This window comes from Nuphar pumila, chromosome 6, assembly GCF_984573655.1.
Source record: "Nuphar pumila chromosome 6, dmNupPumi1.hap1.1, whole genome shotgun sequence".
NCBI classification, from domain to species: Eukaryota; Viridiplantae; Streptophyta; class Magnoliopsida; order Nymphaeales; family Nymphaeaceae; genus Nuphar; species Nuphar pumila.
The window spans coordinates 13,266,299-13,338,387 of NC_143254.1; the positions used below are offsets into that span (position 1 = coordinate 13,266,299).

The 72,089-nt window shown below is 36.7% G+C and overlaps 3 protein-coding genes across 3 annotated transcripts in view; all 3 read right to left on the minus strand.

Annotated features, from left to right (window-relative positions):
* The window catches only part of LOC149834015 (disease resistance protein RUN1-like), a 14,451-nt gene extending 6,572 nt beyond the window's left edge, over nucleotides 1-7,879 (minus strand). The window contains exon 1 of the mRNA XM_090011181.1: nucleotides 7,279-7,879. Coding sequence (XP_089867307.1) covers nucleotides 7,279-7,814 — 536 coding nt within the window. The 5' untranslated portion in view covers nucleotides 7,815-7,879. The remainder of the gene's footprint in view (nucleotides 1-7,278) is intronic.
* Nucleotides 7,880-24,786: 16,907 nt separating this feature from the next.
* Nucleotides 24,787-27,915, minus strand: LOC149834016 (uncharacterized). Its single transcript, XM_090009259.1, has one exon. The coding sequence runs from the start codon at nucleotides 27,793-27,795 to the stop codon at nucleotides 24,787-24,789; it is 3,009 nt and encodes a 1,002-aa protein (XP_089865385.1). The 5' UTR covers nucleotides 27,796-27,915.
* A 16,711-nt stretch (nucleotides 27,916-44,626) lies between these two features.
* LOC149834017 (cysteine-rich receptor-like protein kinase 2) lies at nucleotides 44,627-50,326 on the minus strand. Its single transcript, XM_090011182.1, has 7 exons — nucleotides 49,501-50,326; nucleotides 49,092-49,214; nucleotides 48,889-49,025; nucleotides 48,602-48,812; nucleotides 46,413-46,647; nucleotides 46,021-46,171; nucleotides 44,627-45,201 (listed from the first exon to the last, which is right to left on the minus strand). The coding sequence occupies exons 1-7, from the start codon at nucleotides 50,246-50,248 to the stop codon at nucleotides 44,875-44,877; spliced, it is 1,932 nt and encodes a 643-aa protein (XP_089867308.1). The 5' UTR covers nucleotides 50,249-50,326; the 3' UTR covers nucleotides 44,627-44,874.
* Nucleotides 50,327-72,089: the final 21,763 nt, after the last annotated feature.

Genomic DNA, 72,089 nt, shown 5'->3' on the forward strand with positions numbered 1-72,089 from the left:
AGCTCCTCCAGTGTCCAAGTCCAGTCCACCTGTTTCCTTTCCTATTAGTCCGAATGAAGTTAATTTGACTCAAATTGATATGCCCTCTGTTTGGCATAATCGATTAGGCCATTGTAGTCATTCTTTTATTTCTAGTCTTGTTATGGATGGATTGTTGCACAAATCCAGTTTGAGTCCTGTTAATAAGTCAGGCATGTGCTCAAGTTGTCAACTTTGTAAGAGTCATGCCCTCCCTTTTAATTCCATCAATAAAAGAGCTTCTAAATTGTTTGAGACGATTTACTCTGATGTTTGGGGACCAGCTCCTGTCTCATCTTCTTCCGGCAGTAGATACTATGTCATTTTTGTTGATTCTTTTTCTCGCTATACATGGATACACTTCATAAAACACAAGTCTGAAGTGTTCCATCTGTTCACTCAATTTCATGCCCTCATTCAAAACAAATTTTCATCCAACATAGTGCATTTTCAATGTGATGGTGGTGGTGAATATTTATCATCTGAGTTTACTGAATACTTGCTAAATCATGGCATCACTAGACAGATATCTTGTCCACACACACCACAGCAAAATGGCATTGCAGAACGCAAGCACCGGCACATTGTAGAGACTGCCTTAAGCATGCTCCATGACACTGATCTCCCTATGACTCTATGGACTGAGGCATTTCACACGACTGTTTATGTTATAAATCGATTGCCTTTAGCTCTTCTCGCAGGGAAATCTCCTTTCTTCCTTTTGAATCATGAGCATCCTAAGTATGATGAGCTTCGGGTTTTTGGATGCATTTGTTATGTTCATGTTGATTCCAGCCTCCGGAACAAACTTCAAGCTCGGGCTGTTATGTGTCAGTTTGTGGGCTATGCAAATCATTATCGAGGCTATAGGTGCTATAATCCCCTAACAGGTCGTATACATATTTCAAGACATGTTGTTTTTGATGAACTCAGGTTGCAGTTTCACACTTCTTCTAAGGCTCTTCATGATTCAACGTCCAGACTGTATGATCCATGGTTATGTGCTGATATCTTAGGCGATGGGATTCAACCGACCACCTTCCCAGCCCCTTATGACAGTACTTACATTGAAGCAGATATGTCTGATGCCCAGATGGATGATCCTCCTTTAGACAGGTTTTCTGGCTTGGTTTATTCTCATCGCACTCCTGCCTCTACTACTGATTCTGCCATTGTTCCTTCCCATCCACGAAGGTCCACTCGAGTGAGGCATCCCGTGGATAAATGGGTAAGCTATGACACTTTCACTTTGGATTTTCAGCTTTTTATGACCAGTTTGCATAAACAGACTGAACCAAAGTGTTATTCTCAAGCCTCTAAAAATTCCCGTTGGATTGAAGCTATGAATGAAGAAATGGAAGCCTTGAATGAATGTCAAACATGGGAAGTCGTTCCACGGCCAAAGGATAAGAATGTTGTTGGGTCTAAATGGGTTTATAAAATCAAATATAAACCAGATGGCAGTATTGATAGGTATAAAGCTCGACTTGTGGCTAGAGGTTTCACTCAACAACATGGCGAAGATTATGATGAGACTTTCAGCCCTGTTGTTAAAATGAGTACCATTCGAGTTATTCTTTCTCTTGCAGTTACTCTTGGATGGCCATTACATCAACTTGATGTCAAAAATGCATTTCTTCATGGTTTCCTCAAAGAGGACGTTTACATGGAACAACCTCCAGGATATGCTACTAATGATTCTAATTTATGGGTATGCAAGTTGCACAAGTCATTATATGGGTTAAAACAGGCTTCTCGTTCATGGTTTGAAAGGTTCTCCCTTCACATTCAAGAAGCTGGTTTTCAGAAGAGTGCCCTTGATCATTCTCTATTTATCTATCACAAAGGAGGGATCACTACTTGGTTATTGATATATGTGGATGACATAGTTCTCACGGGTAATACTTCCTCTCACATCGTTCAAGTCAAAGAGGTGTTAGAACAACACTTCAAAATGAAGGATCTCGAGGACCTCAGATACTTCTTGGGTGTTGAATTAGACAGGACTAATGACTCTTTCACTCTTTCCCAACACAAGTATGCCCTTGATATTCTCACCTCCTCTGGTATGACTGATTGTAAGCCCATTAACACGCCCAGCATTTTGCATGCAAAGTTGAACGTTTCAGATGGCAGTCCTGCATATCCTGATCCGACCTTTTATCGCAGTATTGTTGGGAAACTTCAATATCTGACATTCACTCGGCCCGACATTGTATATGTTGTCAATCAAGTTTCCCAATTTATGCATGCTCCCACAGACACTCATATGGAAGCTGTCAAGCGTATCTTACGTTATCTCAAGGGAACTATTGGCGATGGACTTACTTATAAACGCATGTCTCCTACTGTGGATGGTCATATTATCTCTACTTACACTGATGCTGATTGGGGAGGCGACCTTGATGAACGCCGATCTGTTTCTGGCTATTGTGTCTTTCTCAATTCTAACCTTGTCTGTTGGAGTAGTCGCAGACAACGCGCCATTGCAAAATCCAGCACAGAAGCTGAATATAGGGCCATGGCTGCTGGCACTGCTGATGCTACTTGGCTTCGTCACCTCCTTGGGGAATTATCTCTTCCTATTGCTCAGTCTTCCGTGTTGGTTGACAATCAGAGTGCCATTAAAATTTCATTCAATCCCATACTTCACAGTCGTACCAAGCATATTGAGATTGATCAACATTTCATCCGTCAGAAAATAGAAGATGAGGAAATCTCCCCTGCATATATACATACTTCTGAGCAAGTTGCTGATCTTTTCACCAAAGGACTCACTGGATCACTGTTTTGGCATTTGAAGAACAAGTTGGGCATGATGAAAACTCATGCACAACTTGAGGGGGGATGTTAGAATTGTATTTGTCTTGGATATGGATCCAATATGGGATCCATATCCGTACGTATGCTCCCCCATATGGGCGGTGGCATACTTGTAAATCTTGTAATGTTTTCATGTATTTTGTTTAGAGGAGGAAGATCCTATATATACATAATTAAAGAGGGACACAGACATTACGTGCCCTACTTTTCTCTCTCCTTTTGGCGTCTCCCTCCTCTCTTCCTTTCCTCTTTTCTCTTTTATTACTTTGATTTTCAGATTGAAGACTGTTCTCCAAAGCTTGAAGGCGCTCTATCTTGAAGACTTATTCAGATTCTTACACTTCCCACACGTTTCTTCCTTGCTTCCCTACATGATTCCTATATGCTTCTCTCATACTTTTTTTTATTTTTTTCATGTGCTTCCTTTCACACTTTCCGCTCACTTTTCACGTACTTTTTTTAAATTGGCAACATCATTTCTAGATTTTGAGAAGATTTTAATTCTTACACAACGAAATCACAAAAATTAAGGATAATAATTTTATTTTTATTTTTTTCTCCTTTGATTTGTATTTTGCTTCCCATTTGATCCATTATCACTTCCTCTTTTATTCCTATTTCACTTTTAAATTGATTCATCGCTTCCCGCTTCTTATAAATTTTAAAATATCTCGCTTCTCACTTGTGCTTCTCGTTTCATTTTCTGCTTCCTAGTCTGGTAACCTTGGCATGTTCTACATATCCGGTTTTGCAATCTGATTTTGCTAGTTTTTAGATCAGCTAAAATTGAATATTCTTTAAATAAATTTGTGTCCGTCCACATTCTCTTTTCATGATTGCCACTTTTATTTTTGTCAAACATTAAGCTGAAATTTGTTGATTAATCAGCAACAGTGCTACTGATATAAGGTCCTTAATAACAAATGTTGATACCAAGAAATCAGCCACTCCACTCTGTATGACAGAAATACAATAGACGTATTATGCACCTGGCATGAAAATGACTAAAAGAGAGCTTGCAGGGCTCCTCTTTTGTTTCAAGAAAATTGTACTGGGCATACAGAATCATGAACAAATGAATTCTTCATAGAATTCAGATGACAGACCATAAGCCTGATTCATGTGTTACTAACCCCAGGTTGACATAGAAATGGAGAATAGCATATCCCTCCATGATAATTTCATCAGATCTTTTGTCTACAATGTTCTTTGCTATTGACATTTTATCCTAGACATTTTCTTTGCTATTAACTTGTCCACAGTCAACAGAGTGGACATCTATCATAAGCCATATAACTAAAGTAGAACAGATATTGCAATATCTCAATCAGAAAAATCAAGTTCTCGTATATAAGGGCCAAATTCTGCATATTTTCCATCTCTGAGGCAGACTTTGTGTGTTCAGAAAAGAAAAACATCACTACATCAGTTATGGAATGGCTGAATCTTCTGCAACCAAAGACATAAAAGAAACAATTTGGATATGCAATTTCCTGATTGAATTTGGAATTTGTAACATGCCTATCATGATTTTCTATTGTTCTGTGACCTTTGTCTGGCTATTGCTGTATTACTAATTTCCACAACGAAAGTAAACACTTCGGTAGTTAATTTTACCATCTTTAAAATAATGTAACAAAGGGGAAATCCACCTGCTGTACTTCCTCCTGAAAAACGATTTTCAATCACATAAACACATATTTGAATCCAAGATATTTTTCCTTCGAAAGCATTTTCTTTATATAGGGTTCATATCATGCACACCCAAGAAAGACCCCCATGCCAGGTGGGAAATTTTGTACTTAGATGGCTCATCATGCTGCTTTGCATTATAAATAACAATGACAGTTTCACATCGTTCTACTTGTGAAATTTAAGTAATTGCATGCAGCTAAGAATTTTGAACTAAAAGATAAGTTTTAGCATATTTTTTCAATATGACAATGTGCATTAGAATTTGTCATCCAATGAGCATGCCTAGTGTGATATTTTAATTTAATTGCTTGCACTACTGTGTCACCGAAACATTCTTAATAATGAGCCCCACCATATAAAGCCACTGGTCATTATTTCTTATATTAAACTCAAAACCACATTCAAGAAGATCCCCGGCTGAGTTTACCATTTCACCGTGTTGTTTCCAAGAGTGAGAGGTTTTGAAAATGAGACAAAACGAGGATGGAACCCACACTTACTCACTGGAAACTTCTTACAAAACTTAAGAACAGTTGCCGCATTCATATAAACTTGTGTATCTCTTCTTTGACCCAGGTCTTAAAGCACATTTTCAGTCTACAGGTTCAACCAGTGTGTCTAGACAGTGATCTGTCAAGAGTATCAAGACTTGGATGGTTAGGCTATTTGAATAGTGATTTCATCAACAGGAATAAATGCCTTTCATGTATTTTCCTTTTTAATGATGTTTATCTGGTTGGACCCAGAGCAACATAGCTTGGGCCATTAGGCATTGGGTCCACCAATAGGACAGGCCTTACTCACAAACATTGTAAACCATGTTCCTGCCGATCAGGGGTTACATAAGTGAAGACTGCCGCACATAGAGTTGCAGCAAATCACATTACTTGGTGGAACTTCACCGTAGGATGCATACAATACAGAGATGTACATAGTATGTAGATCCCCTAGCTCTTCAATACACCCCAACACATGTATGGACCATATGGTTATTGATTGCAAAATCTTCTTGATAAATCACAAATCCTTTATTAGAGAGGTAAATAAGTCTGACTCTGACATGATCTAGATTCTAGAAGCAATTGAATTAAGGGACTCAAACTCAGCATGGGAGTAATTCAACCAAATCCTATCTAGATAGGTCTATCCTAATCTTTTCTGTTTTTCTGGGGCACAATATATCTCAGTTTCATACTAGAAAGGAATTTCAGAAACACCCCCAGAGCTAAACTGTTATCTATCAAAATGTAATCAAGATTACCAATCAGACATTTGACAATGTCATAGACTACTACGTAGTTCCTATGCTTAATACCTTTATGATTACATCACCACAGAATTGCTTGTTCATTCTCTTTCTTCTATGGAGGACAGTTTGTCCCCCACCATTGCAAATTCCCCAACATTGCTTTGTCCCAAACCTTGCATGCAGTCTCCACACATTTCCCAGTTCTAGACTTTGACAGCCAGAATTTCAGAGACTGCCTTATCTACTGCTTGATGAATTAAAACTGATGGCTTCTTTTTCTTTCTTCTGCACTGAATTATGGACTCTGTTACTAGATCAGTTAGATAAGCATAAACCTTAACACTGTTTAACAATCTCATATATCAATAATTTCGTGTAACACCATCAGACCAAATCAAAGCTTCCAATCAAATTCTCCAACAAAGGTTTGGAACTTTGGATTAAGTTGTATGTTGCCAATTTTTTCATGTAAATTTTACTACATTAATTGTGGGTGTCCTCCATAATGCTTTAGACCTTTTTAAATGCAAAATCACTTGTTGAACATGATGAGTTAGTGTACAGAGAGTTTTGGAATTTGTGCCCTCCTATCTCGCTCTTCGACCTATTTGCCATTCTGACAACCAAGAGAACAAATTCCAACAAATTGGTGCTCTCTGTCATGTAAAGCATCATCATGATGATCATCATCATCAGGCCTTACCATGGGCATATTCCGTACAAGATGCTCTTGAACAGGCATGGGCTGGTAAGGCTTCATTACCCAATACCATCCTTTCGGGTGCTACTGCTCTTGGGACTTCACATTCTTCTGGTTCGAAGGCAAAGTGCCTGTGCAAAACATGGAACAATGAGAGGCTTCATTTCGGATCTACGTTGAAGTAAAGTATCATAGTAATTCTATTCTAAGAACTGAACATGAAGAGATAAAAAGCATATTTCTCTTCCTAAACAAGTGTTCACTATGTTCACGTAAGGTATCATACTGATAATAATTTCAGACGAACTGATCCTGGAGAGGACGAAAACATATTTTTCTTTTTAAGACGAGTTTACTTCACAAAAGGATAAAAAATCGATCCTTCAAATTAACAAAATGAAAAATGAAAATCAATTACTTTTGTTTTCCTGGAGCTGGCAAAAAAACTAGAGAACAAGCATGGAGTTTCACGCATCTGCTTCTATTGCTTGATGAATTATTAGGAGAATGCCTAAACACAAATCATAAAATTGCCAATCTGAGAGAGAGAGAGAGAGAGAGAGAGAGAGAGAGAGATTCTTTTTTCTTTTTTTCTGGAGTTGGAAAATAAAATACAGAATGAACATGGGGATTTTACATATTTACTCTTTCCTTTGAAGGAGATATTTGCTCCTACTTATATTTTTGATGAATTGTTCCTAATCTTATCGTTTGAAAAATTGCTAATAACATGTCAAAACACAACACATATAAGAGAGAGAGAGAGAGAGAGAGAGAGAGAGAGATTCTCTACTGATATTTATCCTCCGTGGCACCGAAAACGTAGCCAGAGACCTCCCCAGCCTCCCTCAACGCTTCCCTCCATTCCTTCACCTTCTCTTCCCCCAAATCCTCCGAATGCTTCTTGAAGGCCGAGGCGAAGGGCCCCGCCTGCTTCTGAACGTCCAGAGGGTCGACGTTGTAGAAGACGGGAATGATCAATCGACCACACTGGACGATGGTGGCGATCTCCCGAAGGCACCATCTTGACTCCGCGTAGCCTTTCGAGAAGATGGGTACGAAGATCTCCGACGCGTCGATCGCCTCCCGAAATCCCTCCGTATCCCTAGCCTTCTCCAACTCTTCGCTGCCCAAGAAGGTCCGGATTCCCCTCTTGCTGAGGGCGTGGTAGAGATGGTCCGTGAAGGTCTCGCGCGTGTCGGCGCCCCTGAAGCTCAGGAACACGTCGTAGTCGAAAGGAGACGACGATGAAGAAGAAGAAAAAGATGAGGAAGCTGGGGAGGAAGGTTCCGACCATTTCTCTTGCACCATCTTCTTATTCTTCTTCATGTCTCTGCAATGGATTTGTGGAATCGGTAGATCTGCTTTTCGTCAAGCAAAGACTTCGCTATAGCGACAGATACGTGTCAACAACCTCTATTATTTTGAGTGACGCACTGGCTCACTGCACGTCGATGTCCCGTCACCGAATAAACAACGCAAAGAAAATGTATTTGGTGAAACGCATCGGTCTGAGAGTGGTTGATATGAAAAGGAGAATTAATGAAACACAGCGTTGTCGTTGTCGTTGTCGTTGTCGTTGTCGTTGTCGTTGTCGTTGTCGTTGTCGCTGGGGACCACCAACCCCACCCCTCTGTGGGTTTAGCTTGTACTTAGGGGTAGGGATGGCAGTGGACCGGGGGACAACGGGGCTTCGCCCCGCCTCGCCCCGTTTATATCGGGGATGAAGGGCATAAAACGGGAGTTGAGGCGGGGATGAAGGTTAAAATCTACCCCCTGCGGAGATGGAGTCGGGGATGGACTTTAGGTTTTTCTCCGCCCCTCCCCATCTCCGCCTAGCCCGGCCCCCTCCCCCATTTAAGGAATGACTATAAACTAAGGAGAAACGGGGCTCCGCCCTGCCTCGCCCCCATTTGAATAGGGAATGGAAGCGAGAGTGGAGGTTAAAATCCATCCTCGTGCGGGGATGAATGTTCGAATTTTGAAACGGGGCGGGGTGAAGACCTTGTCCCCAGTCCCGGTCAACTGCCATCCCTACTTAAGGGTGTCAACGGGTCGGGTTTGGTTTGAACTCAAGTAAATTAACACAATTTTTGGGTACTATATCAGGTATGAACCTTGGTCTAACTGGGTTCATTATAAGAAAAATTATATCTGAATCCAATAAAAATGATATGAACCAGACCATACTCGATAAAACCATATTTTTTATTATTTTTACATTAAAAATTTATAGGTCATAATGGGAACTTGGGTCGACTCCAGGTCTGGTATAAAATTTCACAAACTATAATAGAGTCCATATATTAATCAAACTTTCAGGTTCGAACCCATGTCTTAATCCGGTCTTCTTATTTATCATCATACCTGAACCCTATACGGTTTGGAGTTTACGTAAACCCGACCCGTTGACACACCTACTTGTATTGAGCTACGGCAGAGAGGGGTGGGGGTTAGTGGTCCCAAGGGCGTAGCTAGGGGGGGCAGGACTGGGCTGTAGCCCAGTCCTGCCTCCCGAAACAGTTAATTTTTTTTGTTTTTTTTTAAAAGCCCAGTCCTAGCCCAGCCCTGATTCCATATGAAATAGATTTTTATCCATTTTTGTAGTTCAGTCCTAGCCCAGCCCTGACTGCAGCAAATAGTTTGATTTGTCCATATGAAATAGATTTTTATTAATAATTGTAGCCATTTTTATTTTATCTCAAAAAAAAAATTTTGGGGGCGCTGCCCCCGACTATCGCACCCCTGAGTGGTCCACAACCCTGGGTGACATTTTCAGCTTTTCATTAAATCCCCTCCCGGTCGGGTGGGTAAGGGAACCTTTGGCACGTGATGCCTGAAAAACATGGTTGAAAAATCTACATGGAGTAGATTTTTGAAAACCAGGTTTTTGGAGAGCCAGGTTTTCTCAAAACTTGGGTTCTCGAGATCCAAGGCCTACTCACATTAACTCAGCTTGTTATTCTTACGGTTACTTTTCTAACAAGTAAATTCATGGTGCACCCTCTACCCCAAGAGAGTCGCCCCGTTTAAAGGCTTGTCACTCGTAAGAATGAAACCCCAACCACCTCTCGACCTTCCACTGCACCAAGCCCCTTGAGGCTCACTATTGTCTAGGGTTGGAAAATAAATTGAGCAGCTCACGTGTAGGCTCTGGTCACCTCCTCTTGTACTCATGAATGAGTTGCGAGATGACAAGTCAAGACACGAGCGGATGGTTGAGCATGAATGAGTTAATCTTGTTCGGTAGGTTTGTGGTAGTAACAGAGGATGGGTCATGGGTTCAAAACTCAAGACACCTACAATAAAAGTTAATCTGAGTCTGTCATCGATAATTTCATGATTAATTAAATTTAAGCAATGGCTTGTGAGAGTGCCTAACCTCTAGAATTCAAAAAAATAAGTAGCCAAGTCTCCAACGCTATTTCCTTGACACATTTGCTTTTTATGGATGAATTATTAGTGTTTGGGGAGGCTACCTAAAAAAAATATATGAACACTATGGGTGATTTTAAAGTGCTTTGGGAAAATCTCAAGGCTGAAAATGAACGGATGCAGAGCCATATTTTGGTTCTTCCCAGCAGGATGATGCAAAGGAGGGCATTATTTATTTTTTACTGTGATATAATATTTCTACCACGGTTTTACATTTCTTATAAATTTTTAAAATGCGAAAAAAATATATAAATGGTTGGTAAGGATATTTCAAAAATTTATTTGGGAAAGAAACTTGAAAGGATGAAGTTCCAGGTCCTTGGTGGGTTGGGAGGTAATCTTTCAACCATTGGAGTTTGGTAGGTTGGGTTTACGCAATCTCCATCGTTTTAATATGGCTCTCTTTGCAAAAAATGGTTGTAGTTGATTTGCAAGGAAGGAAGGAAAAGTTGTTATGCGTGCCTGAGTGTTAACAACATGAAAATTAAACTGGTCTGAAAGCAATCAGCGTAATTTCAAGCGTTTGAAAAGAAGTCCTGATTGTCTTCCGACTCAGTTGAAGTGGGAGCTATTGTATAGGGTTTGCAAGAAATGGCTGAATCAGGACTTTCATTGGATTGATTCTAATGGATTTTCTGGGTTAGGATCTATACACTCCATGATGTTTTTGTTTATCCTTTCTGTATTTGGAATTAAAGGGGATGGTACCTCATTACTCCTTCAATTTATGTACTTTGCTTACTACTTATTCAATATATAAAAAATAAAAAATAAAATGCTTGTATCTTTGTCTGCTAGTTGTGGTTGGTTATCATGTCAGATATATATCAAGAATATTTTTTGATATAGTGATCTTGATAAAGATATTTATATAAAGCAATCGATAGATTTTGTTGATTGTTCTCATCCTAAGTATGCATGCAGAGTTAGGAACGCAAACTATGGTCTTAAGCAAACACCCAGAGCATGGTACAGGGAAATGACATAATACCTATTATTTTATGGTTATGTTATTTCTTGTGCTGACTCTAGCATTTTTTTGAAATAGGGTACTGCTATAGTTCTTTATATTAATGATCTTATTGTGACTGTGACCAGTGAAAATTCACATGAGATTCAGTTGATTAGTGATTGTCTATTCATTTTGAGATGAAAGATTTGGGTGAATAAAAGTATTTTCTATGCATGGAAGTGACTAAAGTCAAGAATGACTATTTTCTTAACCAAAAGAAATATGCATGTGATTTGGTTTACAAGTATAGTGCATATGAATGGATGCAAATTTATGAAAACGCCTATGAAACCTAATTTAAAGCCAAGTAAAGATCAAGGGAAGCTGTTAGAAGATCCTACAATGTATAAGCATATAGTAAGAAAGCTTATATACTTGACTTACTCAACCTGACATATCATATGAAGTTGATATTATGAAACAGACTATATACAAGATCCAAGGAGAACTTGTTTAGATATTATGAGGATTGTCATATAGAATGCTTGCGATTTTGGTAGATGCAACAAACAACACTACATTTCTAGCATCATCTATCAAAAGAAGTTGGATATTGTTTGTATCTAGGAAACAAAGATATGCACGAGCCCTGTTGTTCATTCATGGACAACATTTGGAGAGGTATTGTGGATACTATTGTTGCAAGGGGCGCATGTCATGCGTGCTATTGTGGATACTATTGTTGTGTTTGATCACTCGTTCATTTGGTTGTCTTGGGGGGAGGTGAGACCACACTCTTGGTGGATTTTGCATGGAGCTTTGGTGGCTCCGAGAGCATGGCCTATTGGGCCTCATTCATTAATGGTGGAACTTGGCCCCATGCTCGCCCGGGAAGATGGGCTCCACAAAAGTTGAATTCTAAGCTCGTATTTGTACAAGAAAAGTTGATAGAATGGAACAAGAGTAAGTGTGCAGCAAAATTTTAGGATTTAAAGGAATGGGAAGCTCAATTTTGGATGCTCCAATAAAGGAAAGAAAGCATACTAGATCAGGTGTTAAAGGTCTTGGACCTGAAAAGAGAGAGGGAAATGCTGGTTCATAAAATTAGTGAATGGTGGACTCAGGAAGATATATAAAGGAGGTGGCGAGCAAAGGCACATTGGCTATGATTTGAGGAACTCAACACCCATTACTTTCATATGTGCACATCTACCAGGCGAAGGGTGAATGGCATTCGGTCTATGGTGATTGGGGGGATGCATGCTCGAAGGTGGTCTTATTCCTCCTAGTGTTTCGAACTATTTTAAGAGTTGTTTCACTAGTGCCATTACCACTAAATATGATATATAAGTTATGAACTTCAAAACCATAGATGAATATGGTCGGTCTATGATTTCAGGGTTATTCTCAATGGAGGAAATTAAAATGGTGATTTGTTCATTATCTAATTGTAAAACACTTGAATTGGATGAGTTCCTCATAGAATTTTTAGAGAAAATTGGGACTGCATAAAGAAATTGTTTCAATTAATGAATGAATTTCACTCTAATGCAAAGGTGCCCGGGATCTTGAGTAGGTGCTTGCTTATTCTTATTCCTAAGGACTCAAAGGCCTAATGAAATTGATAGATATAGGCCCATTTCATTAGTGGGTTTGATCTTTAAGATTATCACAAAGTCCCTAGCTGTGAGAGTAAAGTCGTTCATCAATCAACTTATTTCAGTTTTACAAAGTGCTTTTATATTGGGAAAGCGGCTATACTAATCGTGCATAGTTGCACATGAAGTGATACATCCGATCAAGCTCTCAGGTACAAAATCATTTAATTTGAAAATCGACCTTGAAAAAGTGTTTGATTCTCTTGATTGGATTTTTTTTTTTTTGTTGTTTCTTATAAAAAATGGGATTTGGTGGGGAAATTAACTTTTTAGATTGAGGGGTTACTCGATGTCACCTCCATCGTGGTGACCATCAATGGGGAAAAAGAGATACCATTCAAACATAAGATGGGTCTGTGGCAGGGGGACCTCCTTTCACCTATCCTTTTCATTTTGGCTATAGAGGCATTGTCGATGATGCTAAACTTTGTGGAAACCAAACACAAATTTCATGGTTGTAAGGCCTCTAACAGTATCACCATCTCCAATTTGTTAATTTTTTATGGCTTTTTGGTGTTTGAGGAGGCATCAGAGTCAAAACATTTCAGCACTTTGGATTATTCTAAGGTGTTTCGAGGAGGTTTCTGGGTTGCACATGAATAGTGGCAAAAGTCGGGTATTGGTTTTAAATGACTCCTCTGGCGAGCTACAAAGTCGAGCCTCAAAAAATTTTAACTGTGAAGTAGGCTCTCTTCCTATGAACTACCTTGGTCTACCACTACACTTGGGGAGTGTCGAGAGAAATGTATTGGGGTTTAGGGTGGAGGATCGTATCCATGAAAAAACCCAAACATGTGCAACTCATCTTTTATCAAGGGCGGGTAGGATCAATTTTGGTAAACTTCAATATTTCATGTATGGTACTTCACTTTCTACAGTTTTTTAAGATGACAAAAAGGTTCAAAAACCACTTGCTTGTAATTTTCCAAAGGTTCATTTGGAATGGAAAAACTTGAAGGGAATGCGAAACCATTGATGTGTTGGTCGGAAATTTCTAAACCATTAAACCTTGATGGGTTGGGGGGTGCACAGCCTTTGAAGATTTAATTTGACACTTGTGGTCAGATGGCTATGGTTGATTAGTAGAAAAGAGAGAATATTGAAACTTATTTTTTTCAGAAAAATATGATTTAACGGATTGACATGAGAATTGGTCAGAAAATTATAAATAGCAAAAAGGATTGGGCATTTGGAAGGGGTCAATCAAGTCGGATGGCTAGTTTAAGGCTTCATTTCTATATCATGTGTTGGACAATCCATCGGCATCTTGGCTTCCCAAAAAGTCATTGTGGTGGGGGGCAGGGGGGTTCCACTTTGGAGCTAATGCTATAGGGAAGGGTGAACATAGAATTGAGATTGAAACACAAGGATATTCATCTCGCAAGCCAGTGCATCTTATGTGTGAGTGAAGTGGAGTCATTGCAGTACCTTTTTTAGGATTGTGGGTTCATCTGTGCTATGCTAAATCAGGCCTCAAGTGATCTACAATTGAGATGGGGCAATATTGCATTCTCTAGTGAACTTGTTATTGTGAGACATTTGGAGTCATTAGGAAAACGATAGAAGTTTGTTTGGCATGTATGGATACTCACGGCATGGAAATTGTTATGGATAGAATACAACTAGCGTATTTTCATGGGTTTGCATGGTCACCTTGAAGGTATTCTAATTTAGCTTAGGTGAAAAGTTTCTGAGCGAGCTCATCGCAAATGACCATGAGCCAACCCATTGAATGGATCGGTGCTCGCCAAAAAAAAAAAATTAGATTAAAAAAAATGGATCCAAATTTGAGAATAAAGGGAGAGATATAGGGTCCACTCTTTAAGTTGCATGCCTTTCTACCTCTGCTGAGTAGGGATCAACTGCACCAGGAGCTTGAAATCTTCAATATCGGGTTTTCATCTTGTGAGTGATCGTACTTCATATGCAAATCTTATAAAATAAATAAGCTTGATGGTGCCATCACCAAGGCTAACAAAAATATGAAATACAAATAAATATATGTTAAAAAATACATGTTTTTAAATAATAAAATAAATAAAATAAAATATATAAAAGAAATTGAATCTCACCTTGGGCTTAGGTAGCCTTTTTCTATGATCATGATGAGCATGGTGGAACTCGAGCAACACTCAGGTTAGCCGTGGACTTCAGGCTAGGTTAGGTAGTCTTAGCTAGGCTAGACCTACTCAAACGATTTTAGGGTGCTAGGTTCTAGAATGCTAAGGTGAGGAAGAATTTTTGTAGGGTAAGGATGCTTCTAGAACTGTAATAACCGCAATTTTCCATAAAAAAAAATTAGTATTTTAGGCGTAATATGGGCGGATCTGGGCACGGATCCAAGTTTCGGATCCAGAACCCATACTTAAGTGATACCCCTTATACATATAATATCAATATACGTAAATAAGAAAATAAATAATATATATCATTAAGTGGGGTTTTGGATCCAACTATGGATCCACATTTTTAAACAAGACCTAGATCCAACACGTTGTTGGATCCCAAGTGTGGGTCGCGATTCGGACCCGGCCCACACCCTGTAAAACTTTAATACAGGGAGGGATTTAAAAGGGGGGGGGCAACCCGATATGGGTTGCCCGATGAGCATAAGAAAGGGGGAGAAAACCCTTCCCCCGATATATCGGGTGTTAGGGTTCAGTTGAACCCTAACACGTAAAGAGATGGGGAGGTGGGGGAGCACACCGCAGCCGCCGGGAAGGTAGGCTTTCCTTCCTTTTCGGGAGGCCACCCTCCTACAAAGGGGGACCTCTGAACCCCTCTTTCTTCCTCTCTCACTATCCCATTTTCTCTCTCTCTATCTCTCTAACTTTCGGATTGCCCTCCGAGTTTTGGCCTACTACTCGAAGCCTTGCCAGGAGACGTCGACCGACCTCCTCTCGTGGCTGCCGCAACGCCTTCGCCTGGAAATGGTAGGTTATTGTTTTTTTTTTCTACGTAGGTAGCTCGCGTGCTCGGGGTGTGAGTGAGTGGGGGATCGAAAATCCCCAAATCACGAGGGGTGTTGTGACAGTTAGGGATTTCAGTAAATCCCACGCCGGAAACCCCAAATCTTTGATTTGGGGGTTTCCACTGCTATGAAAAAAAAAAGATATATAAAAAGGGAGACCAAGTATTAGATTCGAAATTTTGAAAGGAAATGGGTTTCGGGTGGCTGCGACCTCATATTTTGGGGATTCTTGCCGAACCCTAACCTGAAAGCCTCAAATCTAATAGATTTGGGTGGGGGTTCGACTCTTGGTTGTACACGGTAATACATTTTATGAATTCTTAGTTATGTCAGTTACTATTTTAATGCATAAGTTGTTAAGACGTGAAGGAGTTCATAAATAATAGAAATTCTTTTATAATAGTAATTTTCTTTGTAGCAGGTTAGCCGATCCCTTGAGTCTGGTTCATTTAAGATTACATAGCAATGTTTATAAAACTATTGTGATGCTTAATTGAGTCTGTGTAAATTAGTAACGTCTAACCTGTTATCAGATTAGCTTCCGGTCATTTCTCTATTCATATGCTGTTATTAATTGCTATCAAGTCTGAATACCTATGCTTTTAACTACCTGTCATCAAATTAGCTTTTCGGTCATTTCTCTATTCATATGTTGTTATTAATTGCTATTAAGTCTGAATACCTATGCTTTTAACTACCTGTTATTAGACTTTATTCATTTTTATCAAAATTGAATTCCTCTGATTACATGTGTACATTGATGGTGTTATACATTTGTGTATCATTAAAGTAGGTATACTTTAGGAATTTTCTGGTAATCATACAAATGGTCAGGGTCTGAACCCTTAGGGTGTTCGATAGACAATGGATTTGGGTTCTTCCTGAATAGTTGGTATTGGGAACTGTGATAAAATCACTGTGGAATGATTCATGTTTCATTTCTGTATATGAATGCTTCCTGATTATATTGATCAACCAGGTGACTGGAATAAATGTTCAACATTCATGAGCTATGATAGAAGTCACAATTATTATTTGAGATTGTGCAAAGTTGCAGCGGATCCACACAGCTTATGGTTCTGTGATGTTTACCAATATATTTGTGAATAGTTAGATAGTAAAACCAGATTCAAACAGATTGTGGTTATGCGATTATGTTGCATGGCTTTCAAGAAAAAAGTAAAATCTGGTTTGCCGGTTTTCAGGGTTGAAACGGCTGATCAGAATTTGTAATATGTTTAAACAATAAATTGCGAGTTTGCGTGATTGACATATTAAAACAGTAAATCAGGAACATGTGTTTTTGTTAAAATAGCAAATCTCTAAGTGTATGACAGTCTAGAGATGTTATGTTATTTTGACGGTTTTAATACTAGAGTAATACGTTATTTTGGGGATTTCTATTAAGTCTGAATTTTTCTATTATTTTGTTAGTTGTGATCAGATCTGAGTACTTGAAATCATGTATAAGCTTATACACTTGTATGCATGATGTTGTGTGAAATTAAATATGTTGCAGTCTCATAAGCTTCTTTCTCATAGTTTAAAGTTTGTTGGTTGTGATTTGTTTGAGTGGAACTCATTGTTTCTCAGAATAAATTGGATTCAATCATGTGCTTCTTAGTGATGTTTGAGATACATTCTCTGGTATGTCTTGTTCAGTTGATATTGCAATATGTTGTTAATATTGTCATTTAATATGCTATAGCATATAAAAGATAGTTTAACTTAGTAGGGTATTATATTGGAAAACCTTGCCTAATGGGTAATATGGGTGGAATGCCTGATACGGTTACTTGGTGCTTGACGGTTTAAAGGTACCGAAGCATTCTGGATGATGATCATAACACTAAAGAGAAACTTAAATTTAATTCCTTTGGCCTGGCTGGTTTAAAAGTACCGGAGCTTGTGTGCTTGACTGGTTTAAAGGCACCGGAGCGCTCTGTGTGGGTTTATGAAATTAATATAGAAAGAAATTGGGATGGTTTATACACCTTGGTAAAATGACCAAGGTTGGGATCTACTGCTAAGACAGTAGAAGGAGGTTGGGAAATGCCTTGTACTTCGGGAAAGAAATTAAATAATTAAACCAACCCACTCAGTTTCGGGCTTACCTTGGAGAGGGTAGGTGGTACAAAACTTCGGGGACATGTGTTTTACTGTTTCGAGCGTAAAGCGACTCATTGGTCCCAGTCCTCGGAGTTGGGGGACCCGGACTACCAATATGTTCTAGATGGTAGCTCTTTGTTCTTTTGCAGAAGTTAGGGATGCATTCTGTTTTGGTTTTTGGCCTTTGGGAGTTTCTCTCGGTCACTGGCCGCTCCCTTGGGATTTCAGTCACAGTTAGAATGTTCGGGTTAATGAAACAACTTGAATAATATACCCCTGAACGTTCTCTTTTGTGATGGTTGTCTCGGCCCGTGTGTACTCGCGGGATAAAAAAAGATAAACATCAATTAGAACAGTTAGGTATCACTGTGATGGAGTCATTAAAGAGACATTTGCATATTCTTTCAACATGCTTTATATTCGGTGCTTGTGATGAAACGACATCCTAAAATGTGCAGATATGAGATAATTGAATACATATTGTGGATGCTACATAGATGTTATGCATGTTCCTGTTAGTGCTGTTATAGAATATGCATTAATTGTTTCATACCTTACTTGCTTAATTGTTATAGTTGCATAAAATACTTTACTTGCTTAATTATAATTATTGCATAATCTACTTCTCTACTTAGTTATATGTCTGTTATTGTTATTGCATCGACTTCTTTATGTGTTTATGTATAAGCTGAAAATCACACACGACACCCACATCACATACTTGACACATGATCTACTTGCAAGAAAAATTACAGTTTTCCTACTTAGACGTGGTAGTCTAATTCCTATATTTTTTATCATTTTCAGGAACAGAGTAGTTCTATGAGCGAAGCGGGATGAGGCGCTGACCAAGACTTGATCTACTTGTTCCCTGGCGGTCCTACTTTCTTTCAGATAGAAATTTTTGTTTTGAGACTCATAATGTGATAAACTCTGAATATTGGATTCTATTATTATTGAAATAAAAATAAATGGTGCGGTTTGCTTTTACCTTCCTGTATCATTCTGAAATGCTTAACTCTGGAATTATTAGTTGTTTCCGCTTTATAAAAAAAAATCCTCAAAAATCTCGGTTAAAATTTTGGGGCGTTACAAGAACTCTAATGTAAGATCCTAAATTAGGGAGACCAAACCTCTATTTATAGATTTTCTGATGTATTTTAGCATCGTTCCTACATATATGGGATCTAAGGATCCAGATCCATCCAAAAGTGAGATAGCAAGATCTAATTAGTCGATGTTTATGTGGGCTCTTTCTGATTGGTCAAATATTTGTTAGCCTAGGATTTAGGGAAGAGATCATAAGTAGAGAGCTTATTTGGGATTCTAGGAATGGGCGTTAGGTTCAATGAATCGTATCTCATGAGTTTGTGAGATAAGGATATTTAAAGGCTTATCTCTAAATGGCATACATTTTTTGACCAAACGAGTTGTTAATGACACGTGTTGTTAATGACATACTATTAATGACACATGGGGCTAACGACAATCCATGTGTGTGCTGATGATACTTTATGTATTTGGTTGGTTGCTGATGATAATCTGTATCGTTAGAAAAATACTTATAACACATGTTTGTTTAGGTCAACTCCTAACAATGCTTTGGTCCCTGCTAATGATACTTCAAAGTCTACTTATGACAATCCATGTGCCGTTAGGGATTGCTGACTTGTTTTGGTCATTTCTAATTTTAATGTCGGATTGATCATATTTTTATCTTGTTTGAAAGTTAAGTTTAATTTATTTTTTTAAGAAAAACCTTGAGAACATCATTTTAAAGGCCAAAAATGAGGTTGCAGTTAGCATTCCTTCTAAATAAACCTAAAACATTGGATTTTTTGGTCATATGAAATGACTCTGTCAAAATTGAGTTGTCTAAAGGAATCCATTTCATGAACCAAATTTGTCATTCAGTATAAACATCATAGCTAATATGAAACTTAATTTTCATCCTAAGTTTTGGGGGTCGAAGGACTGGGAAGGTTGACTAAAAATTGTTGCAGACTCGCTATATGTAACTTAAAACCTTAAAAATGCAAGATAACATATGAAATCTTTGAAAGTTAGATTTTCTCTAAATTTGGCTTGTATAGATTTACAAATTACTTTAGTTTCTAAGTTCATAAATCTATATGCTTTGTTGTTTTGATAAAAACCAATGAAAACACATATGCTAGTTTTAGGTCTTAATTTTGTTTGTTTAGGTTTATTCAATCTGACATAAGCAATATAACCTCAAACCTTAAAATAACTTAAATTTGATTTTCTATTTTTCTATAATTCATAAAGTGTAACTTTTAATTTTGAATAAGACACACAATTCAAAATATAGCATGCACTAAGCAAAACTTATCCCCATAAGTTAAACTCAAGATCAGAACTAATAAGCATAACATTCACCATATCAATTAAAGTTCTATTCTACAACACCATTATGCTCGAGATTGTAAAGTGTAATTTTTTGTCTATCATTTTATTCACAAAATTTACTAATTTTGTTTGTTTAGGTTTATTCAATCTGACATAAGCAATAGAACCTCAAACCTTAAAAATAACTTAAATTTGGTTTTCTATTTTTCTATAAGTCATAAGGTTTAACTTTTAATTTTGAGTAAGACACACAATTCAAAATATAGCATGCACTAAGCAAAACTTATCCCCATAAGTTAAAGTCAAGATCAAAACTAATAAGCACAATATTCACCATATCAATTAAAGTTCTATTTTTATGTTCTACAACATCATTATACTCGAGAGTGTAAGGTGCAATATTTTATCTATGTATACCATTTTATTCACAAAAAATTATAAAAATATGAGATAAATATTCTTCACCTCCATTTGACCTAAATGAAGCAATTTTATATTTTTGAACATTCTCAACTTCAGCCTTAAAGATGTTGAATTTTTCAAAAAACTCATCTTTGCTTTTCATAAGATAAATATAAGCAAATTTAGAAAAGTCATCTATGAAAGTTATGAAATACAAATTACCTAAACGAGCTGGAGTGTTTTTCAAATCACAAACACTACTATATATAAGTTCAAGAGTTTTAAAACTTTTCACTCAATAAAAAGGTTTCTTAGAAAATTTTGGTTGAATGCACGTGTCACATTCATTATAATGATCATGCTTGCAAATATGAATTAATTCTAACTTACCCAGTTTTTTAATAGATCCAAAATGCACATGACCAAATCTAGCATGTCGTACTTCAAGTGTGTCAAGCAAGTAAACAGAAACATATGCATTATTATTGATCACATTTAGTTTGTTCATCGAAAATAAGTTCATTTCCAATAAACATATGCTTATTTGATAATATTATATTGTCAAATTCAAACTCAAGTCTGAAACCGTGTTGTTAGTAGGAAGGCTAATATGAGGTTCTTAGTTATGGTGTGTACATGATACACATTCATGAGAGTAAGACTTTCCCATATGTGAATTAGAGTTTCAGAGTTCTTTTTTCTTTAACCTTGGCAGGATGAGAATCTTTCATGTAGACTCAATTGTCTTCCTCAATGATATCACATATCATATGTTTTAAACATACTCCAGTCAATATATGTGTGAATTGTAGACCTAGAATCTACATATCACCATTTGTCTATTTGAAATATAAAAATAAAGTTTACTATAGCTACTAGATTCTCTTTGAGAGCTTCTACCTTGGTGTCTTGTCTTTTGCAATGACAACACTCTCTTGCATAGTGCCTCAATTTGCTACATATATAGCAGAAAATAATTTTATATTTTGATCTCTTAAAATATTTGGGTTTCTTATTTTTAGATTTCAAATTGGGCTTGAATCTTGGCTTACGATCCATCATATTCACTTTGATGCTAATTTCTTTAAGTTCATCTTTTTTATCTCTATGATGAGCTTCTTCTTCAATTCGAAGATGAGAAAGAAATTACTCTAAAGTAAAATCTTTGTTTTTATGTTTTAACATATTATAATATTCTTTCCAAGAATTGGATAATTTTTCAATTAATGCAACCACCTGAAAAGACTCATCAAGATTCATGCCTTCAACCATAAGTTGGTGAACCAACAATTACATTTCATTAACTTTGAGGTAAAAGTGGTTTGTCGTAAAAAAAAAACTTGAAATTCATATATTTCTTAACTAAAAACTTATGATTTTATGCATCCTTCATATTGTATTTACTTTCAAGAGCTTTCTAGAGCTTTTTTGCAGAGTCTACTTCAGAGTAGAGATAAAAAAGCGGGTTGAACAGCATATTCATAATGTGCTTTTGCACACGTAGTCATCTTCTTTTCTACTTGTGATGCTCTCAACAATGATTTCTTCTTCATCTGGGGTTTATATAGACCTAGGGTGCATGGATCCATAAACGCACATAATGCGTCAAACGGGTAGCATGCACCCATTATGGTCCAAACAAGCTACATGCACCTCTAACACCCGATCGTGCCAATGGATAATGTTTAAAGTTTATTTGACAAGCCCAAGATCCAAGCCTTTCAAGGGCCTTGCCCCTCTAAGCCAACTCTCCACATTTTAAACCCAAAGAGTTTTTCAAAGATGATCAAAACTTTTTTCATAAAGTGAGTTTTTTCCTTTAAAATGCATTCTTTAAAAACTAGGCAAAGAAGAATATATTTTGCTAATAACATGGTTTCAAAATAGGTATAATTTTGAGCCAAATAATAATCATACATGGAAGACCTTCGGATCTGTCTCAATTATGTGAATACCTTTGGCGAATTTAAATGAAAATTTTGCATATAGTTTGTCACCTCTAGTCTGTATCTTCAGATTTTTCTTATCAATTTTTCTTTCTTTCGTAAAAAAGAAAAGGTTGGGCATTCCTTTCATCCATATGCAAGCAACCAACATAGATTTGTTTTGTCGTTTTCTTTTGAAAAGAACATAGATTTGTTTTATAATTTACGCTTAGTTCAACTATTTACCCAAAGCCAACAATCGACGAGAGGACAAGGTCACTATGTGGGGTGTGTACCCCTTGAGGGTATGTCTGATGGCTTGTCCAAGATTGGATGAAATAAACAAAAAAGATGGGACAAAACAAGTTATGTTTGCTCTGTACCAAGTCCAACATTTGTTTGGACCATACTTGGATGTGTTTCAAATGTTCGTTGTTTGATCGTGCATACAACTTAGACAATCATGGATAATTAGTCGAATTACTTTGTTTTGGATCATATGACCCGATTCACCCACCATTTTACATAAAAAAAAAGTTTAAAATCTAAAATCTAAAATCTTGGATTGGATCTAAAAACTAAAAAGTGTTTAAAATGTTTAAAAATATTCAAAAACACATTTTATGCTCAAAAACATAAAATGATTTCTGGTAAGATTTTTAACTTTTTTATTTTTCTTAAGTTCTTATTGGCAAAATTTTGAGAAATAAAAATAAATGATTTATCAACAAAATCTTGGAAATTTTCAAAAACAAAAAAATTTTTTTAGAGATATTTACCTAATTCAACCCAAAAATGTGGTCGGTGAATTATCTCTAGTTCAGGAAAAGAAATCATCTAGAGATATTTACCTAAAAAAAGAAAAACCAAGCTTGAAATTTCTAGAGAAATTAGGTAAATATCTCTAGAGAATAACCCAAAAAAGATATTTATCTACAGAGATTATCTAGAAATTATCATTACAACATTTCTTATATCAAATTTCCATTAAAACAATGATTTTGATCCTTATAACCATAAAAAAGGAGAAACCAAACTTGGAATTTCTGCACTTTCTTCTAGTCACAATCCTCCGAGACCAACAAAAATCAAAACAAACAAGCATTACTTACCAAAGAACCCTGAGAGAGAGATCACCTGGTTGGTTTTCTACATGGCCTCTGCTTCTGATCTCTTAGAGAAGTTCACAGTGAATCGAAACCTTGTCTTGGGGTTCTCGACGACACCACAACTTCCTCCATCACCTCCTCAGAAGAGTTCTTCGACCTAACCCAAAAAATATCTCTAGCTACCACTACCAGCGCCACTGACCCCCAGCGGATCGCTCCTCTGCCCTTTTAACTTTTGAGATATTTAAAAATACCCACTTAACTTTTGACATATTACAAATACACGCATAGTTAACAAAGCAATTGTCAAAAGTTAGGCATGTGTTTGTAATATTTGAAAATTTAGGTAATTTCTGTAAATAGGGCAAAAGTCAACTGTGTTGGTTCTTGGAAGTTTAGAATGTGTAGATATTCGATTGATAGCAAATCCAAATTCTAATTTATTTGATATGGATCATATAAAGTTGAATTCAGTAATTTTCATATCCAACCCACTCTAGGGTTGTAACTGGGTTGCGTATACTGGACCTGACCTGATGTCCTGAATCAATTATATTCGACCTGACATGTTTTTATTAGAACCATGGGTTTGAATTGAGTACAAAATATAGACCTGCAACAAAAATGGGTCAGATAATAAAGATCCAAACCTGCTTGGATCCAACCTGAGTTTTATACCTGATCCAAATGGTGTCACATATTGTAAAACCAAACTACCTAAACCCGATCCCAATTTATAATTGAACCAAACTGAACTCAAACCTATTTCGTATTGGAATTGACCCAAACTGAACTCAAACCCATTTCGTATTGGAATTGACCCAAACTCCAACCAATTATGTACCCAAACTCGTTTTATATGCTAACCGACGTGAACCAAACCGACTTGAAAGATAAATCACATGCCTACACCACCGTGGGTAGGCCGCGTGGCCAGCGCGGTAGTTGTGAGGGTGTTGAGGTGAAGGCACGGATCAAACCCCATTGGCGCACAGCTAGTGTCCGTAGCTTTGGCACGTAAGACAGATGGTCGTAGGGGTCACCTGCAAGGGTTTATCGTCATAAAAAAAAAGAAAAATCACATGCCTGGGAAAACACACAATTTGATTGGATTATGAAAGATTATCGCTCACAGGTAAGTCGATAGTCGATACAGGTGCTTCACCGATACAACAATCAAAAGATTAAAAAAAACTCCACTATCATGAACTCATTAACAAATTGAAAACAAAACAGTGAAAATCATATATCTATCTATCTATCTATATATATATATATATATATATATATATATATATATATATATATATATATATATATATATATAGAGAGAGAGAGAGAGAGAGAGAGAGAGAGAGAGATTTCTTCAACTAAAATTTCGATTTCTCCTTTGATTTCTCTTCCTCCGGCGAACCAAACAGACCCATATGATGCGTCTTCCCCAAGACCCACTTCTCATCTTCCTTCCTCTGTTCAAACCCCGCATTGAAATCAGTGCTCGACACCGATACTCTTGTGTAGTTGCACCATATTCTCAACATCCCATAAATCAAAACCACACAGACAAGCGTAGTTATCAGCACAATGCTCACTGTGATCCCCACAACACCACCTCTTGACATCCGTTTCCTTCCACCACTCACCTGCTCAGAACACAAAGACAATGGTGCCCCACAAAGATTTGGGTTCCCCAAGAAAGAGGCTAATGGCAACTTTGAAAGGCTTTGAGGTATCTCACCATAGAGAAGATTACCTGACAAATTCAAATTGTTCAAGCTTGTGAGTTCCCCAAGTCGTGTGGGTATCTCCCCATCCAGATGGTTTCCAGAAAGATTCAGACTTTCCAATTTCTTGAGGTTCCCCAAGGATGATGGAATGACTCCAGATAGTGAGTTTTGGCTTAGGTCTAGTATTTCTTGAAGCTCAGTAAGTTCTCCAATCTCATATGGTATAGACCCACTAAGGAAATTCTCTGAAATTCTTAGCTCATAAAATTTTCTACAATTCTTGATTGTGGTGGGAATGGAACCAGAAAGATTGTTCTTTTGGAGATTTAGGACATTCAAGGAAGCTAAGTTTCCAATGGTTGATGGGATTTCTCCTGAAAGATTGTTGTTTGAAAGAGAGAGTTTTATGAGATTGGAACAGTTTCCTAGCTCTGGTGGTATGGACCCATGGAACCCATTGTAGGAAAGGTCAAGTTCTCCAAGAGATTGTAAGGTTCCCAGCCATGAAGGAATTGTACCCAGCAACCGGTTTTTATTGAGATTGAGATGGCTCAACTGTTTGCAAGTTGAAAGCTTTAGCCCTAGTTCACCACTGAGATTGTTTGATGAGAGATCAAGAAGGTTTAGCTGTGTAAGTGGGGAGATTTCATCTGGAATTTCGCCATTTAACTGATTCATGCCTAGCCGCAGACGAGCCAGGTTGGTGCAGTTTCCAATCTGGGGAGGAATTTTGCCAGTAAAACTGTTGTTGGTTAGGTCTAGTTTCACTAGAGATTTGGAACAGGAAATCGGGTTGATTTCTCCGGTGAAGTTGTTGTTAGAAAGATTGATGAATTCAAGCTTTTGCAAAGAGGTCAGGTTTTGAGGAATTTGGCCCTCAAGTGAATTGTTGTAGAGTGTAAGGATCTGCAGTTCAGTGAGAAATCTGAATGTGGGTGGCACTCTGCCTGATAATCTGTTATCAGCCAAAGCTAAGGCTTCAAGCTTCTTGCATTGTCCCAAGCTCGGCGGTATCGGGCCTGAAAGGTCATTCTGTCTCAATTGTAGAAAGACGAGATTTTTGAGCTTGCCAATTGTTGAAGGAATGGAACCAGAGAAATGGTTCCCAAAGAAATCAATCCCCTCTAAGCTAGAGCAATTTGTTAGCTCAAGTGGGATCTCTTTAGACATCTGGTTTTCATAGAGAGTGATTACCTTCAACTTCTGTAGTCTCCCAATATCTGCAGGAATCTGTCCAGTGAGCACATTATGATGAAGAGAGAGTGTTTCAAGATTGCTTAGATTCCCAATTTCTGGCGGTATACTTCCAAGTAAGCTATTGTTATGAAGAACCAGATCAGAAAGGTTTTTCATGTTGTCTATCCAAGATGGTATCTCCCCTGTTATGCTATTTCCAGAAAGATCAATTGCACGAAGAGCAGAGCATTTGGTTAAGCAGATTGGTATCAAACCGGAGATGCTGTTTCTACCAAGGAAGAGGTTCTGCAAATGTGTAGAACCAGTGCAAAAATATTCTGGGGGACTACCTGTGAGAAAATTATCAGACAAAACCAGAAATTGAAGGTTTTGAAGCTGGCTAGCTACAACTGTGATGGCACCTGAGAGATTATTTCGTGACAAGTCAAGGGTTTTTAGTTGGCTAAGCTGATTTAATTGGGCTGGAATTTCTCCACCCAGTCTATTTCCATGCAAATTCAAATATTTAAGGTTCAAGAGACTGCCAAGCTCTACTGGAATAGAACCAGTGAAACTATTGTTTGCCAAATTAAGCATCTGTAGGAGAGCTAAATTACCTATTGCATGCGGGATTGCACCTTCAAGCATGTTATTTGCTGCAGAAAGTATTTGAAGATCTGTGCAATTTCCAAGCTCTTGGGGAAGAGGCCCACTGAGAGAGTTCTTCTGTAAATTCAGGATTCTCAAATGCTTCAAATTGCCAAGTTCTACTGGTATGCTTCCATTGAGACTAGAAGAAGCAAGACCCAGCACTTGCAACTTGATGCAATTTCCAAGTTGTGGCGGGATTTGTCCAGATATCAAGTTATCTCCTATCCGAAGAATGGTTAGTTCCTGTAAGAGCCCAATTTCTGCAGGAATCCCGCCGGTGAGAAAATTTGAATACAGAAGCAACTCTGTGAGGTTTGAGAGACTTCCAAGTTCAGCTGGTATTGGGCCTGTAAGAGAATTTGATGATAAGTCAAGACTGCAAAGAGATTGCAAATTTTCAAATACAGGTGTTATTGTTCCGAATAGCCCATAGCCTGATAAGTTCAGACTTATCAATTGCATTTCATCAAACGAACATGTAACGGCGTTCCAGTCACAGAGTGCTGTTTCAGATGACCAACTAGCTAGACTGCCTCTTGTGTCATTCAGTTGATCTTTTATCTGAAGCAGCCATCGAGAATCCACCGAAAGATCGCCATGTGAGGAAGTGGTTGAAGAAATGATCAACACTGATAAGAAAAGTATGCATTGGTACATATCTCTGTTGCCCACTGCAGAACTGGAGAGAATTCTAGCTTGTGTGAAGGGGAACAAGTGTTTGTCTCTCCTTGTCCATGACGATTTAGAAGGGAAACTCTGTTCTCCAAACGCCATTCTTGGTAATGATGAGCTCAGAGTAGGACTTTGAGGATTATCTCTGAGCATGTCTGCTTCATAGGAAGATGAGAGTTGCAAGGGCACTCAATTTGAATGGTGAAGAAGTGACCTTGAACGTGCTGAGTAACAAGTGAGGAATAAGATGGGGTAAGGCATGCTGCAGGAAAAACAAAAGGGATGCAACGATTGTAACTAAAAGAAAAAGGTGTATCAATTTGTGGGCCTATCTTTGGTGTGGTTTCAAATTTAGAAAAGAACTTACCGTAAGATATCATCCAAAAAGACCACAAGTAGGACTTCATTCAAGATGAGACAATCAGTTTCAAGTAAAGGAGGGTGAGGACGATCGATAGGACCTCTCTCTCTCGAGCATACATGGAGACTTTTATGCTGAATTAAACAATCTTAAAGCAATAATAAATATTAGCAGAAAAGAGAAAAAAAATCGTGAGCACAAGAAACAATAATAGTCAATGCTAATAAACAATATTAGCATAGGGACATTGAAAAATCTTGACCTTTCAAAAGTCAATGACAAAGAAGGGTCAACGACTTATTCTCAAGGCTATGGTTACCAAGATGAACTTGTTGAAGACTTATTCTCAAGGTACTCTCTTAACTAATTCTTGACTAATCTAAAAACTAGTTTTGTGCATATACTGTCATGTCAAAGGCGGCAAAAAACCAATTGGTCTCTTATTATCTATATTTATATATTTACTATTCTCTTATTAACATTTAGTAATAATATTTACATTCTCCAACCCCCATTTTGCGCTTTAGCATTTTCCTGTGCTAACAGCAACATACAGCAATAGCAAAGACAATGTTGCTCATGGCTCTATCTGATATAGGAATCTGCCTTAATCAAAACGCACCTAACCTCAAAATAATTAACAATGGAGATAAAAGGTGTTCAAACCTGCCCTGAAGACAAGCAGGGTAAAAGAAAACTCTGATCCAAAGTTTTCAAACCAAAATTATTTCTTTAGAGGCAAAGATGCTCCCTGTCCTCTGGGGTGAAAGAAAAAAGAAAATGACTACTCAATGAAGAGTTGTTTTCTTGTTTATCGTATGTCCAGGTATGAGGATTCTGGTTCAAAAAGAGCACAAACACAAGCAAACAAAACTCTCACTTTTACTTCGAAATAAAAGTTAACAGAAATACACCAATTTACATAGCTTTCAGTGTTACCCTGTAGCTCATCTTTCATTGCCACATAAGTTTTTGACATAGACAAGAAATGAAAATCTAAGACTGAATACCCCATCAAATTGAAACAAAAAATACGAGACAAGACGTTGAATCCCCCACTTGGAAGGGCAGTTGGACCATCCTATCACCATCTTTTGAGTACTATATGTATGTTTTACTTTATATTGTGGGTGCTCACTGCAAACACTTTTTTGGGGCTCCCATGTGTGTGTGTGTGTCTTTTGTGCTGTGGCAGAAACATAATAAATGGCAGGAATTGCCCTATATTGTGCCCACAAGTTTGGCCTCAACAATGACATAAGGAGCCGATATTTTCCAATCCAAGCCACCTGTATGCGATGGCTAGAATGCTTGCATGCCATGAAAAGATTATATGGACACTCATGTAGGGGTTGCCTTTCGGGGATGATATGCTTTAGGTAGGGATCACCAGATACATTTGACAAAATCGACCAACACTTGCACCACCACCATGGCACTTCCTGAAATTCTATATGCACAAAAACTTTACAAAACACATGTTCTCCATTATTTGGCATGGGTATTGAGGTGCCCATGAAAAAGGTGAAACAGAACATGGCAACGGAGAACAATGGTTTCTCGATATTTTTAGTTCATTCCAGTTGAGCACTGCAGGTATACCTGCTCAGAAGTAAAACAAGCACGCACGCACGCACACACTCTGTCTCTCTAATATATATAATATATACACACACGAGTGAGCGTATCGTTGGACGCCCCAGAAATCCGATGCGCTCGGATGCGCGGCATTGCACCACGTTTTTTCTTTTTGGAAGGGGGGGGGGGGGGGATTTTGACCTTTAGTGGCGGTTTTGAACCACGCTAAAGATCTTGTTATTGCCCAGGACTTTAGCGGTGGTCAGACCTAAAACATGTTTGTGAGCAAAATCGTCCGATTTTGTATCTGATTCTTTACGTTTTGATGATACACCCTACTTTATACATATAGACAGAGAGAGAACCATCCAAGCCAAGAAAAGTTCAAACCACTTTCAAAAATGAATTATAGATGTTTTTTTTTTTGCAAATCTAAGTAAATGGATCTACATGATAAAAAACCTAAGAACCAGCACTTGGATCAAGTTTTTTTTCGTATAGATTTTACAATGTGCTAAAAATCAATGGTTGAAATTTTTAATTATTTTTTGCATTATAAAAATCTCATTTATGCAATAAAAAAAACTTGATCCAAGTGCTGGTTTTAAAGATTTCTACCACTTAGAATGCATTTGTACACTTTGATTTGCAAACACATCTAGAATTGATTTTTGAAAGTGGTTTAGACCTCCCTTGGCTTGGATGACCCCCCCCCTCTCTCTCTCTCTCTCTCTCTCTCTCTCTCTCTACACACACAACAACAACAACAACTACACCAAGAAAATCATTCTGGGTCTTCCACATGAATCCTTCTCCAATCATTTCTATCCAATGTCATGTCCTTGGTGAGGTTCAAAACATTCATATAATTTCCTATCATCTACATCCAAGTCTTCTTAGGCCTACCCCGACCTCTTTTAACTAATATATTTTCCCATTTCTCCATCCTTCTAACTGGAGCATCATTAGGCATTCGCTGAATATGTCCAAACCACCGTAAACGATTCTCTCGCATCTTATTTTCAATGGATGCAATGCCTAACTTCTTATGTATCTCCTCGTTTCGAATCTTATCTTTTATTGTATTTCCACACATCCATCTAAGCATACGCATCTCAGCTACACTCATTTTTTGAATATGATATCTCTTGACAGCCCAACATTCTCTACCATATAGTAAAGCGGGCCTACTTGTCATCCTATAAAATTTCTCCTTCAACCACAATGGCATTCTATGATCGCACAACACTCCAGTTGCACTTTTCCATTTCATCCACCCAACCTTTATCCTATGATTTATATCTCCATCAATTTCTCCATACTTTTGAATGATAGATCCCAAATATTTGAAACAGTCATCCACCGGTATTTCTTGCTCACCAAGCTTCACTACACTCCCATCACTACTTCGTTGCTTACTAAACTGAGATTTCATATATTTTGTCTTACTCTTACTTCCAATGTCTGTTTCCATAATTCTAACTCAGCATTAACCTCAACTCTAGACTCATCAATCAAAACAATATCATCAGCAAACAACATACATCATGACACATTTTCTTGAATTGATCTCGTAAGCTCATCCATCACTATAGCAAATAGGAAAGGGCTTAATGCAAATCCTTGATGTAATCCAACCGTTATAGAAAAATTGGTTGTCATCCCTCCACAAGTGCGGACATTGGTTCTACTCCTTCGTACATATCTTTAATTATACTAATGTACTTGAAAGAAATACCTTTCTTCATCATTGTCCACCAGAAAACATCCCTAGGTACTCTATCGTATGCCTTCTCCAAATCAATAAAAACCATATGCAAATCTTTGTTCCTATCTCTATTTCTCTTAATCAGTTGTCTAAGAAGATGTATAGCTTTCATACTTGATCTTTCAGGCATAAAACCAAATTGATTCTCCAATATCATGATAACCTTCCTCAACCTATACTCAATCACCCTCTCCCAAAGTTTCATAGTATGACTCATGAGTTTTATACCATGATAGTTTGTGCAATCTTGTATATCACTCTTATTCTTATATAGAGGCATCAAAGTATTCTGCCACTCATTAGGCATCTTATTTGTCCGCTAAATCTTGTTAAAAAGATTTGTCAACCATTCTAAACCTTTCTCACCCAAGCATTTTCAAGCCTCGATAGGTATACCATCTGGGCCAACTGCCCTTCTTGATTTTATTTTCTTCAAAGCCTCTGCAATTTCTCTCTTTTGAATTTTGTGCATGAAGTCACGATTCATCTCATGAAAAGGAATTGAGAAGTCTCCAAGATCCTGAGCATGACTTTAATTAAATAGCTTATCAAAATAATCTTTTCATTTCTCTTTAATCTCCGCATCTTTGACTAAAACCCTTTGCGTTTCATCTTTGATACATCTAACCATACCCAGATCCCTCAATTTCTTATCTCTCATCTTTGCAAGCCTATAAATATCCTTCTCGCCCTCTTTGGTATCCAACTTATCATAAACCTCTTTATATACCTTATCCCTCGCGTTTCGAACTACTTTTTTAGCTTCCTTTTTTGCTATCATATACTTCTCCAAATTCTCATTATCACGACTCTTACTTAGATTTCTATAACACTCTCTTTTAACCTTAATAACTAATTTGACATCATTGTTCCACCATGATGTATCATTACCTAGCGGTGCACCGCCTTCAGACTCACCCAATACCTCCTTAGCTACCTTTTTTATGCTACCCACTATCTTATTCCACATTGATTCTGAATCCTCCTCGAGACACCAATCAACTTCCTTAACTACCTGCTCTACAAACATTCATTGTTTAGCTCCTTTTAGTGCCCACCACTTAATTCTCGGATCTATCTTATGTCTATCTCTTTTGCAGCGTTTTCTAATTCTAAGATCTAAAATTAAGACTCTATGTTGTGTAGCTACACTTTCTCCCAGTATAACCTTACAATCGATGCAACAACTCCTATCTCTCTTTCTAAGTAGGAAAAAATCTATCTGACTCGTATTAACCACACTTTTAAAAGTTATTAAGTGAGACTCCATCTTCCTAAACTAAGTGTTTGCTAAAATCATATCATAGGACAAACCAAAATCTAAAATCCATAGCCTCTATGGATACTCTCAAATCCATCCCTACTAATGCCTACATGTCCATTAAGGTCACCGCTAATGAAAAACTTTTCTCCATAAGATATTCCTTGTACTATTCCATCTAAATCTTTCAAAAATTGACGTTTAATGGATCATCTAAACCTACTTGAGGTGCATAAACACTAATAATATTAATAATATATATACCTAATACTAATTTAATAAGTAAAATCCTATCACCCTTCTTACGGACCTCAAGTACATTATCTATAAACTCATGACTAATAACAATCTCTACTCCATTCCTATTCCTATTTATTCCTGTATACCAAATCTTATATCCCCAAGGTTCAATCATTTTTGCTTTCTCACCTACCCATTTGGTCTCTTGTAGACATAAAATATTCATCTTTCTCCTACGCATAACATCTACTAACTCTACCAACTTACCAATTAAAGACCCTATGTTCCAAGTGGCTAACCTAATTTTATGGTCTTAAAAAAATCTTCTTTACCCTCATTCGTCTGACAAAGTAAGAGAACCCTTGCCTATTTGACACCACACCCGGGCGTCGGTGTGACGCGCAGCTTTTGGGCGACGACCTAGCAACCCTTGCCCATTTATCACTGCCTCCGGGCCTATAGAGTACATCACATCGCTCAGTAAGGAACACCCCAACAAAATTCTCATATTAGTTCATATTCATAGAGTGTGACTAAGTTTTTATGTCGGTTGTCACTGGCCTACCACAACCCTCCTCTTTTATCCGGGCTTGAGACTGGCAGTGTATAACTAAACAGCTATATATATATATATATATATAGTGGCTATAAACCATGATATTATATGGTGCCTCATACTTTTGTTTACGTGGATCTAACCATCAAATGTCAGATACTGATTTGTTTAACATAGTGTATTTACTAATGGTGGTTTTTGTTTTGAAAGGCAAGCTGGGGTTAGGCAGACTCTATCAGATATCTCTTAAGCCCATGTGTCCAAGAGATGGTATTCTAACCTGGGCCTTCAGCTTGGCACAGTACCCCGCTTACCACTTGGGATACCAACTCGGTGGTACTAATAGGTAGTCTTATCATGTCTAATACAATAAAAGATTTGATTTTTTAAAATAGAGAAAAAGCAACAGCTCACAATTCACGAAGATGAGAATGATTTAAAAATAGCATTCAAGATCTTGGTGTCAACTTTAACACATGAAATAAGAAAATAGAACATGATAAACATGATTCAATGGTTGGCTTTTGCTTTTGGGGATTAGATCTATTTAAATAAGTGTTTAGTACCACAATAGAAGCATTATCACTCAAATTTGATCTTCAAGTATCATTTTATTATTGTCATTTTGTAAAAGAATTCTTAACAAGCTTTATCAAGCCGAGATCGAGCTTAGCAAATTGAATTTAAATTGCTCAATGTGAAATTGAGCCTGATTTTTAAAAATTAGAGCAGACGCAAGCCAAATTTTACATTTTGAAGGGGATGAATTGGATTTTTTCTGCCGCTTTTCTTCCACTTGCTTGGTGGGGTGCATTTTTTGATGATGGGTGATGGAGTTGTTTGTCACTCTTTTTGTAAAAATTGTGGATGTTAGTGGTGTTTTTTTTCTTTTCTTCTTGTTTTTCATGGGATTATTTATGGTTGTAATCTATTGTTAATTTTTTAGTCTTTCTTTTATGGGTTTTTTTGTGTGAGAGTTTCAGCTTTTGTGATGAACAATAAGAACACTATGTATATCTTTTTTGGTGTGGTGCTTTTCAAAGTGGGATTTTGATTGTGTTACTTGGGACCAATGTTGTGGGTATCGGTCCTAAATCGTTTGGCCACCGATTCAGCTGTATCAGCCGATACCGATAATCAACTGAATCGTTCTGTATCGGGCTCAAAAATAATAAAAATTTATTATGTGTCAATCATAATGTGAAACATGTTAAAATGATTAAAATAATATTAAAAATTTTAAATTTTAATATTTATACATTTATTAAAAATTAGCCATTCAGGTGTTAAGCAGATCTAATTTCTGCTCGCCGATACTGATAACATTGCTTGAGACTTGAAATACCCGTTCTCAATGTGAGACATTGTTTGGACTATAATAGGTTGAATTTTTAATCTTAGGAGATCTTTCATGTGGTTTTATGATCCGAATATTGTTGATGATTTACTAGAGAGAGTTTTTCCAACACACAAACAAGCAATCTTTTTTTTTTTGTATTTTTTCAGTCCGTTTTTTCTCATGTTACACAAACAAGCAAAAAAAGAAAAACTTTTCAAAAACTTATAGTCAAAAGTTTATTTTTCGAGATCTTTTCTTGCTTCCAGACGTGTCTCAAAGGTAATGAACCAAACTCACAACTAGCAAGTAGGGATGAACACCAGCCGATCCTGGGCTGTTCGAACTCAGCTCGGTGCAAAATATATTTGTCCAAGCTCGGCTCGAGCTTGGAGCCAAGCTTGAATGGCTTTGTCCAAACTGGGCTTGGTTCTGAGCTCGAGCCGAGCTTCAAGGCATTCCAAAAAAAAATCATTTTTAAAAAAAATATTTTTAAAGATAAGTTTCAAACACAAACTTCTCTCAAGTTTCCCAAATGACCCACCACTAAGCAAAAGCATATATTTTAGTCACTGATACTGAAAATAATATATACAAAAAATAAAAAATAGTGCCTTTTGATAAGAACCCAATAGGTTACCCATTACACTATCAATAACTCGTAGAATAGAATTGCAAATATATTATATATATACTTGTATTCGATAAAGGTCGGTAGGCTGATCAAGCTCTGTTCATTTGCTCGTCCGAGCCTTAGAACCATGTTCAAGCTCGGCTCATTTAATGCACGGTCAAGCTTCAAGCCAGCTTAACCGAGTCAAGCCCGGGCCAGCTCTGCTGGTTGAGCATCCCTATATCCACTCACCTGTTCCCACGTCACCGATACACCAACCAATCAGATGTCTAAGCTGGCCCTTAAAAGAAGCCCCACTTTTTCTCTTTTTGTCACTTCAGTGGTGGTCACTGGTCATTACCACTTTTCCATGATTTGTTGGTACTTTCCTGGAAACTAGAAAGGTAGGAGCGCATTTGAATGGAAGGCAAATCTCAAAGTGGGATTCAATGTAGGGCCATATCCAACCTTCACGCAAACAGGGGATCTTGAAATCTCAAAAAACAGCCTAAATCCAGGGATTTGAAATCCGAGAATCTCCAGATCCTCAGATCTAATATCCAAGAGCTCTCAAACACGCATGTAGGGAATCATCCAAAGTTGCTACTAGCCCATGCACATGTTGCCGGTTCAAGGACAATGGTAAGGACAAAAGACCACCTGCTCCGGCCATGAGAGAAAGTCAAGAAAGATAGGAACTGTAAATGTAATATTGTAGTTTTTTTTATTGCTAGAAAACAAAAGAGAAGGTGAATAATTGATGATTTTAAGACAACAATATAATGAGGCCGGATGCTAATGGCTTGTTTGGTGACCTGTTCTCGGTGTGATTTGGGATGATGCGGCCACAAATCAAGCGGTGGCAACCAAAGATTGGATTCATGTTCATTGCATTTCTGAAATGGTATTTCAACGTTCTGCCTCCTGTTACACCAAGAACAAGGATGAAGAGAACTTACTTAAAAAAATCACATAGAGGGGGTCTTCTCGACCCTCTCTCTCTCTGGCCCAACGTCAGGTCGAACTTGTTGGTGAGTCGGAGGGTCAAGTGCTTCAGTTGCAGGAACGTATCATTGTCCTCTCTGCCCTCGTTGCAGAATGGAGAGCACGAGATGAGCTTAGATAGAAGTTGAGGGCCAGAGTTGCATGGTTGGCTAATGGCGATGATAATACACGATTTTTTCACATGAACGCGTCAAATAAATACAGTAAGAACCGGCTACTCTCGGTCGAAATCGATGGATGCGAACTATTACTTCTTATTTCTCCAAGATGTATTCGGCCGACTTAGGCGTCGGGGGGGTCATCAGCGATATAGGCTATAAGCGGTTGGCGGTAAATCAATCAGTTTTTTTGCAAGCTCGATTCACTGAAGTTGAGATTTAGAATGCTATTAGCAGTCTCTCGAGATGGAAGGCTTCAGGCCTTGACGGTTTTCATGTCGACTTCTTCAAAACTTTTTGGTCAATTGTTAAAAATGACCTGCTCTAGTTGTTCGATGAATTCTATCGTAATGCGAGGCTACCTAAACCATATCATGTGACATTCATCTCTTTAATTGCTAAGAGGCAAGGGACATCAGACATATCTAACTTCAGGTCGATTTCGGTGATGGGTACTCTGTATCGCATTATATCTAAGGTGTTGGCTAATCAGTTGCGCGTTGTCATTGATCAACTTGTCTCTTCAAACCAGGGGGCTTTTATTCCAACTCGAAGTTTGCAAGGGTCTTTTATTTGTGCAACTGAGCTTCTTCACTCTTTATAGTCGACTTGAGCACCATACTTCATGCTAAAATTAGATTTTCACAAGACTTATGATAGTCTGGATTGGAATTTTCTGATTGAATCTCTAACAAACATGGGGTTTGGCAGCCGGCTTATAGCATGGGTTAAGGAGTTGGTCACAAAATCTGTATCGTCGGTTTGCATCAACGGACTGAGAGGGGAATAATTCAAGTTGGCTAGAGGTGTGTGACAGGGTTGTCTCCTAGCCCCTATCCTTTTTAATATCGCGGCAGATGGTTTACCTATTCTCATGAAAAGCGCAGAACAAATAGGCTTCTTGGATTCATTGGGCATTCCTGGTTTTATTGGTTACACAATTCAATATGCAAATGATACTTTATTATTTGGTCATGTGAATGTTAATCAAATGTCTAGGTTGTGCTTCATTATTGAAGTATTCGCTGCAATTTCAGGCCTTCGCCTGAACGAGAGTAAGTGTGCTCTGGTCTTACTTAATGCTGACCCTCTTCTCCAATCGGCTGCTGCAAGGATCTTCAACTGCCCAATATCCGACCTTCTAGTTAATTTCTTGGGTCTTTTGTTGCACTCACTGCAGCCGGCGGAAACTTCATCTTGGATGTCTACTATAGAGTGGGTGCAAGGGAGATTGCAGTTTTGGAAGGCCCGATATTTATCTTTTGCGGGACGAGTGACGCTAATTCACCATGTTTTGGCCCAATTACCAAAGTTTTGTATGAGCATGTTCATTATACCGACGACAGTAGAACAAACGATTAACCATTTGCTTTCGCACTTCCTTTGGTCTGGGAATGTGTCGCACAAAAAGTACCAACTTGTTTCTTGGCAACAGATCGTTCTCCCGAGGCAACGAGGCGACTTGGAGATTCCGACTCTAAGAAAGAAGAGCATTGTTTTAGTCTTAAAGTGGGCTTGGGTAGCTTTCACATCTCAATCTCCTTGGGCTACGTTTGTTAGGCAAAAATATGGTAGCCTACCTGACTCCCTTCTTTCGACGCCCAGTTCAGTGTGTCATTCGTCCCTCTGGCTAGAGTGACGGAAGACATTTCACTCCTTCAGTGGCAGGGATCTTAGGCTTGTCCATGGCCACCTGTGGCTTCACTGGGCCATGGCGAGCGAAGATAGGTTCTCCATTAAGCAAGGTTACCATTCCTTGTTACCATCCGAGATGGACTGGTTTCCTAGTGATTATATGTGGGGTAAGAGGCCCACTCCAAGGGCAAAAGCTTTGGCATGGCTTGTGGCTCTGGATCATGTTCAAACCCAGATTAACGTCAGGAAACAGGGGATTCAATTTCCTAGCATGTGCGTTCTTTGCAAGAAGGCAGTAGAAGACACAACTCACCTATTTTGGCTTTGCCTGGTCGTTCTAGACTTATTTTGTCAAACTTGGGGTGCACCGTCTGTTCAAACTCGTCCGAGTTTCGTTATTCGGGACCTCTTGCTTGGTCCCATGATTTTACAGAACAAAAAAAATAGAGATTATTGTGGTGGGTATGGTTGTTTTTAGCATGGTGGGTGATCTGGATTGAAAGAAACGACATCTTCTTCAAGGGCATCAAATTCGATTTCAGAAGGCTTTGCCAAGGGGTCATGTCTGATGTGTATCTGGCTCTTAAATTACATAGTAGAGAGGGGGGTCTGATTTGCTTGTGCTTTGAATTGTGCACAACCACCATCTAGATTGTGGCTGTCTTACTCCTATGTTTCTCTCTCATCCAATATTCTGTTGGATGTATTTTGGTAATGTTGAAAGGTGAATGCTCTCTCTCTCTCTCTCTATATATATATATATATATATATATCCTACGCAACGACCAATGATGAGGTTGACGACTATCTCTCTCTTCCCCATTTTCTTATTTCTTTCCCTTTTCATTCCTCTCTATCTTCACCTTCTTCGTTCTTTATTTTTCTTCTTCTTTGTTTTTCGTTCTTCTTTTTCTTTGATTCGGGTTTTGATTTTTCTTTAATTTTTTATCTTCTTAAGTTTTTTTTAAATAATTATGAGTTTTTCTTTGATTTTCATTGATTAGGGCTTTTTTTATTTTTATTGATTAAGGTTTTTTCTTTGATTAGGGTTTTTTCTTTGATTTTTTTCTAATTTTCTTTTATTATAGCTTTGATTTTTCTTTGGTTTTCTTTGATTTTTCATTTTATTTTCTTAATATTTTTTAAATAATTATGCATTTTTTATTTTCATTGATTAGGGTTTTGCTTTGATTTTTATTGATTATAGGATTTTTCTTTGATTTTTTCTTTAATTTTCTTTTATTAGGCTAAAAAAAATTCTTTGATTTTTCTTCGATCTTCTTAGTTTTTTTAAATAATCAAGGCTTTTTTTTTATTGATTAAGGGGTTTTCTTTGATTGTCATTGTTTAGGGTTTTATCTTTGATTTTTTTGTTTAGGGCTTTGATTTTTTCTTTGGTTTATTTATGATGTATTTTTTTGCATTTTAGGTTTTATGATTTATTTATGTTTTTTTGCATTTGTATATAAAAAATATGAATTCTTATTTTTTCTCAAATTACCCAAAATTTAAACATTCTTTTGTACTTGGATCTAGTTTGAGATTCATATTTGGAGCTAAAATCCATAACTTTTGATAAACTTTCATAATTAGATCCAATATGATACCGATTAAATCATTTATATATTAGAAAATATCAATTCTTATTTTTTTCTCAAATTACCCAAAAATTAAATAATTTTTATTTTTTAGATCCAATCCTATATCTATAACTGAAGTTAAAATTTATAATAAACATATTAAAACACTCGTACGGTTGGGCGAATCTGGCTGTACAATCTAAAACGAAGTTATCTGACTCATTATCCCTATATATTCAAGTTGTCAGCACAACATAAAAAACAAACTTTGGATACAAAAAACACAACTTCTTGTCCAGTCTAAAGTAACATGCATTATAGAATAGACAGAACACGCCTTCAGTCATTTATTTTCGGTTGTTCTGTCCAATCTTGGACAAGCCACCAAACATACCCTATGGAACTTGAACAGGCCTAGACAAAATCGTGTATTGGAAATCTATAGTTGCTGACTTCTCTTTAGTTCTGATGTGTCTTCCAGTAGGTTTGAATCAATGTTGTCACTATCGGTATCGGCCCTCCTATACTCATTCTCAAGTGAATCGTTCTGAATCGAGCCAAAAATAATTAAAAAATATTTTGTATCAATCAGGCAGGTGTTAAAACCATTAAAATAATATTAAAAATTAATTTTAAACATTTTTTAAAAATAGCCTATTTACGTTAGTATCGTATCGATTTTCTGCCGATACTGACAACATTTGTATGAATTGTCAGATTTCAGCTATTGTAAGTGAGTTGGATATGGATATTAGGTCAAATCGGGATTGGATTTGGTATGGTGTCTCAAATTGAATCCAACCAAGATACGGAATTTTGGGTAACTGGTTAAATTATTTTACATGTAAATTTGAATATGACAGGATGAGTGGCTGATTGGATTATGATCATGGAAGATGTTTCCATTGCAGTGTGACAAATATTGGAGATATTCTAAAAATATCGTGAAAAAATGTGATATTTTAGGTCACCACTTTACATGCCAAAATATCGTGATAATTTAAAAAATAATAATAATTTTGTTAAAAAGTTAACTATCATGTTTATCACGATGTTCACATTTTATTGGCTACTTTTCATAAAAAAAATGGTTGAATTCATTCCTTATTATATTTTATATTTCCTGTTTCTTCTTACAAAATATTTTTTTTTATCTTTTAAACTTATTTTTGTATTAGAAGCATGAAAATTTTCAATTTCTCACTGGAATTTGGCTGCCGTTAAGTTGGCAGTTTAACACCCGATCTATCATCCTACCCTAAGCGGAGGTATCTTGAATTAGGATAATTTTAAAATTGGGACGCAAGTTTTCAGCATAATTAAAGAAAAAAAAATGTACTTATGAAACCGAATCCCTCTTTCTTATGAAACACGGCTCTTTCATAAGAAAGAGGCTGAAACAACAAACCCTCCCCCCTCCCCTGGAGCTTGAGAGGTGGTATTTCAGAATAATTGATGGAAATCACTTAATGGGAGAAGTTAATGTCAGCAGGAGAGTTTGATCCTGACCCGACCCATACCAAGCCTGATACAGCCTGGGTACGATTGTAAAGAAAGAGGTTCAACTACAATTTGGATCAGACTCAAAAGATACAATTACTATATAGAGATGGCTACGGTTTGTAAAATTTCACAGCAGAGCCAGGCCTGATATGATCCACAAAGCTTCAATATAAAAAATACAAAAAATATTATTTTACTGTTTGGCTTGTCGAGCCTATTTCACACACCTACGCAAGTTGGACACAAGCTGAGCCATGAGCAACTCTACCTAGTTCTCTAACGCCACAGGCTACCAATTCTTTTTTATTCTTTCTCTTTGCTCTTGTTTGGAGGTAATTATTTATTTACATAAAATAAGTTTGGGTTGGATCTATTAACAAAATTATATTACATCCAATGAAAATATAGTACTAGCTGTAGTATCTAAAAATATAAATTTTACATATTCTTCATTTTGGATGTGCATTATCGGATTTATCTACCACATAAGTGTGAGTTTACAAATTATAACTTTTAATTACCCGACGAATTTTTTTATGCATGCAATAAACATAGGAGTGCTTCACATGTAATATTATTGCAGGGATTTGAAAAGGCCAAAATTAGCTTCCCTGACGTGAACCCAGATTTTTAGACCAACTAGGGGACAGATTTGGGTTCAAATGCATGTCTGGATTAGGGTTCAAACTGGATTCAAATTCATTTCAAGGACCGGATGTGTTGGACGTGATTCTTTCATTTTGGATCCAAATGTTAACTTGATCTTAGGTACTGAATCAGATAGAACTATTTTCCCACACCAAAAGCTGGAGATGGACTATTTTCCACGGTAGGCAAATTGCCAACTGCATGTGGATTTCCTTCCTATTTTCATGATTCCAATAATTCTTTTGTCCCAAACTTGAGTTTCAATGAAGGAATTGGAAACTCGAGTTCCTTCCAATTTCTCTCTAATTTCTATTTCTGGGAAACCCTTATGGCCTGTTTGTTTCATTGGGTGGATGAGTATGGAAAACACACCTATTAGAAAACAAGCATAGGGGATGGAGGACATGAAACGGGTATGAAGGTTAAAATCAAAACCCGTGCGAGGATGGAGGCGGGGATGAAGGGTGGAATTTTGAGATAGGGCGGGGGTGGAGACCTTGTCCCCCACCCCTGACTCGGTCCACTGCCATCCCTAAGCACACATATCATCGACGGGTCCTGACGGTCAATGGAAGCGCTCCCCTTCGGGCAAGTTCTCTCTTGCCTCATTCCACTTTTCTATATGTGATCCAGGTGTGCAACCTCTTAGGGGAATCTGAAAGGCCCCATGTGGCCTGCTATGGGGCTCATGTAGGGCCCATGTTTTTCCCTACTCTACAGGATTTAGGTAAAAATTCATTTCATCGCCCCCCCTTGGTACGGGGCGAGGTGGGGTGGGGCCCCATTTCTCTCCGGTCCATTGTCATCCATAAAGACATTTTAGTTATTTTACTAATGGGGATCGGGGATGGAGCGGGGTCGCGGCAAAGCCTAAGTCCATCCCCGCATGGGTTTTGATTTTAACCTTCATCTCCGCCTCCATCCCCATTTCATGTTCTCCATCCCTGGTCCAAACAGGGCGAGGTGGCGCGAGTCCCTGTTTTCCCCCAGTCCATTGCCATCCCTATGTGTGCTCAGAAAATGGGCCAGACCTTGCATCACTGTTGCCACACAGCGGAAGAAGCTTGTCGATCTCACAAAGGGGCCCACTCACATGGATGATCAAGAAGTCACCTTTAGCCGGGGCCCACTCACATGGATGATCAAGAAGTCACCTTTAGCCGGGGCCCACCACCATGAAAGCTGCATTCTGTCGAGAAAGCACATGGATGATCAAGAAGCCGAATTCTGTCGAGAAAGCCACCATTTTTTATTTTTACATTTATTTTTCTGATTTTGAAAAGTTATTTATTTTGCTGATAATTTTCTGATGAAAATACAAGAAATATGAAACTTTTAAATCTCTTTTCCAAAAATTTAGTCCTAAACATCGATCAACTTTTTTGCTACTTATCAAATACCTCCCAAACAATTAACTTGGGTTAAGGAAATATCACCACAAACCAACTTGTATAAAAAAAATACCCAAACAAGATCAGTTTACCCTTGCAAAAGTAATTAGCATCAATTCCAATTCCATCATTTTCAATTCTACCTGCATCTTGAACAATTACACTATCACAAAGTAAAGCCCTCTTCCCACTGTGGCAACAAACGTTTAGTATGTCCTAGTGGTAGAAAATGTTGTTTACAGGTAATTTAATATGGTAATTTTAACCTGGTAAACCTGATCATAAAGCTAACAATGTTAGATAAATGAGGGTGACTGCTTAACCAATACCAAAGTTTGGGATCGTTTGAAAAGTGTGAACACTATATAGTAGGTTTATTAATTACAGTTAAAAGCTTGGTGGTGTATTTCACAATAGTACAATGGTTAATTGCTTCTAAAAATAAGTATCATTTTTAATTTCTGCATCTTGGCAGAAGTAAAACCCTTGAGGTACCCTTCCCTTAATAGAGTCCACCCATCTTCCATGTGGTTGGTCATCCCCTGTCAGGTGACAAACCTTGTTGCCCTTCAATCAATGTTGTCAAAATCTGCCTGATAAGGGGGCGATTAAAGGTCGATTCAATTCATTTTTTAGTATTTTTTAAGGGGGTTAAAAATATTTCTTGACATTTTTATTTTTTAAGTACACGTGTCATCTAATGTTAAAGAAGGGATGATTCAAGATCATTCCATTCTATTCAACCTTTTTTTTAAGAAACTGATTCAACGGATTTTAACCACATTGCCTTCACCTGAAGGGCGGAGTGAAAAGATCAGGTGAATGACTGCACAAATATTTGTGCAGTAAGCACCTGATCACCCTCCATCCATGTTGTGGGGCCCAAGCCTGATGGACGGCAATCAGGTGTTTAATGCACAAATATTTGTGCAATCATATTGTACCCTATCCGGAGCCCTTGTTGGTTTCCAAAAACAAGGTTTGGTATAGAAATCTTCAAACATGTTTACAGTACCAGAAAAATGAGAAAACGATAGCCTGATGGGAAATCAGGTAGAAAACAAGTTGCCAAGATTTGTACTGTTGTAGATATTTTTCAAGAGTAATCTCAGCCTTCTTCACCGATATTTGCATAGTTTTTTTTTTTTCTAAAATTCCACCGTACAAATGCGATCTAGATACTTGGTTTTATAGAAACAGACTCTTAAATCATCTGACTACGATGTATAAGAAATCTTTTAAGGCTCAAAAATCAGCAGTTTAGATTTACAAAATCACATTTTTTGATCCCATTACCATAATCCAATAATTGATTCCAAGCAAATGGACCACACTGAATGCATCTATAGGGTTAGGTTTTCAGATACTTCTTTATAATTTTGATGAATCTTTTCCTTCATCTAACAGAGGAAGTTCGGGTTTACAATAATTACTCTTACAATTTGTGTGTATCTATGCATCCCCACGTGTAGGTGAATATGAAGCGGACTTCTTAATAAAAAGTATATGTTCACGAATGCATGTTCTTTCCTGCAGGCGTGTGTGTGTGTGTGTGTGTGTGCTTGCACCTGCCTGTGAGCACCTCTTTCTCATCTTAAATTACATGGAATTCATCTTGCTTTGAGAGGTTGATGGTGACAAAACACTAGGTATGGAGGAAACAGACAGCAGCCGCAAGACTTCACTTTCATCGTTAGAACCTGCGATTAGAACATTTATAAATGGAGGGTCAAATGGAACAATTTCTTCCTCATCCCTGCTCCGCAACATTTCCACCACCCTTGACATTGAAGGCCTTAAACTTGGTGTTGCCTGTGTGCACAAGAGACCAACTTGAACCACTCGTAACATCTCCTTCAGATGATTTTCATCCGTACATCCATCTAGAAGTTCCTTAACAGTGTTTGCTTTGTAATGGCTCCAGATCTACAAATAAAAAGTGATTAAAGTCATGAGAAAGGAGAGTGGTTCCCACAGTTACCATGTATGAGGAAATACACAGCTTATAAGTACTAAGTAGAGCTTCTGTGATTCAATAGAATTCCACATCATGGTAGATAATCAGATATTTGAAGTGTATGAATGACCCAAAGGAAATGGAAAAGATTCACAAAATTAGTAGGATCTTGCTGGTACTGTCTGCCACTTTTAGGTATCATTATACGGTGTAATTCATTAGCAGGAGTCCTTACCATAACTCATAGAGATCTCATTCACTAGAAGGAATTTATGACTAACCTAATAAGTATCTAATAAAGGGAATAACTACATTGAACTAAAGGTGATTTTAAGGTAATTCAGACGCTTTCTATCCTTTTGACAAACTAAAGCTACTTTAGATGAGTAATAATGTTAAGTCAAAATTCAAATGGGCAATATAGGAAACCTAGCTGTATTTGAAGGCAGATTAATGGTTCAATTTGTTCCAAACATGAAGGAATCACCTCTGATGATATATAACAACAAGAATATCTAGGAACAGAATTATAAGACCAAATGCCCAGCAAACTTTGAAGGACAGTGCTTAACAAAGTTCACTTTGGATTTTTTTAAAAGATAAGATGAACAAGTCCAGTAATTGAAGGTAAATATAATCTTTTTGTTTTGAACATGAGAGAATCAACTTTGACTATCCACAATGCTAAGACTTTCTTTGAATGGAATTATATGAAGAATGCACAGCAAAGTTTGTAAGGAGGTTAACGGCAATATCTTTAAAGCAAAATAAGATGAATAAATAAGCACCTTTGACAAGAAAGACTGCCCACTTTGTGCACCTGTTGGACTGCTGCACCACTGACCAGTGACAATCTCAAGAAGAAGTACACCAAAGCTATATACATCAGCTTTTTCAGTCAACTGCCCATAGACAATGTATTCTGGAGCCATATAGCCTCTACATGTTGGTAGTTAATAAATCAAAATGAGGATATAATATATATTTGATATTTCTGAATAAATCAAACATGAGAAAGTTATAGGTGCATGTGAGAATGTTTACGAAAATGGTTGCACCATTATCTATTTTTTTTTTAATGATTATGAAAACGGTTATTTTTATTTTTTCATCGAGTGACATGTGTCTGTGAGATCTCACAATTTCCTAACTCAGAAAGTAAAAAGCATTCTGAGCTTACAATGTGCCCGCAATTCCAGTGCTGAGATGTGTCTGATCTTCTGCAAAGGAACGTGCCAAACCAAAATCTGTTATTTTTGGCTTAAATTTCTCATCTAAAAGAATATTACTTGCTTTGATATCTCTGTGGATGATTCGAATATCAGATTCCTCATGGAGATATAAGAGTCCTTCAGCTACTCCTTGAATAATGTCAAGCCTCTTCCTCCAATCTAATAGCTTCCCTTGGCTGGGATCTGTCAAAAGACTGGTGGTCAGAAAGGGGATTCTGTTTGATAATCTCAGAGATCTTACATCTACAAAAACCGACAGATGGTTTACTACACTCTGCACATGAATTATGAGAGATTTTCATATTGTAATATAAAATAAGGTGAGTAAATATGGCTAAGACTGTGTCAACCAGCATCATAATACCAGCCAGAGGAAATATTCTAGCGCTAACAAGATAATTTGAAAGAGATGATCAATCTCTTACAAAATTTTTATCAGATATCTGAAGCATATAACACTACACTTACTAGCAGGAAGGCCAAGACAAACACTTGATCTCAGCCTTCTAGGATCAGTTTGAATATAATAACGACTCTCCCTTCAAATTCTACTTTAAGAGAGTTTAAAATCGGTGGTATCCTTATAATTTCCAATAGTACTTCATATCAGATCTCATATACTTCACCAAGATGAATTTAAAAGACAAAATACTTGTCCATGCATAATTCTTGAATTTAAACGCTAAGGGTCCATCATTTAGCTGCTCTCTGCAGTTCAAAAAATACAGAGTCCTGCAAACTGCAAGCAAAACTAAATCCAGGACCATATTCAGCCAAGACAAGTCATCACTAGTTGCCACCAAATCTATCAAAAAGATTACAACAATAAACGGTACAAAACATTTAGGAGCAGTTTTGTCACATGCCCGTGAAACACCGCCTTTGTGTTGGGGTGCAGTTGTGGGCCCACTTTGATATGAAATACAAGGCAGAAAAATGTGGGACCCACCGTAACGAATCCCATAGGGTGTCTGTTTAACCAGCCACCTGCTTAGAAAACAGATTGCTGAGCTAGGACACAGAAAATAACAGTTTCATAAAACAAATAGCAAAATAGAACAAGGAAAGAATAACATCATTAACTTTGAACAGAATGGAATGTGACTGGAATCACCTTTTATGACACCATCATGTTTCCGTGGTAAATTACAGTGAGACCAGAGGAGAAAAACTGTTATGTGACAGCATGTAACTTACGAAAACATTGAAAAATACCTATTACTCCATATCAAAGTGTCTAAGTTTTAAACTTTAGATTGAGAATCAATTTGCGGCCTACAGGGCATTTCCAAGATGATGGAATTTTCCTGTATTACACATGCCAACAAACATTAATTACCTTAGATGACAAAAAAGTTCACCATAACAAGCAACTTGGCCTGCATAGTCCATATTGGAGGGAGGCTTGACCAATCCAGATCAAGTGCAAGTTACACCTTACCAACTTACAAGACAAGCTATCCTGATCATTTAGGTCGATGTTCTAAAGACTAGATGTTAGACATCAAGGCAAGTTGACCTGTTCATTTCCAGTCTCTGAATAAAAAGGTCAACAAAGACTGTCAAGTACTAAACCAAAAGTTCTACACGAAAACATGAAATAGGATTTACCCCATATATCATCCTTAGCGAAATTCCACAAATCTGCATTAATGAGATTGAATTGTCATGGCTTGGGTTCCACTATTGATGTGTTGTTTCATGACTTCCTGGTTTTCCTGGATTCTTGATGCTGAGCAAATAAGAAGACTTGCCCAGAAATGACAACATCCATATGCTTCACTTTCCTTCACTATAGACATAATTGAAAGTATATGTAAATGACAACTTTTGTCCTTATCAAGAGCTCCTATTTTTTCCATACTTTCAGTTCCCTGACCTTGAATTGGTGGGGCTGCACCTTCATCATGACTAAATCGAGTTAGAAATGTTCAAATTTGTCACAATTGAATGAGATGAAGACGAAGGGAAATAATTTAATTAAAAAACCTGAATATCTTACCATCTTCTTTCTAGTAGGTATATAACTTATCTTCATATCAATGAATCATACAACAACAACACAAACTTTGATGTATAGGACTGAAGAATATTGGTGATACAATAGTTCAATCCTAGTGGGTCCTAAGGGGATTACCAAAGATGAAGAGATCCAAACTTTTGTTGCAGTAATATTCATAAACAAGCAAGCTTTCAGGCCCATCTAGACTGCAACCCAGCAACTTCACTAGATTTTTATGCCGAACTCTAGTAATCAGATCCACTTCATTTAAGAATTGGTCTACCCATAATCTTGCATTGAGAAACAGTCGCTTTATGGCAACTTCCCTTTTATCAGAAAGCACTCCCTGTGGAAAATATGAGCTTTATTTAGAACAAAGAAACCATAACAAAGAGCTCAATAGAACTGGGTTTCTTTGCAACCTTGTAAACAGTACCATAGCCACCCTGTCCAAGTTTATTTACAGAATCAAAGTCATTGGTAGCCATCCTCAGTTCATCATATCTGAAATTAAGCTTGGATTGAGCAATAGCTGTAGATAATCCCGATCCACATAAATCTGCAGAAAGGGGAGCTTATAGTGACTCATCTTTTTGAATTCTTTAGTTAATATTTATGTTCTTACCTTTCAAGGTTTGCTCATTTGGTTGGCTGAATAAAACTTTTGATTTCCAAATCAGGAGGCCAACTATGAGCAGTACACCAGAAAGAGCAGATCCCAAAATTATCCATAAACTCCTTTTAGCCCCTGATTGTTGGAAGGAGACAATCAGTAAAATTGAACTTGCTAAGTCCATATAAGCAGATGCCAAATAACAATTGAAAACACAAAATGATTGCTTATAAAGAAAAGACCGACTTCCAGCATTAAACAAAAAGACACAAAAACTATGCAACTGAGGACAGAAAGAAAAGCACAAATAGCTTGTTTTGAATACAAAAGCTAGAGTATCTGCATAATCCCACAACCAACTTCTGAGAAGAAACAGAAGAGGACCAAAAAAAGTAAAAAAGAAATAGTGGGGTCATCTGACCTGCTGAATGAGAATTTTGATATTTATTCCAGAAATTACTGGTGGAGTATCTCATATAACAGCCAGCCTTCAGTACTCGCCCCTCAATAGCTGGTGCACAAGAAACTATAGTCAAAGCAGCATCATCAAGGCAAGATTTACAGAGGGTCATGTTCAGGTTCTCCCAGCACTGAACCAAAGCATAAACAGTTATATTTGACCCAGTTGAAGAACCAACTGCAAATCCTTGGTTCCTCTGAGCCTCCAAACTTACAGTCCCTGTAACGTCTCTAACCACCTCAACAAACCTGGATGGGTTTGAGCTGTTCCTATTCCAAAGACACACACTTCTATCCCGTGAATCCTTCTCGACATCAAAAAAAGAGTAATTCTCGTACCTCCCAAAACACCCATCAAGAAATATCCTTCCCCCTATCCTTGGGTAACATAATGGAAGAAGGGACCTCACCTCTGAGTAGCAGAGTCTGCAATCAATAGCGTTCAGATCCTTCATGCACTGCGCCAATCCAAAAACCATATTAGGACCTGACCCCACAACTGTAGTGCCATAGCCTTTCATATCAATCAAAGAACTCAAGTTTGCCATTGCACGAATGAAATTATCAGCCAGAACAGCACCAGAAGTGGCATTATCATTCTCACAAACACGGCCTGCAACATCTGTTCTGGGGTCTGCCATCATAACAAACAAAAAGCCTCCAAGTTTGAGACATATAATGAACTTAAGCCAGAAGCCTCGCCTGCCCATCTTCTAAAACTCTAAAGGAGCAAAAGGAAGGTGCCAATTTTATCTGAAATTCGTTAAGGCTGGTGACAGATAGGGGAGATTGAGCGTGTAGGCAAGAAAGTCAGAGACATCCAAGTGGGCAAGGAAAATGCCTATATTGGCATCAGAAATGGGAAAAGATTCACCAACCATGATGAGAAATTGGACTTGTATGGTGTAAACCAATTTTGTCAGATAGCTGAATCGGTGGCCAAAACGATTCAGGGCCGATGCTGACAACATTGGTGTAAACTGTAAAAGGCTGTGCCTATTTTTATTTGAGAGCTGAATCCGCCTTGCCGTCTTCTCAGCTTCCTATTCTTTACGACAATCCACTTTGACTCCTTCCGATGTCCTCCTTGCCCAATGGCATTACGGCAATACCCAAGGAATGATCAGAAATTACCATCTTGGAAAGACCCCTTACTTTTTTGAATATTTGATATGTTGATCACTCCCAAAAGGAGCTGGTTTGATTACTTTCATCATAATCATTCCAAAAAACAAAACAAAAAAAAAACATCGAAGAACCCTTCATGTTTTGGTTAAGGTTTTATTTTATCTTTTTTTTTTCTTCGTTTTAAGAGAGCTGCCTAATTTGATATGACTGAGTGATTCGAGTATATTCGCGCTTTGGGGCTCTTTTTATAGAGTTGTATTCTTCTAATAGATTTTTTCTCCTCCTTTGCTCCTAGCATAGTAACATACGTTAAAAACAATGGCAAAATCTCATTTTTTTAAAACTCACGAGAATTTAAAAATTTTTCATAAATCTTGTGTTTTTTGGCAAAATCTTGACAATAAAAAATATAAAAAATAGTTTTTATAAGAAAATATTAATAAAAATTATTTAAAAATAAAAAATACATAGTTTTTCAGATAAATAGCTGTTTAAAACGTAAATATTGCGTTCAAATCGCAGTATTTATTTTTTTTCATAAATCTTGCCATATTTTGAAAATCTCAAGAGAAAATACCGTTTTAAACTTTCAAAAAAATTCTCGCGATAATTGTCACCATGGCTCTTAGTCGCCGAACCATGTCAATCTAATGTTTTTTTCTAATATCTTTGTGGTTTGTTTTGTTATTTTATAACACTATTCTCTTCATTTTATTTATCTTTCTAATATCTTTGTGGTTTGTTTTTGTTATTTTATAACACTATGCATAACCTTTTTCTCTTTATTGGTTCGGTCATTTTGTTTGACTAAAGCAGCAATGAAGACAAAAAACTTTCAATACCATGCATGTCTTTCAATCAGAAAAAAAAGAAAAACACAATAAGCAGTTAAAAATGACGAGTGATAAGTTGGGCTCTTATTTTGCAAACAGCCAATAAGTTGGATGGTTCTTTGTAAATTGCTCCAAGCGAAGAATAGAATGCCAACTAACGTACTTGACTAATGAGTCTCTGTGATTGGGTGTGTTTTGATTATCTGGCCTTTGAGTTCCATGATAAGAAATTTTTGAGAAATTCTAGCACAGCTCATTATCATTAGGGGTGTCAACCGGCGCGGCCGGGTTCACCGGCACCCGACCCGGACCAAATTACCCTATAGGGTCGGAGTATGGTGACAAATAAGAAGACCCAATTAAGACCTGTGTTCGGACCAGAAGGTCTGATGAATACATGGACCCAAGTATAGTTTGTAAAATTTTATACCAGACTCGGACCGACCTGAGTTTCGATTAAGACCCCCAAATTTTCTATGTAAAAATGAGAAAAAATATTATTTTACAGGGTATGGTCCGGGTCTGATTCATGTAGTTTTTATCGGTTTCGAGCATGGTTTCTCTTATATTATACCTGATTAGACCCAAGTCCCGACCCGATACAATTCCCAAAAATCTGATCCAAGTCTGGTTTCACCTGGGTCCGAACCACATCCGATCAGTTGACACCCCTAATTATCATGGCTTGTGAAATTTACTAAAAGTTACTTTAACAATAATAATGAAAAAAAAGAGTTGTGTTTACTATATAGTGCAATAGAGGGAGCTAGCACTAGTTATCTATGTGGATACGCTTAATACTATGAAAAAAATCCATTTGAAGATGTTTTGGAAATAAGGGCATTCCCAAAACAAATAGAAGCCAGTCTCCACATTACGGTGGCAAAAATAACATGCTGGCCATGTGGATCCCCCATTACCAAGGTTATTGTTATAATCAATGTTGTCAGTATCGGTATCGCCCCTGAATCGTTTGTCCGCCCATTCAGCTGTATCGGCCCCGATACCGATACTCAAGTGAATTGTTCTGTATCGGACAAAAAATAATGTCAATCATAACATGACACATGTTAAAACCATTAAAATATAGCCGATTCAAGGGTGAAGCATATCAATTTTCTGCCGATACTATGTGTATCGTCCTTAACATTGGTTATAATTTGATTTATTATTTAACTTGAGTTAACATGTAAGTATCTGTTTGAGAGTTTCCAAGAAAACAAAAGCCTATATCAGAAAATTCAGACATGTGAATCCATTTTCGAAATTAAGGACACAAGGTTTGGGCTTAAATGAAACTTTCCCAAACATAAGATGAGCCAGGGAGGCATTCATCTTGCAAGTCGTGACATGAGTTTGTAGAAGTGAATTTTCCTAAGAAACAGAAATCTTGTGAGTTGGAAGGTCAAGGGAATTCCGATCTTGCCTTCTGAACCCCCACCACCAGTATTATATTGGTAAAATCATTTAAGTCTATTATGAGACGGATAGGCAGTGGGCCTGCTTGTCAATCTTTAAAGAATTTTCACCGACTTTTGGGACAATCTTTAAAGAATTTTTCATGAAATATTTTCCCAAAATATCCTTCATAGCTGTGGGTGTCAACGGGTCGGGTTTATCGGGACCCCGACCTGTACCAAACCCTATAGGGTCCGGGTACGATGATAAATAAGAAAACCCAATTAAGACCTGGGTCCAGAACTGAAGGCCAGATTCATACATGAAGTCAGGTATAGTTTGTGAAATTTTATACCAGACCTGGGCCTGACCCGAGTTCTGATTAAGACACGTAATTTTTCAATATAAAAATGATAAGAAATATTATTTTACCCGGTATGGACTGGGTCTGGTTCATGTAGTTTTTAGCAGATCCAGGTATGGTTTCTCTTATGATGGGTTTGATTAAACCTGGGTCCTGACCCGATACCATACCCAAAAATCAGGGTCAGGTCTTGTTTAACCTGTGTCAGAATCAAACCCGACCTGTTGACACCCCTATCCATAGCCAAACCGAGTCACATCCTAAACTTAACAAAATAGTTCAAATTTGCTTTGGTTCTAGTAGTTCAAGCGCTTCTCTCGTTATCATAACTTCCCGAGTCAAAGCAAAAACTCAGCTATAAATTAAAATAATTGTTTATCTTGAAGAAATTAAAAAGAGTATATATATATATATATATATATATGAGTAATGGGTAGGTGCTAAATGAGGTTTTCATGGCGTTTTTTTGTCTTATTTTTAAAGCATGACCATCCAGATGTGATCTGTGTACTTGATTTTATAGGCATCAGCTCTTGAAGTGTTCAATTCAATACATGAGTGGATTTTTATAAGGTTTGAAAAATCAATGCTCTAAAATCTTTGTAATTTTTTAAGGCTTTAAATACATTTTTTTTTATCAAAAACATATGATCCGGGTGTGGATTCCTCATTAATCGACTATGCCCAACACATTTATGGGATCGGAACTGTGAAAAAAACAGCAAAACAATAGAAAACCCCATTTAGCATGTATTTTAGCATATATATATATATATATATATATATATATATATATATATATATATATATATATATATAGTTTTACTAACATAAAAAATAACTATTACTCTTCGAAGTCCACAGTACTCCAAGATATCAAAAGAGACACTCTCACTCCCTCTCAAATGCCTAAACTCTCATTTCAGCTACTGTTTCATGTATCTATCAACACTACAAAAAAAATGCGTATTAGCGACAAACATTATCCGTCGTTAATCTATTGCTAAACTATGATAGAATTTATTTGTCATCAATCCGTCGCTAATTAACGGTGGATCATGTCCGTCGCTAAATAGAGACTGATTTGGTTATGCGATGAAATTTGATCCGTCGCTAATTAACGGTGGATCATGTCTGTAGCTAAATAGAGACTGATTTGGTTATGCGATGAAATTTGATCCGTCGCTAATTAATGGTGGATCATATCCGTCGCTAATTAATGGTGGATCATGTCCGTCGCTAAATAGAGACTGATTTGATTATACGATGAAATTTAATCTGTCGCTAAGCTGTAATGAGGGATACATATCCATCGCTAATGTCCGTCGCCAATTTGACGACTGACATTAGCGACGACTTAAATTTCGTCGCAAACCAACGATTGATTTAAATTGGTGACGGAGTAGCGACGGATAATATATGTCGCTCATTTTAAAAAAAAAAAACTTTATTTTTTTTTAAATATGAAACTCGAAAAAAAATTCTTGTTATACAATTCATATAACCTGCTTATAAAAAACAAAGTACACATAAAAAATACTTATACAAGTGAAACAAATTTAACACAAGTTCTAATTTAAACAACTTTAACAACCAAATACAGTCCTTGCCAAGTTATAATTAGTTACAAGCATGTCAAACAAATTAAACACATGAATCTAATCATCGCCATTATTCTGGGTATCATCCTCTTCATTTTTTTGATCTGCCCCTCCCTCCATGCCTCCATCAGCTCCTCTACGCTGATCATCTCCAGCATCCTACAAGAGAACCAAAATGTTAGTATTTATAAACAAAATATAATAAAATAAATTATATCCAATGCACCTAATCTAATGCAACAAAGTAAATGGCTGAATGACACATAGAGTAGCAATAAACTGAAGGACATTAACAGAATTCAGATATGTGTTCTAAGATTGAAAAAAAAAATTTATAGTGATTCAATCATGCAGATATATGTTCTAAGGTTGTCAAAGAATGTCACAATGATTCACGCATGCATATATGGTTTATAAGGCTATCAAATAAATGTGTTATGTATCACAATCATGCATATATGTGTTACAAGGCAGTAAAAAAACTTCCATAGTGATGAAATCATTCTTATATGTGTTCTAAGGTTGTAAAAAAACTTTCATAGTGATTCAATCATGCTCATATGTGTTCTCAGGCAGTCAAAAAACTTTCATATTGATTCGATCATGCACATATGTGTTCTAAGGAAAATTTTATAGTAATTCAATCATGCATATGTGTGTTCTAAGGCACTAAAATAATTTTATAGTGATGAAAGCATGCTTGTATGTGTTCTAAGGTTGTCAAAAAACTTTCATAGTGATTCAATCATGCATATATGTGTTCTAAGGTTGTCAAAAAACTTTCATATTGATTCAATCATACATATATGTGTTCTAAGGTTGTCAAAAAACTTTCATATTGATTCAATCATGCATATATGTGTTATAAGGCCGTCAAAAAACTTTTATATATGCCAATATCATGCTCATATGTGTTATAAGGCAGTCAAAAAACTTTCATAGTGATTCAATCATGCTCATATGTATTCTAAGGCAATAAAAAAACTTTATATATGATATAATCATGCATATCATGTTCTAAGGCAATCAATTTTTTTATAGTGATTCAATCATGCATATATATGTTATAAGGCATTAAAAAACTTTCATACATGCTAATATCAGACTCATATGTGTTTTAAGGTTGTCATAGTGATGAAAGCATGCTTGTATGTGTTCTAAAGTTGTCAAAAAACTTTCATAGTGATTCAATCATGCATATATGTGTTATAAGACACTAAGAAAATTTTATAGTGATGAAATCATGCATATATGTATTGTAGGGTTGTAAAAAAACTTTCATAGTGATTCAATCATGTGTATATATGTTATAAGGGTGTCATAAAAATTGTATAGTGAATCAATCATGCATATATGTGTTCTAAAGGTGTAAAACAAAATCATAGTGAGGCAATCATGCATATATGTATTCAATCATGCATATTCTAGCTTGAAATCTAACGACATGAAACAAATGACATGAATCTTTATACCTGACGGGTAGCGGAGCTCATGTTGAATGCAGACGAAGTTCCCCTGTTTCGAAAAAAGTTGCATAACTCATTATGGACAATGTTGGGAATGACTTCATTTAAAAAGTACTACATTTTATCCTCAATACGCTGACAGACACCATCCCAAGACATAGCAGGGTCAATCGAACGTTGAGAGTTGATGTTGGCGGGAGAACTCTGAGAGTCATGACTGTAGGAGACAACAACCATTGTGGTGTTAATGTTACTCCCAAACCTGAACACACGACCCTTTTTGGGTTCACCGGTTGCAGTCACCCATACTGCAGGATCAAAAGGCGGATGCTGAGTGGAGTCATCGCCATATCGCTCTACCATTTGTTGCTCGTATGACTCCTACAAAGTAATGATTACAATATGAATTAAGAATTATAATGTTTATGATAACGTAATTCATAGTAACTTGTATATTACAATGTTTATTAATACAGTAAATATATACCGATGTCGCTCTCGCCTTCTTTGATACAAAATCTCTCATGCTTTTACGTTTATATGTTTCAACAAACGCATCCTTATAAGGCACAATGTCTCTTTTTTCTGCTTTCTGTAATGTTAAATGATAAAAAAATCAATTAATAAGTATGCAAAAATACTTAAAATTTTGAATATATATATATATATATATATATATTGATGAGTTACCGTTTTTTTCTGGTGGCTCTCAAAAATCCTAGATTCACTTGTGTGTAGATGGGCATCAGGCATCTTCGCTCGGTTTTGTGTTATCTTTCCTGAGCGGTTTCGAAATTCATTGTTCGCCTACTTATTGCATATACCCTCCCAATAATCCCTCCTAATAGTAGAAGACCCATGGCCCTTCCACTGCAGTGGATCATCTATCCCACCAGCTGCTTTTTTTGCCGCAATTTTCATATTGTGCAGCATGTCTGCAAATCAATTGGCAGCCACATTCTGCCACACTACCCTCACGTCTTTCTCCTCGTTTGCAGTCGCGAAGCGATGGGAAGCCTACAAATACTTTCAGAAAGTTAGCACACATGAGTTTAACAAAAAATTAAATATGAAACACATTAGTTATGATAAATGATTGCATACCATGAATGAGGACATTAATCTGTCCAACACCTCCGTCGGGTACTCTTTTCATTGCGCGATCGGTCCTAGAAGATGCTGCAGTAATGACTTCCTAATTTCTCGTATTACTTTTATTACTCGAACCTCGCACTGTACATGAATTGATACACTTTAACAATGGACTGTCGATATACATTATTTATAAGATAAGTATTGGACAAGTGACAATAAAATACTTACGATCGACTATCGATATACACTATTTGAATGAGTCATCATGTGTCATATTAGAAGACCCTACATTTGGCGTTGTCACATGATGTGTATGAGTAGCTGGTGTAGGTGGGTCATGTGTAAGCAAAACATCACCTACAGAACAATGAGTTAAAAATTCACACAATGCACATTTAAACTAATCAAGTATATAATTATTTAAATGATATACCTATCGAAGCATTGCGTGAAGATGAAGGCTGAGTCTGCCTATCACTGAGTTGGGATCCTATAAAGACGATTAACAAGTAACAATGTTTATATCAACATATAAGCAAAAACATAATGAATGCCTATATTTAAATATAACACAAAGACATTTACCTAATGATGTCCCACGGCCTCCACTTGGTCCTCAACTACTGTGACCTCCACAAACCATATTCTAACAAATAAAAATATTATTTGGATCAGTTATTTGATATGCAATTTCATGGATACATATTCAAATTGAAAATAACTTCATGCAAGTATGAATATAGTCACATCAAACGTGACAATACATTTAAATCATTCATAGCATATCAATGTCAAACATGTATCTGTAACAAACACAATCCAATATTCCGCTAACTACTACCTCATAACTATTATTTCATCAAACATGACAATGCATTCAAATCATTCATAGCAATCAAACATGTATTTCACTAGATCGAGTATGCTTCCTCATCACTTGTTTCACTTTCATATTCTTCTTCTTCCTCCTCCTCTTTGTCTTCTTCTACATTGGGCGTTCATCCACTTGGTATATCATATGGATCACATTCTTCCATATGTGTGTCATTGGACAATGAAGATGTGACATGCAGACCATGTGTGACATCGTGACCATAAGAGAAGTCATACATATCATCTGATTGATAGTAATCACTCTCTTCAGTTAACTTGTCTTTCTGTAACTGATCATACTCGGGGTATAGTTTAGACTTCACCTTGCAAACTGCCCACCATTCATTTCTATCCGACTTTCTTGTACTCAGATATGAAGTATAGTAAATTTGTTGAGCTTTTGAGGCTAATATAAATGGTTCATATGTTTCAAACCTTGATTTATGATTCACCTCCACAATGCCTAAGGCTTTGTCGAGTCTTGTTGTTGTGGGATCAAACCAATGACACTTGAATAAAGTTAACCTGTTATTTATGCCTAAGTAAGTGAACTCCATTATTTCTTTTATAACACCATAGTAGTCAAGTTCATTTTCACCATAACTCTACCCTGGACACACACGCCAATATTCATCATTGACTTGTTTGCACCGTAGTCTTTTGTATGGAATCAATAACCATTTACGATGTATCCGTTGTAACATTGCACAACTTTGGTCGAACCATTTTGTAAATCACATATTCTTTGGTCATTAACACCACCATGGCAGACCTACAAGCATAAACAATGACTGTAAATACGACCAATTAAGTAACATATTGTTATTCACACAGAAAAAATGCATGTCATTGTCCTTACTAACTCTTTCATCCATGCCACAAACTTATTTTTACGTTCTTTTTGTAATTCTAAATCAGTTAGATGTGGAAGTTCCCTTCGCAACTCCAGATCAAATCGTCTACATTTAACAAATAATTATATTACGAAAATATGTATATAGAGAACTAAGTGTAACATATTATGTATACTTACTCGATGTAGGGGTCGATCTCTGAGCAATTAAAAGGATATAGATTTGTTATGCGTCTTGCTCTCGATCTTCCAAGTGTCTTGATCGGCAACTGCCAAAAGCCTTTCCAAGTGGTATAAATATTGATAGTTTGTCAGTCACAATAACTTATTCTCTATCATCATTATGAGGTGGGCAAGTGTAACGTGTTAGAATGTGAGGCTTAAAGTACATAGATGAGAAATTTAAAATCTCTTCTAAAGTGTGTGCCTCACAAATTGAACCTTTCACTCTTGCTTTATTCTGAACCTTTTTTTTAGATCAAACATGCACCTGTCAACAATATACATCTCGTAATACAATAAATTTCCAATAGTATTAGGGAGAAAAATATAAAATAAATTTTACCTTTCAAATGGGTATATCCACCGATATTGCACAGGATCACCAATCCTAAGTTCATATAGCAAGTGTATGATCACATGTTTCATAACGTCAAAAAATGTTAGAGGAAATATCTTCTCTAGCTAACAAATAGTATTGACGACAGAATCCTTGAGATTCTTTACCTCAGCTACTACAACTTCCAATGCACACAATGTTCTAAAAAATTGACTTAACTCGGATAATACCCCTCATATAGGTTTATCTAACAAATCATGAAAAGCTAGGAGAATCAATCGTTGCATAATAACATGACAATCATGTCTCTTTATGTAACGCCCCGGGGTTTTAAAACCTTTAAAAATGCAGATTTTTTTTTTTTTTAAACAGCGGAAATAATTTTTGATTTTCGGTTTCCTAAACCTCAGGCACGTCACATTCCAATTAACAACAAAAACAACAATAATTTATATCAACATTATATACATAGTCTTTTCACAAGGTTCAAAAATGAAAACATTTAGGATTAAATTTAAAATAAATCCTAAATTAATCTCAGGATCTTGGGAATCTGGATTCTTCGATGCCACACTTGTCCAACATCCATTGTAAGATTTCCTATTCCATATTTGAACCTGAAATCCCCATAAAACAGGGTTAGACTTATGATAGCCAAGTAAGTCATTAATCAAAACCATACAATTCAAATATTAAGCATGATTTTAATAATTTACAAATCAAAATGCATTTATTCAAGAACAATTATGCAAAATAAGGCAATTAAAAACAATTTAAAATAATGCATAATCTCAGATCAAATTCTGTGAAAGAAAGAGGTCATTGTTTCGATATTAACGCCCTCCTGGTACGGTGGAGAGTACTCCGATCTCAAACTAAGTATTCCGGGGGTATATTATTCTATTGTGGATTACCCGGATACCTGAGTGAAACGGGCTCCCATGCGAGCGGTCAACGACCGGGAAGATTCTCAGCAATGGCGAGCAAACAAGGAGAGTTGGATGCATCCACTGGCATGCGGCAGCCTTGAGACCCGATGTCTCGACCTCCTCAACCCGAGTGACAGGAGGTCCAGGGAATCTATCGCTCCCAACAATCATCATCTTCACAATGTCACTCCTGGTTGTACCACTACCCCTTCCAGGGTAGGCTAAACCTAGATGGGCTTGAAGGATTCTTTTATAGGACTTTTCATCTTTTCAAAAACTAGGCTCAATAGTCAAATCATTCCTTTCAAATAAACACAGTTCATATGTATCCAGCCCATCCAGAATTTTGCTCTATCACAACGAGCATTCGCCTATGAAGGCGAGAATTAAGTTTGTATAGACATGACTCCTGTAACAATAAAATCTTTCGAAAATCAACATGCTATACAAATTCTTTTATCGAAATCAAAGTTTTGATCATAGTATCCATCAAAATCTTATTCAAATCATAAAATTGAAAATCTTGTCATTCAAAACAAATATTTATTCATGCGGATATTAAAATATGCATTTGATCAAGAATCAAATTTAGATAATCATGCATGAATTAAAAACATGAATCAAAAGCATGTCTAATATAAAATTATAAGATTTTGATAGAATAACTTACTTGGATTTCGATAGGATAAAGCGCTCGTGCTTTGATTTAATCTGATAGAATTCATTATATTAGTTAATATTTTTATATCAAATTTTGAGTAGTATTTGCCCTATGATTTAAAGAAGTATCTTTTGAAGAAATTATTAAAAATCAAAAAAATTTATTTGTAATTGACTTTAAAACTTTTATAAGAATTTTCACAGAGTTTCCTCTGTAATAACTCAAATGTTCGAAAAAAGGTTTGAACTTGAATTCGAGTTGTAAGAATTCGAACATGACTTTGCGTCACAAATATTTTTATAAAGGTTTTTCAAAAATTTTGATTTAAATATTTAAAAGGATTTTTGAAAAATTTTAACAAAATTTCTTTTATAAAAATCAATTTTTTTCTGAAATAATTATAAAAATTTTGATATATCTTCTACTAAAAATTTCTAAACTATCTGAAAAGCTTTTGCCAAAATTCTGATTAAAATAATTAATCTTTAGAAATTATTTAAAAATTTGGTCAGAATTACTGCTATACTAATTCTACTTTTTTTCAAAAATCTTTAAATTATTTTGACAGAACTCCTGCTATAAAAACTTAATTTTTTCAAAAGTCTTTTATAAAATTTTGCCAGAACTACTGCTAAAGTAGTTTGGAATACTTAAAAATATTTAGAAAAATTTGAACAGAACTTCCCTTGCGTAGAGGCTGGGTTGGATTAAATTTTGACAAAATTGTCAAAATTTAAATCCACACAAAGTAGAATTGGGGTTTAGAAGGAGAATTTGAATTCAGAAGATGGTTCTTGAATACTAACCTTGTTTAGTTGATTTGAGCAGCGCTTCCGCTATCCAAATCTGACTTTTCTGCTAAGTTTAGCAGAACTCCTGCAGGTAGTGCTTCTGAGGCTGTTTCTGATCTGACGGAGCTTCTTGCAGAAGAACGGACTTTGCTAAAAGAAAGAGGAAAAGGACTAGAAGAGGTTTCTCAGAAAAAATCTGAGATTCTACGGAGGTTTTGATTTAAAAGTTAGAGAGAGAAAATCAAAGGTAGAGAGAGAAAGTAGGAGAGAGAGAGCTTAGAGAGAGAAGGGAGGGTTTTAAACTTGAGTAGAGAGAGAGGGGGTGAGGGGTATTTATAGGAGAGAGAAGGGAGGTCGCCCCCCCCCCCTTGTGGGGCCCACTTTGGTGACATTTGTCACCAAAGTAATTAAAAAATTAATTTTTGAATGACACTTGTCATTCTTCTGACAAGTGTCAAAGAGAGAGAGAGGCTTAGTGTCACCTCCTCACTGAGGAGTGACACTTGTCCTCCCATGGTTTTGGAAAACCATGGCCTGTCCATGGTTTTGGGCCAGTGGTTTTTCTAAAACCATGGTCTGAGATTAAAATATTATAAATTAATATATTTTATTCAATTTGCTACTTTTTAATACCCAAGTTAACCTTGGCTCAATTCCATCTTTCAGAAATGCCATAGGAGATTTAGAATTACTTGAGTGTCCTTCTGTAGTTCAATAAATTACATAGCCTGCCATTGAAAATGGTAAATTACCATTTTCGTCCCTAACAATTTTATTAATTCCCTGAAAATATCCTAAAAGAAAGATTACTATTTTGACCTTATATAGTTGGGTATTTTACCGAAAAATGCCACTGAATTGGCAAATTACTAAGCTACCCTTTGACAATTTGATTAATGACTAGAATGTCCCTGAATTCTGATTTTTGAACAAGCCTCAACAAAATTTTATCAGGATTTTAAATATATATTCAGATCTTTACTTTGAACAATACTAACCATAAAAATAAGGGTTTTAACACTATAATTCACATTCAGAATAAATAAAAATTAAAACTTGAATTTTCTTCAGAATTTATAAATCATTAAAAATTTTGGGTATTACACTTTAACTCATACAGTTGGCCCTCATCTATCTTCACAACCCGAGCAATGTTAGAGACATATCCATCCAAAAATCTCAACTGTCTCAATCACTGGCATACCTGCTTTACTTGATATGGTTCAAGTACGTACCTTGCTTTTGGTTTCAATAATTTGCCATTATACTCTTGAAGTTCCAATTCTGGTCTTTTACATATTACTTTTAAATCCATACTGGCCTTCAGATTATTCTTCGTTTTTCCTTTGATATTCATTATCGTATTGAACACATTATCAAACATATTTTTCTTCACATGTATCACATCCAGATTATGTCGTATCAATAAGGTTGGCCAATATAGTAGTTCCCAAAATATAGATTTTTTTGTTCAATTGTGATCCTTCCCAAATCCAAGGAAGGGCCTCGCACTACGGGCATCTGTCAGTCCATATAAAAAATATCACAATCGTCTTAAAATCTCTATGCCCGACAACCATGCAGGCGAACCTTCTATTTCAACTGTGTCTGCTCAAAACACATTCCTTTATCGTCGGAACGCATGATCGTTGGGTAAAAATCGATGATGACAATTAAACCAACACGACTTATTTTCTCTCGCTAATCCATCATAAAATTACGACAAATTATTTATGTCACAAATTTTCGTCGCTAATTGACATTTTTCTTGCAGTGCAAGTGCATCAACTCCGATCCTTGGCTGACAATTTTCAAGCAAAGGAGATGACTAAGGCTATGTTTGGGAGCCTTGCACTAGGATAAAAACATGGTTTAAGTGTTGCCAAATATCGTTTTTGCCAATGTGTGATGTTGAGAGATGGAGTTGCCAAAAACATTCTCTAGTGAAAGTGTCAATGGGCCTGGTTTACCCATATTACCGAACCAAACCCTATAGGGTCCAGGTATGGTGATAAATAAGAAGACCCGATTAAAACCTGGGTTCGAACCCAAAGGTCCGATTAATACATGGACCTGGATATAGTTTGTGAAATTTTATACCAGACCCGGACCTGAGCCGAGTTTTGATTAAGACCCACAATTTTTTCAATGTAAAAATGATAAAAAATATGGTTTTATTGGGTATGGTCTGAGTTTGGTTCATGTGGTTCTTATCAGGTCCGGGTATGATTTTCTTATAGTGGACCCGATTATACCCAGACTCAGACTCAATACCATACCCAAAAATCTGGTCCAAGTCTAGTTTCACCTGAGTCCGAACCAAACCCGATCCGTTGACACCCCTACATGGAAGGTGTTGAAATGTGGTGTTGGATCTCACAACACCACTCCCAACTCATTGTTTCAGCAAGGCCACTGCTCCCAAACAGCAAGAGACTGTGAGAGTATGGTAGAAACCACAACGCAACCTTTGATTCAACGCGCCCAAACAGAGTCTAAGAGATGACCATTCTTATTAATGTTTGGTTCAATTATTCTATAATTAAACTAGTGCACAATGGCTTAAGAGTGTGCTGGTGAAAACTAAAATGTTATAAGGTGTTCTTAGATACAAGTTTGTCAATAATCAAGATTTCAAGAGGTGGGTTAGATCCTAATATCGAATCCAATGTTAGGAGACTACTTCAGATTTCAAATATTCCTCCAGACTTTCGGGTAAGGTGGACCCAACCCTAGGAAAATGTATTTCAGAAACAAATATTCTAGGAGATTCCTTTCTCATGGCGGGTCAGCGTAAATCTTTTCTTGTTCTCATTCTGCCAAATAATTCTTCATCAATTATGGAGAAAGGCCAATGTTTTTTTTTTTGAAAAGCAAGCTAGGTTTAGGCAGAGCCCAACCAGTTATACAACTATACCATTGGGTTTTGAACCTGCAATGTTGTCCCAACACAAGGTGACGTGCAAGCTCATCCTATCAGATAAGCGAGAGACTTTTTTTCTTGAGGTTCTGTCCAATCAGAGACAGTTGAGTTTGACACACGGTCAGCAAGCAACTTGAGGTATGCCGGTATCTAAAATGTCTCATTTACCAGTTTCTGTGGTGCTCATTGTGCCAATGCAAACGTCAAGCTCCCCCTTTTCGCAAGGAAAGGGATACCAAAATTAACGCTGGACCCTCCTTTCAGCAGAAACGTTTCTCCTTTGGGTGGAGGGCGGGTCCGATTTTCTTTCCGCGGATGAACTCTATGTCGCAGAGAGTGACGTGCATCCTTAAGGTCTGTTTGATTGCTTGTCCAAGCTATGACAGAAGACTTGTCAAGCACAGACAGAACATATATTCTGTCCAAAACAGGAACTGTACTTGTCCAGTGTTTGCTTCAACAGGACAAGGACATGTGTTCCTTGTGTCCCATGTTTGATTTTCACTATGCAGACAGTTTGGACATATATGAAAATGGGTTGGATAGCTTTGTTTTGAATGGTACGACCCGGTCCATCTCATAATTTCAGTGTTTTGAACATGTTTGGATGCAATTTTAGCCTTGGATATGGATCTCAAATTGGATCCAAATATCAAAAGACAAACTTTATTTAATTCAAAGATAAAAATACAAAATCATATTTTTTGATATACAAATGCTTTAATGGGTTTCATATTGGATCCAATTATGAAAAATACGTAAAAAAAAAGGTGTATTTTTAGCTCCAAATTTGGATCTCTACTAGATTTAAATACAAAAAAAAACTTAAAATTAGGTAATTTTTACATGAAATGAAAATTCAAAAAATGTATATTCAAAATCACATTCTAAGTTCAAACATATAAAATGATTTTTCTCGTGAGATTTTCAACTTCTTTGTTTTTCTTAAGTTCTTATCAACAAAATTGTGGGGAATTAAAAAATAAATAATTTATCAATAAAATCTTAAAAAATTTAAATATAAAAGCCCTAATCAAATCAAACCCTAATTTAAAAGCACTCAATCAAACCTAATTCAAAATCCCTAATTAATCAATCAAATTTTAATTTAAAAGCTCTATAATTCAAAATCCCTAATTCAAAAGCCTTAATCAATGAGACCATAATTCAAAAGCCCTAATCAATGAAATCCTAACCTTCCAAAGAGAGAGAAATAGAGATGAATGACGGGGAGTCAGGGGTGTACCCCTCCACTTGGTCTTTTTTTTTGTAAATATTGTCCCCAGCCCCACTGTTCCAGGACGGTGTCACGGTATTTTGTCATACCTAGGGTTAGATTGGGCCGTTGATGAGCTGGGCCTAGGCCCGGTTTGGGTCAGGCCAGGGTCTAGCACAAAACCCACAGCTCACCTGTTAGACGTATGAGCTTAATTCATATCAGGTCGGGCTGGGTTGCAAGCCATCATATATTGATTTCTCATTTGTTTCCTTGAATTTATAAGTTCTTTTACCATAAATTTAAAAAATGCAAAAGAATAGATGGAATCCATTTTTTAAATTGCCTGTGGGCTTGCCTGACCTAACCCGACCCGTGATTTTGTCTGGTCAAATTTAAGCCCAGTTTGGGTTGAACCTTCTTCCTAATAAAACTAGGCCCATGACTGACCTGTTATGGCCGCACCATGGGCCATCCTCAGGCGGCCTGGCCCATTGTGAAGCCCTAAGCATACCTAGGGACATGCGGACACATGGAATGAGTGTCCACGGTTTGATTGCAGGCACGTCCCCTGTGACGTCTCTATTATAAAGTGGGTCTTTAAACAAGAAACGGCCATAGACTGACCCGGTTGAGAGGATGACGACAATCTCATGCTTGTGGACATAATATATATATATAGGGTAACTGGAATATATTTATTAGTATATATGAACTGAATTTTTTATAGGTTTTTTTTTTAAATTTCACCGTAAGGATGTGATGCTTTGTTTTATAGAAACAGACTTTTGGAAATCCGATTACTGTGTATAAGAAAAAACTTTTGAGGCTTGGAAATCAATGACCAAAATTTTTCTTAAATATTCATGCATAAAAAATCACATTTCTTGATCCGGTTATGCTAATCTAATAGCAAATGGATCACGTTGAATGCATCTACAGGGTTAGATTTGAAAAAAAAAACTATAAAATCTTTCATAAATATTTCAATTTATATATATATATATAGAGAGAGAGAGAGTAGTAAGTCCGTGCTAAACCCATTTGGTGCCAAACCGCATGCTAAATGGGTTTTCTAACCATTTGGACATGTGCTGACTAAGAGATGTTTGGATGACCCTCAGTGCATCCTACCAGTTCCCTCGTGAAACTGTCATCATCACGTAAGTTGGAGTTTAACACATCAAACAGGTGATTAAAAAGGCCATTTCCTACTGTACTGCACGAGGGCATTCCCTACTTGGACACATGGTTCAGGGGACTTTCATGTTCAGTAAGTCAGATTAATTAAGACACACTTCTGCTAATATGTGGACTGAATGGGTCGCAGGAATGTGCGGAGTATGATTACCAGTTGTGTTTGGCTTTTTTTCTCAATCGTGCATGGATCTTCTTATAAAAGACACATGAGAACTACAATATTTTCAGTACAGTTTCCCGATTTTGTTACGTTTTGTTAGCTGTCGTTTGTTTTCCATCTCCTACACAGGGTGATCGCTCCCTTGTCTCATTATGTGCAAGTCTTGCTATATTAATGAGATTTCTTGCATCATTCTAAAAAAAAAGAGGTGCATTAGATGCGTTCATTGCAATGCATACGTGGTTATTTTTGTTCTATTATTTTGTCTATTTCTTTCTTTGCTCCTCAAAAGACATTATATTGGATACCTCTATCCTATCTTTCCTTCATATTGATTCTCTAACAACATGTTCGATTTTCTTTTCTTTTTTTAATTTTAAATTTCAAAGTCCTATTTTATTTTATTATTTTATTTTTTTGAAAGGCAAGCTGGGGTTAGGTGGCAGAGGGAAGCTTGACACAGGACCCCGCTTACCACATGGGATACCACCTCGGTGGTCGAAGTTTTATTTACAGAAACCACTATCTTATATTACAATATATTTCCTTTTGCCAATTGACCAACCTAGATTTACACCTTGTTTCCTTGCCTGATCTCAAATGTCATCCAAAGCCAGGGCATACAAACTACCCTCTCAAGTGGAGGGTAAGGAGAAAAAGAAAAGAAAAAAATTGATTGGCACAATCCTAAAAATGTTGGACTGTTAATTTTCTTTTTAACTAAAATAGTTAAATAAATTAAAATTCTGAATGCTACGTAACTCAACAAAATTGATGGCTTATATATGAAATCTGCCATGCTAATCAATATTTAGGAGCACTAGGAAATAATGAAAGACACAAAATGTATTTCCACTATCCACTATCCAATGTCTCCTTCCCATCGTTTTACAGGATACACTCTCCTCTCCCACTTCAGCCATTCTTTTGACCAATTCTTTCAAACCAAGTTAAACCACCTTTTAAGCTTAGAATCAAATACCTGATTTCCCGGGGCACAGCCAAAAAGGAGGATACAAGTGATGGAAGAAGGGGTGTCAGAAGGAGATACTGCAGGCGGAAGTGACATGGTCGATGAATGGCCTCCACCAGGCGATCACCGAAAGCCGGAAACTACATTGATCCCCTTCGGTAGGGAAACTCGACCTCGCCGTCAAAGCACGGCCATCTGCAATGCAATCACCATGTATTAAGACATGGGCCAGTGTTGTAGGGATTCATTCTAAGGGGGATCAAACCCCAATCAGAGCAACTAGCATCAGCCCCTTGAATGACAAACGCAGAATCACAATCCCGAAAAGCAGATACTAGCAGCTCAGGGGCGGAGCCAGGAATCTAAACTAGGGTGGGCACAAATACACAGTAAAAAAAACAAATCAATACCCTATATTCTAACAACCTGATTCATAAATATGTTGATTGAAAAAGAAACATAAAACCCTTGAAATTCTAACCAAATTCATGCATGCATTCAAGGAATCATGTTTAATGTTGGTTGAAAAAAAATTGCCTAATTAAATATTCATGGCATTTAAGAAACCAAATAAAAAACTTAAATCCTAACAAAAATCAAAGATTTAGGGGTTTGATAAGTGCTAACCAAAATCAAACATTCATTAATGAAGTATTGCTTAATGATATATTAAAAAAAATAACACAAAAAACCCAAAAATTGTAATTAGAGATTTGCATGATTTGCAAAAAAGCAAACCAATACCCTAATCTCTAAAAAATTTATGAACTTGCATTCATTGGAAAAGAAAAAGAAAAAACCCTTAATATTCTAACTAAAATTAAGCATTCATTATATGCCTAATGCTAATTAAAAAATATACAAAAAACATTAAAACCCCAATTAAATATTTATGATATTTAAAAAATAAATTAAATAAAAAACCCTAACAAGCATTGTACATTATGCTAAAAAAAGCAAATAAAACCCCTAAAATCAATATATTCATGTTATTATCAGATAATTCCTAAGAAAAAAACATAAAAAACTTAAACCATTAATTAAACATTTATGTCATTTGAAAAAGTCCAAAATCAATATCTTAATTCCTAAAATATTCATAAATTTACCTTAAAACCTTAATTAGACATTCACACTATTAAAAAAAATAAACTAAATAAAAAACCTAAACCTAAAATTCGCATCTATGTTAATTAAAAAAAAAAACTAAAATTTGTATTTATGCTCATTGAAAAAAAAAACCTAAAATTCAAAGTTCTAACCAAAGTCAAGTATTCACTCTTCATATTTAATGCTAATTAAAAAGGAAAAATGCATAACACTGTAAAAGCATAATCTAAAATTCATGTCATTTAAGCAATTATAAAATCAAAACATTAATTCTTACATCATCAATTATGCATTTATGCTATTCAAGCATGTAGAATCATGGTTAATGTTAATTAAAAATATATATAAATACTTAAATTAAATATTTATCTTATTTAGAAACAAAAAAAATTAAATGCTATTTAAAAAAACACAAAATACTCTAAAACCTAAATAAATATTTATGCTATTTAAAAAAAACTAAATAAAAATCTCAATCCTAGCAAACATCATTCAAAGTTTTTATACAAAAATTAATTGAAATAAAAAATAACAAAGCCCATAAATTTCTAACAAAATCAAGCATGTGGATAATGTATAATGTTGATAAAAAAATATAAAAAATAACTAATTAATATTCATCTCATTAAAAACCTCAATCCTAATTTAAAAAACAACACAAAAAACCCTAAATCTAAATGCTAATTGAATATCTAATTCTTATATGATCAATTATGCATTTATGCCCTAAACACAAGAGTGAGAGGACCTCATCCTATGGGCCTTGTGAAAATGGTGTGCATGGTGTGTCGGACGATCAAAAACTGCTTCGATGCCTCCAACAACCTAGCAATCAGCTTTCTCTACCCATTCTCTATGATGCATATTGGCAGTCTTCAACTGCAATAAAAAAAAAAGCAAATTTTGTCACATATCATGCCATGTCATTTGGCAAAAGCCTATGAAGCTTTAAAAGGTAAGCCAAAACTCAGAAAGCATGGACAAAACAATATGGAGATTCCTCTATGAAAATCAAAGTGCATCTTCAAAGACAGAGAGAGGTCATACTATCACGGGGAGGGCGGAAGGCCAGAGAGAGAGAGAGACATAGAGGGATCACACCATCGTAGGGAGGTCAGAGAGAGAGAGAGAGAGAGAGAGAGAGAGAGAAATTTGTGTATCAAGGAAAGGTTGTGTGGATTTGAGAAAGGGAGGGCCAACGCACCTTGGGTCGGGCAGCCGTGCCCACCCTCCCAATTAACATAGCTTCGCCCCTAGAGCAGCTCTTAGATTCCCTTCGGTGGACTGTCACCGTGGGTTTCCTAGGGGGATATATGATCATTAGATTCATTACTGCTATATGTTTGAATCCCTCATAGTGCAATGGCCTCCAATGCCAAGACGGTAATAGCTACCCTGAAGGATGAGCTTTTCCTTATCATGGTGAAGGGTGAAGAACACCTCAAGATTGTTTCATGCTGAGGACCATCATGTGTAACAAGTAAGACCATGGTAACCAATTGCTGGAAGCTTGGAGCCCAAATCAAACTGGAGGTTCACATGACCACACCCATATAGATCCAACTACCAAAAGTTGTCCCCAGAATTATGGTCAGACGACATTTTTGTGAGAATTGCAGAGGTGATAGGAGGGGATTTTATTGGTGTAGAAACATACACAAGATCGAAAGAAAAAAGGTTATTTGCTCAGATAAAGATAAGGTTCCACTCAACTTCACTTAGTCACTGAAAATAGAGATTGAAATAGAAAATGGGTGATCCTATATACAAGAGATAGTTTATGAAAACAATATTCGTTACTGTTCGATTTGTGGATCTATTTTATATACAATAGACTGATATGAGAAAAAACCTAAAATACTAGATGCGGTGGAGGAGGTTGTGATGAATGGATGAACTCAAATCAAGATTTCTCAGTGTACTCATCGAAGAGAGAAAGAAAAACCAAGTCGAGTTTCTAAAAACTTTTTCGAGGCTCTTCAAGAACACGAAGAGGATGTCTTTGCTTCCTTTGAATATGAGCATGACACCAAACACTCCCATCTGAAAGGAAGAACCCCTAACAAATAGGGGAGGGATCAGACCCAATAATTCAGCAAAGGGACTTCACATGCACATGACCACTGGCAGGTACCATGATGCCAAAGAAATCTATTATCTAAAACTAGAAACAAAGAGGAAATATGCTGAGGATGTCAAAGGATGATGAAAGTGATAAGTCAGTGAGGTCGGACACAAAGTGGGTGAGTCAACATGAGGAGCGGACATGGTAGGGGGAATGCATCAGTTCAGGGGATCATTTTGGAAAATAAGCCTAAAAGCTACCATATGGAGACATTGAATAGGACATATGGAATGAATCAAGACCAAGTCAAGAGCTAGGTATATATTTTTTTAACCATTTTACCCCCCTAAAAA

Coding starts and splice junctions, on each gene's coding strand:
- LOC149834016 (XM_090009259.1), bottom strand. CDS start 27,795: ATGCTCAGAGATAATCCTCAAAGTCCTACTCTGAGCTCATCATTACCA.
- LOC149834017 (XM_090011182.1), bottom strand. CDS start 50,248: ATGGGCAGGCGAGGCTTCTGGCTTAAGTTCATTATATGTCTCAAACTT. Junction 48,813..48,888: donor GCTATGGTACTGTTTACAAG/GTTGCAAAGAAA, acceptor TATTTTCCACAG/GGAGTGCTTTCTGATAAAAG. Junction 45,202..46,020: donor GGCAGTCTTTCTTGTCAAAG/GTGCTTATTTAT, acceptor TTTTATTTGTAG/ATCTGGAGCCATTACAAAGC.